At 40.3% G+C, this 72,089-nt stretch overlaps 1 protein-coding gene across 1 annotated transcript; it reads right to left on the bottom strand.

The window, feature by feature from the left end:
* Nucleotides 1-20,970: 20,970 nt before the first annotated feature.
* Nucleotides 20,971-49,692, bottom strand: LOC118534890 (rho GTPase-activating protein 20-like; the record flags this gene model as incomplete). The annotated part of the gene is made up of 13 exons (XM_078065552.1): nucleotides 49,655-49,692; nucleotides 49,065-49,232; nucleotides 42,504-42,653; nucleotides 39,992-40,033; nucleotides 39,270-39,354; nucleotides 35,068-35,149; nucleotides 32,794-32,877; nucleotides 30,078-30,266; nucleotides 26,613-26,788; nucleotides 25,064-25,225; nucleotides 23,443-23,552; nucleotides 22,723-22,912; nucleotides 20,971-21,082 (listed from the first exon to the last, which is right to left on the bottom strand). Coding segments are annotated over exons 1-13 (1,588 nt in total), but the record flags the coding sequence as incomplete, so codon positions are not given.
* Nucleotides 49,693-72,089: the final 22,397 nt, after the last annotated feature.

Genomic DNA, 72,089 nt, shown 5'->3' with positions numbered 1-72,089 from the left:
TCAGTGGGCTAAAGTTATAATGCGTGGCCTAGTTTAATAGCTAACATTTTGGGATCAGTGGTGACGTCTTGAAGCCTAGGATACATTTCGGGGCCCCTCAGTTGAGCGTCTGACTCTTGATTTCGGCTCAGATCACGATCTCATGGTGGTGAGATCCAGCCCCACTTGGAGCCAACTTTGGGCTCCGTGCTCAGCGGGGAATCGGCTTGGGCTTCTCCCTCTCCCTCTCCCTCTCCCTCTTCTTCTGCCCCTGCCCCGCTCACGCTCTCTCTTTCCCTCTCTCAAATAAATACATATCAAAAGATAAATAAAACTAGGATCATTTTCAAAGTAGCCTACCTTAGTAAAGTTTACTTAGTTTTTGTTTTTACATTTTGTTTCCAGTTTTATTGAGCTGTAACTGATGTATAACATCTTATTAAACTTTATAAAGTATGAACAAAAACTTAAGAAAACCATTTCTTAACTGAAGAAGTATCTCAAAGTTGGGAAGCAGAGATTTTTGTGGGGTTGTGAGGGAAAACCCACACAGCTGGAGAGAAAACGTATCTGTCTGTCTAACTTCAGTCCCTTCTCATGCATTGCTTTGCCTCATGCTGGCTCTCTGTGTGCGCTTGGGGAAGACCTGTCATCTTGTTAGGATGTTCTGGAATCTTTTGCTAGTTTCCGTATGACGTAGCAGAGGTGAAATAGTAGCCGAGCACTTTTCTAGATGAGCCACAATTTGCAGAGGAAAGCCAATGTGTTTGGAGCCATGGGAGCTCATATTGCCCAAGCCACCTAGGATGCGCCAGTCATGAGCAGAGGAGCTGACTGTTGTCGCCATTGTGTAGCGAGGAAACCATGGCTTTACCCAAGGTTACAAGTCCCTCAGGGATTAGGCTGAGAGTTGAACCCTGACTGGTAAAGCTCCAAAGCCCAGGTTCTTTTCTATCGTATCACACGACTCTTCTGTCTCTCGTTTAGTCAGTCTAGTGTTTAGTCTCCTGGAGGGGGAAGAAGTGACTCGACTGCTCCGAGTTTCCGTTTAACGACACCCCTTCCCAGACCCCACCAGAGTAGGATAAAGAACTCTGCCACTCCACAGGGGCCTAATGAAAATGTGCACTTCACAAAGTTCCATCCGTCAGAGTTACTACTGCACATGTCCGGTTCAAAGTAGGGATTCTACCCCTGGGGGACAAAAATGAGAGCTCTCATTACCTTTTTTATCAAGTTGTCTTCCAATTCCAAGCTGCCGGAATTAGGTGGGCAAAGAAGGCTTGGGGTTATACACGCTGATAAATTATAAGCTGTCATCTGATTGGATGAGGAATGTTGCTCAATGTTGTATAACACTCCAAAAAGGTATCGCAAGAGAACCACATTTGCTCTTGGCAGCTGGGCTAAAAGCCTAAGGTCAGAAAAATACACTTTTAAATTAGGCAAGTGATTCCACTTAGGAGGTTGGAAATACAGAGACAGGGAACAGGATACATCCTTGTGTATCTAGCACACAACCCGCCGTAGCAGAGTTCCAGGCATGAATGTATACAAAATTGTTGCACTGAATTCAGTTCCTGAGCCAGATAAACACTTCTCTGGTTAGTTAAATGTTTCACAGACTCTTAAGGTCATAACCCTGGCAGTCGATGCTCTTGCATCTGTCTTGGACCAGGGGATTTCGTCGACCAGTTTCATGGATCCAGAAGGTGTAAAACGGCCAAGGATTCCACATTAATAACATCAGGAGAAGAACAATAAGAGCCCTAAAGCGTGCCTCTATTCTGAAGCTGACCCCCATGGGTGTGAAGAATTGAAACTCTTTGGCATCGGTCATGATTTTAGTGGGCAAAGCTGCAAAACGTAAGCCAATGTTCTCCTAACAGTATGTTGGCTGTATTTCTGAGATGTGACCAGAGTAGAGTAATTATTGCATCATTACCTCTGGGCTGCAGTTATCTTCTCCTCTTCGTTCCCTTGATCAATAACACTGAGCCATTTGTCATAGAGATCGGTTAACAATACACTTCCTGGGATATTTCTAAGAAAATCCTTATGGAGATAAAAAAATATGTATATATATTATAGAAAATATGTATTGGAAATATTACAGAGAAAATATGTAGTTAAAAAATTCAGTTCAGCCCCCACTTCCTTCACAGATAGCCAAACTGTGACCCACACGGAGCTCGCCTCTGACTCTCCGTTGACTGGCACACGCAGGAGCAGGTGCTTGGATTTTCTCCCGCTAAAACTTAGAGGCAGAAAAGCAGAGCTTAGGCTGTGGTGGAAATGAACATAAAGCTCCCTTCTGTCATCTGGAACTTATTTTTTGTGTGTGCTTTTTTTGCAAAGTACCACAAACTGACAGGGTCTGGCCATAGACCATCCTAAATCCTATTAGCTTCTTGGACAGAAACACACATACCCATGTTGCTTGTTTTAAACACAGTGCTAGCTCTTAATTCTAGCAAGAAAAGTTCTGAAACAATCAAAACACAAACAGGTGGGTTCTTGCACACGTATTAGGAAAGAACTAGGTCTTCTCACTCGGGGTATGTGTGCTCCCTGGAAGAAAGCTTCTCTCATAATTGCTTCATTCTTCCTTTTCTTAGCTGTCTAAAAGGCTAGAGTCTACTGGCAGACTCACTGTGGTCCTGAGGATAGATTCATTTCTAGTTTAGGCCAATTCTCCAGTTAGTTTGACATGATATTATCAAGGCCAAGATAGCAGAGACTGATTCTCCACCAAGATCAGTCAACTTCAGGAAGAGAAAACTTTAGAAATGTCTAAGCACTATACCCACAAGTGCTCACCCTCTTCCTTGTCGGTGCTTATCACACGGAATCAGGAAAGAACCTACTCACTCTTGCTAGAAAATCGATTCCATGTGTGCACCTTACAGAGGGCAACACCCATCTTGCTACCTAGTGTATCATCATTCTTCTCCTGTCTCCTGATGCCTATATGTATATTACTACTGGATATCACTATGGCCCCAGTGTAGGAGTGGTTACCTAAGTCATTTCTGGACTTTGCTATTTATCACATCTTCGAACATTCATGGGGGACAAGGGAAGACCAAATGTGACTGAGATTCTAAGACTGTACTCATTACTACATTAACATAGGGTTGTTCAGACCTGTTAATAAGTGCCAAGGTGGATGGATTAAATTCTTTCCCTGTTCTATTTCTTGTGGAAACTTTGCCTTCATTAGGAGGGTGGTGAGGATGTTTGCTTTGGTAAACAGTGTGTATGTGTCAGTGCGTATTTTGAAATTTATTATCATGACTCGTAGTCATTTCAGTATTAGTATTTTGCATGGAGTCTTCAGGAGTGAAGGTGGGGAGGGCGGTGTGTGGTGAAAACAGAAAGTATTACTAACATATGGGGCTTTTAACTCCTAAAGTAGCTTCCTTAAATTTTGAATTTGTCAAGCGTTTTTCAGTTTGTCAGGTTCTTAATCTATTATGCCCATTATGGTCCTTGAGCAGTCATGATGAAGGACACCAATCATAGCTTCAGTTACTCATGTGTGCATAATGCTAGAACCTTCCCTACCTTTAAGACGGATGCGACCACATGAACAGATTCGTTGTACGGGTTCACTTTGACCCCAGAATTGAGTTTGTCCTTGAGGATTCTGCAGGATTTTATATTGGCTGATTTGCTGAAGATGCCTTCTGTGAGTGGCCCTCTTCGATTAAGAAAGGAAAGCATACCCTGTAGGAAGAAAAGAAAAGTATATGGCATCTCATATCCACAAACGCAGAGCACAAGCTTGCCTCCGTTTTGAAAGAGGAGGGGAATGTCATGGCACACTGTTTTAGAGCAGGAAGGACGAAAGTCAATTTAGATTGGTTTTTTTTTCAGTGTCTCTCTCTATACTTTCTACCCAAATATCCATTTTACAGTCATACACTGAAACATTTTAAACACTTCTTTTAATCAGATTTTCCTTTCCATTGAGTTTACACTTTTAAGTCAAACTTCTCTGCTTCAAGGCCTTTGCGGAATCACCGTCTGTTTCCTACTTTACCATTCTTTTCTCATTATTCCCTTACATAGATGCTCTTCCCCAAGTAGGGAAGTCGATTTAGGAAATACTCATTTCCCATTTGTTTATTTCTCTTTAAGTGCCTGTATACTCCATTCCTACTTGTTCTATTTCCTTCCCTCTTTTAAAGTCAGGCTCAAAAACTCTCTTGTCCTTCTCTGATTACCCTCCCTTCTCATGAGTCTTTCATTGTCTTTTGCTCTATGTTCATGTCCTCTCCCTGCTGTGTAGAAAGTTAATGAGGGCTGCACTCAGGGAATCCAACGGATCTGAAGTCTATTATGCTACGTATCTATTGTGTGAGCTGGGGCACATACATACTGTACTGAGGCTTTTCTGATTCGTTTGGGAAGTGCGGAGGATGATAATCCTAGCTAGCCCCTAAATTTGCTGTGATGCAAGGAACTGGGGGAGTAGCTAGCAGGTAACATGCTAGCTAATATGATACATTTCTTCATGTCTAGCAGAACGTTCCCTCCATCCCGTACCGTGCTTGCAGAGACACCGAATACTCAGTGAATGTCAACACTGACAATTCACTATAGCAGTTTGAGATAACACAGGCCAAACTCTGGGGCTTTCATGTGACATACTCTGTTAGGATTAACAGATTCCTATTTGCCAGAGGATGAGTCTATGCTCGTGTCAGATGTTTGCAGTTGTTAGACTGAGTAGACTCCGCTGAAGGAGACTTGAGACTAATGTGAGTTCAGGAAGGCAATGAAGGGAGAGTGTGAAGCTGAGCTGGACTCTCAGAGACTCACATACACAGCGTCCAGTTTGACTGATCTGAACAGGCCTCCGTGGGTCTTTGTGGAAACAAGACACAAGTGGAATGGACAACAATGTCTTTTCCTGTTGTATTTGCCTCATGACTCTGCTGGACCTAAATCAGATTCTGTTCTTTGCAATAACAGTAACAGAGCTTCTCAGCCAAAGCCAGGGGCTGTCTAATGACTTCTCCATTTGGGGATAGATTTGGTTGAGGACGCTTGGCCTCTCAGAGTTTCCCCTCCTCAGGAGGGCTACAGAAGACCAAAATGAGATGACCTACCAGAATTGGGAAGGCCAGGTTGTCTTTATCACACACATCCGTGAGGGAAACTCCAAAGAGCTGTCCTGGCTTTGCGGAAGGTGGGGCTGTGCCCTGGTTGTCCTGGCAAGTGCTGCAAGCCCGACCAAAGGCCCTGTCTCCGAAAGAACGGCTTTTCACTGTCTTCCGGCCGGAGTCTAAGGAAGAAGTGAGAGTACTAGTAGTAGTAGTTGTTGTTTAATACGCTGAACCTTCTTTTTCCTTCTTTTTTTTTTTTAAAGATTTTATTTATTTTTTGACAGAGAGAGAGAGACAGCGAGAGAGGGAACACAAGCAGGGGGAGGGGGAGAGGGAGAAGCAGGCTTCCCTCGGAGCAGGGAGCCCGATGCGGGGCTCGATCCCAGGACCCCGGGATCATGACCTGAGCTGAAGGCAGACGCTTAACGACTGAGCCACCCACGTGCCCCAGACTCATCTTAATTCCTGATGACTTGTATTTTCCTAAAGGTTTCCTCAAAGCAATGTGGTAAGCATCATAAAACCAAGAAATGTCAAAAACATGTAGGGATTGATGATACGTGTCTCCAGGTTCTGAATCGAAAGTCTACCTTCTAAGGTGGACTGCTGCCAGTTAGCTGTGATTAGCTAGGCTCAAATCATACTAGCTCTAGTCTCAGGGGCACTTCTCCTAGTCCTATTAATGGCTTTTTTTGGATTACATCCATCATCTTATTTAATCTACACAACAATTCTAAGATTTAGACCTTATTTTTATCCACATTTTAGAGATGAATAAACTGATGCTGAGCTAGAATAACTGGCCAAAGATAATATAGCTGGTAAATGGGGGCACAGGACTTTACACTCTGGAGAGGTTGTTTGACATCAAGTCAAGTCCTTTTCTCTCAATGATGCCAGTTCTTTTCAACCTGTTCCAAAGGGCACTGGAATCCTGTGGTGCCTCAAGAGCCCCTGAGCGAAAAGAGGAGGGAGGAGAAGAAAGGCCCCTTGCTCTGGCTTCAACCAGAGCACATCTAATATACATAAATATATACATTATGTTTATATATTTATATAGTATAAGTATCTAATGATATATCATATATATAACTACATACATATGTATGATGTTATATATATATATATATATATATATATATATATATATATATATATATATAGCACCCGTTTAGAATTTTGTTAGAAAATATTCCCAGACACTGTAGCATACCATGATGAGTCCTAATGCCGTTATGATCTGCACTAGAAACTTCTTGAAGTCAGAGACCTCATCTTATCCTTTCTTTGGTCTCACAACAGTGTGGAACCTCCCTTGACCTGTGAGCCAGCCTTCGGAACAAGGAGCAGATGGAAATCATTGCCCTGGCGATGCTCTGGGCTCCAGAAGAGCGCTGTCTAAGCATCTCCCATGACCCCTGGCAACCTTGCTGTCTGCTTCTCACTAAAGCCAATTAAATGATTCCCGGTACCTGCAGCCTTCTCGCTGTTAGCACGACTCATTGAGTTCTCTCCCAAGAGGGAAGTGATGTCTTCTCCAAATATTCTGAGGCAGTTTTCAATGAGAAATGCGACAAGAGAAATCTGTAACACAAAAAGACAAAAATGGGGTGCTGTCTTTCATAGGGCATAGTGATAAATCACATTTTGTATATAGACCTTGGATCTAAGAAAAAATGTGAAAGACTTCCCAGAAAAATTCAGAGTTGAGAAAAATACAGAGAGACCAGGAGCGCCTGGGTGGCTCAGTCAGTTAAGCGTCTGCCTTCGGCTCAGGTCATGATCCCAGGGTGCTGGGATCAGCCCTACATCGGGCTCCCTGCTCAGCGGGAAGCCTGCTTCTCCCTCTCCCACTTCCCCGGCTTGTGTTCCCTCTCTCGCTGTGTCTCTCTCTGTCAAGTAAATAAATAAAAGCTTAAAAAAAAACAAAAAACAGGGCGCCTGGGTGGCTCAGTTGGTTAAGCGACTGCCTTCGCCTCAGGTCATGATCCTGGAGTCCCTGGATCGAGTCCCGCATCGGGCTCCCTGCTCAGCAGGGAGCCTGCTTCTCCCTCTGACCCTCCCCCCTCTCATGTGCTCTCTCTCTCTCATTCTCTCTGTCTCAAATAAATAAATAAAAAATCTTTAAAAAAAAAAAAAAAACAAAAAACAAAAAACATAGAGACCAGAGTTCTCTAAGAAATAACTTCGAAAGAGTGATACTTTCCTGTGTACTTTGGGTACACATTTTAAAATACTGCTCATCAGTGGGCTAAAGTTATAATGCGTGGCCTAGTTTAATAGCTAACATTTTGGGATCAGTGGTGACGTCTTGAAGCCTAGGATACATTTCGGGGCCCCTCAGTTGAGCGTCTGACTCTTGATTTCGGCTCAGATCACGATCTCATGGTGGTGAGATCCAGCCCCACTTGGAGCCAACTTTGGGCTCCGTGCTCAGCGGGGAATCGGCTTGGGCTTCTCCCTCTCCCTCTCCCTCTCCCTCTTCTTCTGCCCCTGCCCCGCTCACGCTCTCTCTTTCCCTCTCTCAAATAAATACATATCAAAAGATAAATAAAACTAGGATCATTTTCAAAGTAGCCTACCTTAGTAAAGTTTACTTAGTTTTTGTTTTTACATTTTGTTTCCAGTTTTATTGAGCTGTAACTGATGTATAACATCTTATTAAACTTTATAAAGTATGAACAAAAACTTAAGAAAACCATTTCTTAACTGAAGAAGTATCTCAAAGTTGGGAAGCAGAGATTTTTGTGGGGTTGTGAGGGAAAACCCACACAGCTGGAGAGAAAACGTATCTGTCTGTCTAACTTCAGTCCCTTCTCATGCATTGCTTTGCCTCATGCTGGCTCTCTGTGTGCGCTTGGGGAAGACCTGTCATCTTGTTAGGATGTTCTGGAATCTTTTGCTAGTTTCCGTATGACGTAGCAGAGGTGAAATAGTAGCCGAGCACTTTTCTAGATGAGCCACAATTTGCAGAGGAAAGCCAATGTGTTTGGAGCCATGGGAGCTCATATTGCCCAAGCCACCTAGGATGCGCCAGTCATGAGCAGAGGAGCTGACTGTTGTCGCCATTGTGTAGCGAGGAAACCATGGCTTTACCCAAGGTTACAAGTCCCTCAGGGATTAGGCTGAGAGTTGAACCCTGACTGGTAAAGCTCCAAAGCCCAGGTTCTTTTCTATCGTATCACACGACTCTTCTGTCTCTCGTTTAGTCAGTCTAGTGTTTAGTCTCCTGGAGGGGGAAGAAGTGACTCGACTGCTCCGAGTTTCCCGTTTAACGACACCCCTTCCCAGACCCCACCAGAGTAGGATAAAGAACTCTGCCACTCCACAGGGGCCTAATGAAAATGTGCACTTCACAAAGTTCCATCCGTCAGAGTTACTACTGCACATGTCCGGTTCAAAGTAGGGATTCTACCCCTGGGGGACAAAAATGAGAGCTCTCATTACCTTTTTTATCAAGTTGTCTTCCAATTCCAAGCTGCCGGAATTAGGTGGGCAAAGAAGGCTTGGGGTTATACACGCTGATAAATTATAAGCTGTCATCTGATTGGATGAGGAATGTTGCTCAATGTTGTATAACACTCCAAAAAGGTATCGCAAGAGAACCACATTTGCTCTTGGCAGCTGGGCTAAAAGCCTAAGGTCAGAAAAATACACTTTTAAATTAGGCAAGGGATTCCACTTAGGAGGTTGGAAATACAGAGACAGGGAACAGGATACATCCTTGTGTATCTAGCACACAACCCGCTGTAGCAGAGTTCCAGGCATGAATGTATACAAAATTGTTGCACTGAATTCAGTTCCTGAGCCAGATAAACACTTCTCTGGTTAGTTAAATGTATGACAGACTCTTAAGGTCATAACCCTGGCAGTCGATGCTCTTGCATCTGGCCTGGACCAGGGGATGTCGTCTACCAGTTTCATGGATCCAGAAGGTGTAAAACGGCCAAGGATTCCACATTAATAACATCAGGAGAAGAACAATAAGAGCCCTAAAGCGTGCCTCTATTCTGAAGCTGACCCCCATGGGTGTGAAGAATTGAAACTCTTTGGCATCGGTCATGATTTTAGTGGGCAAAGCTGCAAAACGTAAGCCAATGTTCTCCTAATAGTATGTTGGCTGTATTTCTGAGATGTGACCAGAGTAGAGTAATTATTGCATCATTACCTCTGGGCTGCAGTTATCTTCTCCTCTTCGTTCCCTTGATCAATAACACTGAGCCATTTGTCATAGAGATCGGTTAACAATACACTTCCTGGGATATTTCTAAGAAAATCCTTATGGAGATAAAAAATATGTATATATATTATAGAAAATATGTATTGGAAATATTACAGAGAAAATATGTAGTTAAAAAATTCAGTTCAGCCCCCACTTCCTTCACAGATAGCCAAACTGTGACCCACACGGAGCTCGCCTCTGACTCTCCGTTGACTGGCACACGCAGGAGCAGGTGCTTGGATTTTCTCCCGCTAAAACTTAGAGGCAGAAAAGCAGAGCTTAGGCTGTGGTGGAAATGAACATAAAGCTCCCTTCTATCATCTGGAACTTATTTTTTGTGTGTGCTTTTTTTGCAAAGTACCACAAACTGACAGGGTCTGGCCATAGACCATCCTAAATCCTATTAGCTTCTTGGACAGAAACACACATACCCATGTTGCTTGTTTTAAACACAGTGCTAGCTCTTAATTCTAGCAAGAAAAGTTCTGAAACAATCAAAACACAAACAGGTGGGCTCTTGCACACGTATTAGGAAAGAACTAGGTCTTCTCACTCGGGGTATGTGTGCTCCCTGGAAGAAAGCTTCTCTCATAATTGCTTCATTCTTCCTTTTCTTAGCTGTCTAAAAGGCGAGAGTCTACTGGCAGACTCACTGTGGTCCTGAGGATAGATTCATTTCTAGTTTAGGCCAATTCTCCAGTTAGTTTGACATGTTATTATCAAGGCCAAGGTTGCAGAGACTGATTCTCCACCAAGATCAGTCAACTTCAGGAAGAGAAAACTTTAGAAATGTCTAAGCACTATACCCACAAGTGCTCACCCTCTTCCTTGTCGGTGCTTATCACACGGAATCAGGAAAGAACCTACTCACTCTTGCTAGAAAATCGATTCCATGTGTGCACCTTACAGAGGGCAACACCCATCTTGCTACCTAGTGTATCATCATTCTTCTCCTGTCTCCTGAGGCCTATATGTATATTACTACTGGATATCACTATGGCCCCAGTATAAGAGTGGTTGCCTAAGTCATTTCTGGACTTTGCTATTTATCACATCTTCGAACATTAATGGGGGACAAGGAAAGACCAAACGTGACAGATTCTAAGACTGCAGTCATTACTATATTAGCATAGGGTTGTTCAGACCTGTTAATAAGTGCCAAAGTGGATGGATTAAATTCTTCCTCTGTTCTACTTCTTTTGGAATCTTTGCCTTCATTACGAGGGTGGTGAGGATATTTGCTTTGGTAAACAGTGTGTATGTGTCAGTGCATATTTTGAAATTTTTTTCATGACTCGTAATCATTTCAGTATTAGTATTTTGCATGGAGTCTTCCGGAGTGAAGTTGGAGAGGATGGTGTGTGATGAAAACAGAATGTATTTCTAACATATAGGGCTTTTAACTCCTAAAGTAGCTTCCTTAAATTTTGAATTTGTCAAGCGTTTTTCAGTTTCTCAGGTTCTTAATCTATTATGTCCATTATGGTTCTTGAGCAGTCATGATGAAGGACACCAATCATAGCTTCAGTTACTCATGTGTGCATAATGCTAGAACCTTCCCTACCTTTAAGACGGATGCGACCACAAGAACAGATTCTCTGTACAGGTTCACTTTGACCCCAGAATTTAGTTTATCCTTTAGATCTCTGCATGATATTATATTGGCTGATTTGCTGAAGATGCCTTCTGTGAGTGGCTCTTTTTGATTAATAAAGGAAAGCATACCCTGTAGGAAGAAAAGAAAAGTATATGGCATCTCATATCCACAAACGCAGAGCACAAGCTTGGCTTCGTTTTGAAAGAGAAGGGGAATGTAATGGTACACTGTTTTAGAGCGGTAAGGACGAAAGTCTATTTAGATTGGTTTTTTTTTCAGTGTCTCTCTCTATACTTCCTACCCAAATATCCATTTTACAGTCATACACTGAAACATTTTTAACACTTCTTTTAGTCATATTTTCCTTTCCATTGAGTTTACATTTTTAAGTCAAACATTTCTGTTTCAAGGCCTTTGCGGAATCACCGTCTGTTTCCTACTTTACCATTCTTTTCTCATTATTCCCTTACATGGATGCTCTTCCCCAAGTATGGTAGTCGATTTAGGAAATACTCATTTCCCATTTGTTTATTTCTCTTTAAGTGCCTGTATACTCCATTCCTACTTGTTCTATTTCCTTCCCTCTTTTAAAGTCAGGCTCAAAAACTCTCTTGTCCTTCTCTGATTACCCTCCCTTCTCATGAGTCTTTCATTGTCTTTTGCTCTATGTTCATGTCCTCTCCCTGCTGTGTAGAAAGTTAATGAGGGCTGCACTCAGGGAATCCAACGGATCTGAAGTCTATTATGCTACGTATCTATTGTGTGAGCTGGGGCACATACATACTGTACTGAGGCTTTTCTGATTCGTTTGGGAAGTGCGGAGGATGATAATCCTAGCTAGCCCCTAAATTTGCTGTGATGCAAGGAACTGGGGCAGTAGCTAGCAGGTAACATGCTAGCTAATATGATACATTTCTTCATGTCTAGCAGAACGTTCCCTCCATCCCGTACAGTGCTTGCAGAGACACCGAATACTCAGTGAATGTCAACACTGACAATTCACTATAGCAGTTTGAGATAACACAGGCCAAATTCTGGGGCTTTCATGTGACATATTCTGTTAGGATTAACAGATTCTTATTTGCCAGAGGATGAATCTAGGCTCGTGTTAGATGTTTGCAGTTGTTAGACTGAGTAGACTCCGCTGAAGGAGACTTGAGACTAATGTGAGTTCAGGAAGGCAATGAAGGGAGACTGTGAAGATGAGCTGGACTCTCAGAGACTCACATACACAGAGTCCAGTTTGACTGATCTGAACAGGACTCCGTGGGTCTTTGTGGAAACAAGAGACAAGTGGAATGGACAACAATGTCTTTTCCTGTTGCATTTGCCTCATGACTCTGCAGGACTTAAATCAGATTCTCTTCTTTGAAATAACAGTAACAGAGCTTCTCAGCCAAAGCCAGTGGCTGTCCAATGACTTCTCTATTTGGGGATAGATTTGGTTGAGGACGCTTGGCCTCTAAAGATTCCCCTCCTCAGGTGGGCTATAGAAGACCAAAATGAGATGACCTACCAGAATTGGGAAGGCCAGGTTGTCTTTATCACACACATCCGTGAGGGAAACTCCAAAGAGCTGTCCCGGCTTTGCAGAAGGTGGGGCTGTGCCCTGGTTGTCCTGGCAAGTGCTGCAACCCCGACAAAAGGCCCTGTCTCCGAAAGAACGGCTTTTCACTGTCTTCTGGCCGGAGTCTAAGGAAGAAGTGAGAGTACTAGTAGTAGTAGTTGTTGTTTAATACGCTGAACCTTCTTTTTCCTTCTTTTTTTTTTTTTAAAGATTTTATTTATTTTTTGACAGAGAGAGAGAGACAGCGAGAGAGGGAACACAAGCAGGGGGAGGGGGAGAGGGAGAAGCAGGCTTCCCTCGGAGCAGGGAGCCCGATGCGGGGCTCGATCCCAGGACCCCGGGATCATGACCTGAGCTGAAGGCAGACGCTTAACGACTGAGCCACCCAGGTGCCCCAGACTCATCTTAATTCCTGATGACTTGTATTTTCCTAAAGGTTTCCTCAAAGCAATGTGGTAAGCATCATAAAACCAAGAAATGTCAAAAACATGTAGGGATTGATGATACGTGTCTCCAGGTTCTGAATCGAAAGTCTAACTTCTAAGGTGGACTGCTGCCAGTTAGCTGTGATTAGCTAGGCTCAAATCATACTAGCTCTAGTCTCAGGGGCACTTCTCTTAGTCCTATTAATGGCTTTTTTTGGATTACATCCATCATCTTATTTAATCTACACAAGAATTCTAAGATTTAGTCCTTATTTTTATCCACATTTTAGAGATGAATAAACTGATGCTGAGCTAGAATAACTGGCCAAAGATAATATAGCTGGTAAATGGGGGCACAGGAATTTACACTCTTGAAAGGTTGTTTGACATCAAGTTAAGTCCTTTTTTCTCAGTGATGCCAGTTCTTTTCAACCCGTTGTAAAGGGCACTGGAATCCTGTGGTGCCTCAAGAGCCCCTGAGTGAAAAGAGGAGGGAGGAGAAGAAAGTCCCCTTGCTCTGGCTTCAACCAGAGCACATCTGATATACATAAATATATACATTATGTTTATATATTTATATAGTATAAGTATCTAATTATATATTATAATTCTAACTACATACATATGTAGTTATATATGTGTGTGTATATATATATATATATATATATATATATATAGCACCCATTTAGATATTTGTGACAATAAATTCCCAAACACTGTAGCATACCATGATGAGTCCTAATGCCATTGTGATCTACATTAGAATCTTCTTGAAGTCAGAGACCTCATCTTATCCTTTCTTTGGTCTCACAACAGTGTGCAACCTCCCTTGACCTGTGAGCCAGCCTTCGGAACAAGGAGCAGATGGAAATCCCTGCCCTGGCGATGCTTGGGGCTCCAGAAGAGCGCTGTCTAAGCATCTCCCATGACCCCTGGCAACCTTGCTGTCTGCTTCTCACTAAAGCCAATTAAATGATTCCCGGTACCTGCAGCCTTCTCGCTGTTAGCACGACTCATTGAGTTCTCTCCCAAGAGGGAAGTGATGTCTTCTCCAAATATTCTGAGGCAATTTTCAAGGAGAATTTGGACAAGAGATATCTGTAACACAAAAAGACAAAAATGGGGTGCTCTTTTTCATAGGGCATAGTTATAAATCACATTTTGTATATAGACCTTGGATCTAAGAAAAAATGTGAAAGACTTCCCAGAAAAATTCAGAGTTGAGACAAATACGTAGAAACCTGGGGCGCCTGGGTGGCTCAGTTGGTTAAGCGTCTGCCTTCAGCTCAGGTCCTCATCCCAGGGTGCTGGGATCAGCCCTACATCGGGCTCCCTGCTCAGCAGGAAGCCTGCTTCTCCCTCTCCCACTCCCCTGGCTTGTGTTCCCTCTATCACTGTGTCTCTCTCTGTCAAGTAAATAAATAAAAGCTTAAAAAAAACCAAAAAAACAAAAAACTTAGAGACCAGAGTTCTCTAAGAAATAACTTAGAAAGAGTGATACTTTCCCGTGTACTTTGGGTACACATTTTAAAATACTGCACCTCAGTGGGCTAAAGTTATAATGCATGGCCTAGTTTAATAGCTAACATTTTGGGAACAGTGGTGACGTCTTTAAGCCTAGGATACATTTCGGGGCCCCTCAGTTGAGCGTCTGACTCTTGATTTCGGCTCAGATCACGATCTCATGGTGGTGAGATCCAGCCCTACACGGAGCCAACTTTGGGCTCCGTGCTCAGCGGGAAATTGGCTTGGCTTCTCCCTATCCCTCTTCTTCTGCCCCTGCCCCGCTCACACTCTCTCTTTCCCTCTCTCAAATAAATACATATTAAAAAATAAATAAAACTAGGATAATTTTCAAAGTAGCCTACCTTAGTAAAGTTTACTTAGTTTTTGTTTTTACATTTTGTTTCCAGTTTTATTGAGCTGTAACTGATGTTGAACATCCTATTAAACTTTATAAAGTATGAACAAAAACTTAAGAAAACCATTTCTTAACTGAAGAAGTATCTCAAAGTTGGGAAGCAGAGATTTTTGTGGGGTTGTGAGGGAAAACCCTCACAGCTGGAGAGAAAACATATCTGTTTGTCTAACTTCAGTCACTTCTCATGCATTGCTTTGCGTAATGCTGGCTCTCTGTGGGAGCTTGGGGAAGACCTGTCATCTTGTTAGGATGTTCAGGAATCTTTTCCTAGTTTCTGTATGACGTAGCCGAGGTGAAATAGTAGCCGAGTACTTCTCTAGATGAGCCACAATTTGCAGAGGAAAGCCAATGTGTTTGGAGCCATGGGAGCTCATATTGCCCAAGCCACCTAGGATGTGCCAGTCATGAGCAGAGGAGCTGACTGTTGTCGCCATTGTGTAGCGAGGAAACCATGGCTTTACCCAAGGTTACAAGTCCCTCAGGGATTAGGCTGAGAGTTGAACCTTGACTGGTAAAGCTCCAAAGCCCAGGTTCTTTTCTATCGTATCACACGACTCTTCTGTCTCTAGTTTAGTCAGTCGAGTGTTTAGTCTCCTGGAGGGGGAAGAAGTGACTCGACTGCTCCGAGTTTCCCGTTTAACGACACCCCTTCCCAGACCCCAGCAGAGTAGGATAAAGAACTCTGCCACTCCACAGGGGCCTAATGAAAATGTGCACTTCACAAAGTTCCATCCGTCAGAGTTACTACTGCACATGTCCGGTTCAAAGTAGGGATTCTACCCCTGGGGGACAAAAATGAGAGCTCTCATTACCTTTTTTATCAAGTTGTCTTCCAATTCCAAGCTGCCAGAATTAGGTGGGCAAAGAAGGTTTGGGGCTATACACACTGATAAATTATAAGCTGTCATCTGATTGGATGAGGAATGTTGCTCAATGTTGTATAACACTCCAAAAAGGTATCGCAAGAGAACAACATTTGCTCTTGGCAGCTGGGCTAAAAGCCTAAGGTCAGAAAAATACACTTTTAAATTAGGCAAGTGATTCCACTTAGGAGGTTGGAAATACAGAGACAGGGAACAGGATAGATCCTTGTGTATCTAGCACACAACCCGCCGTAGCAGAGTTCCAGGCATGAATGTATACAAAATTGTTGCACTGAATTCAGTTCCTGAGCCAGATAAAAACTTCTCTGGTTAGTTAAATGTTTGACAGACTCTTAAGGTCATAACCCTGGCAGTCGATGCTCTTGCATCTGTCTTGGACCAGGGGATTTCGTCGACCAGTTTCACGTATCCACATCTTGTAAAACGGCCAATGATTCCACATTAATAATATCAGGAGAAGAACAATAACAGCCCTAAAGCGTGCCTCTACTCTGAAGCTGACCCCCATGGGTGTGAAGAATTGAAACTCTTTGGCATCGGTCATGATTTTAGTGGGCAAAGCTGCAAAACGTAAGCCAATGTTCTCCTAATAGTATGTTGGCTGTATTTTGGAGATGTGACCAGAGTAGAGTAATTTTTGCTTCATTACCTCTGGGCTGCAGTTATCTTCTCTTCGTTCCCTTGATGACTAACACCGAGCCATTTGTCATAGTGATCGGATAAGAGTATAGTTCCTTGGATATTTCTCAGGAAATCCTTATGAAGATAATAAAAATGTATATATATTATAGAAAATATGTATTGGAAATATTACAGAGAAAATATGTAGTTAAAAAATTCAGTTCATCCCCCAATTCCTTCACAGATACCCAAACTGTGACCCACACGGAGCTCGCCTCTGACTCTCCTTTGACTGGCACACGCAGGAGCAGGTGCTTGGATTTTCTCCCGCTAAAATTTAGAGGCATAAAAGCAGAGCTTAGGCTGTGGTGGAAATGAACATAAAGCTCCCTTCTATCTTCTGTAACTTATTTTTTGTGTGTGCTTTTTTTGCAAAGTACCACAAACTGACAGGGTCTGGCTATAGACCATCCTAAATCCTATTAGCTTCTTGGACAGAAACACACATACCCATGTTGCTTGTTTTAGACACAGTGCTAGCTCTTAATTCTAGCCAAAAAAGTTCTGAAACAGTCAAAACACAAACAGGTGGGCTCTTGCACACATATTAGGAAAGAAGTAGGTCTTCTCACTCGGGGTATGTGTGCTCCCTGGAAGAAAGCTTCTCTCATAATTGCTTCATTCTTCCTTTTCTTAGCTGTCTAAAAGGCGAGAGTCTAATGGCAGACTCACTGTGGTCCTGAGGATAGATTCATTTCTAGTTTAGGCCAATTCTCCAGTTAGTTTGACATGATATTATCAAGGCCAAGGTTGCAGAGTCTGATTCTCCACCAAGATCAGTCAACTTCAGGAAGAGAAAACTTTAGAAATGTCTAAGCACTATACCCACAAGTGTTCCCCCTCCTCCTTGTCGGTGCTTATCACACGGAATCAGGAAAGAACCTACTTACTCTTGCTAGAAAATCGATTCCATGTGTGCACCTTACAGAGGGCAGTACTCATCTTGCTACCTAGTGTATCATCATTCTTCTCCTGTCTCCTGATGCCTATATGTATATTACTACTAGATATCACCATGGCCCCAGTGTAGGAGTGGTTACCTAAGTCATTTCTGGACTTTGCTATTTATCACATCTTCGAACATTAATGGGGGACAAGGGAAGACCAAATGTGACTGAGATTCTAAGACTGTAGTCAACTACATTAACATAGGGTTGTTCAGAGCTGCTAATAAGTGCCAAGTTGGATGGATTAAATTCTCCCCCTGTTCTATTTCTTTTGGAATCTTTGCCTTCATTAGGAGGGTGGCGAGGATATTTGCTTTGGTAAACAGTGTGTATGTGTCAGTGCGTATTTTGAAATTTATTATCATGACTCGTAGTCATTTCAGTATTAGTATTTTGCATGGAGTCTTCAGGAGTGAAGGTGGGGAGGGCGGTGTGTGGTGAAAACAGAAAGTATTACTAACATATGGGGCTTTTAACTCCTAAAGTAGCTTCCTTAAATTTTGAATTTGTCAAGCGTTTTTCAGTTTCTCAGGTTCTTAACCTATGATGCCCATTATGGTTCTTGAGCAGTCATGATGAAGGACACCAATCATAGCTTCAGTTACTCGTGTGGGGATAATGCTAGAACCTTCCCTACCTTTAAGACGGATGCGACCACAAGAAGAGATTCGCTGTACAGGTTCACTTTTACCCCAAAATTTAGTTTCTCCTTTAGATCTCTGCATGATATTATATTGGCTGATTTGCTGAAGATGCCTTCTGTGAGTGGCTCTTTTTGATTAATAAAGGAAAGCATACCCTGTAGGAAGAAAAGAAAAGTATATGGCATCTCAAATCCAGAAACGCAGAGCACAAGCTTGTCTTCGTTTTGAAAGAGGAGGGGAATGTATTGGCACACTGTTTTAGAGCGGTAAGGACGAAAGTCAATTTAGATTGGTTTTTTTTCAGTGTCTCTCTCTATACTTTCTACCCAAATATCCATTTTACAGTCATACACTGAAACATTTTTAACACTTCTTTTAGTCATATTTTCCTTTCCATTGAGTTTACACTTTTAAGTCAAACATTTCTGCTTCAAGGCCTTTGCGGAATCACCGTCTGTTTCCTACTTTACCATTCTTTTCTCATTATTCCCTTACATAGATGCTCTTCCCCAAGTAGGGAAGTCGATTTAGGAAATACTCATTTCCCATTTGTTTATTTCTCTTTAAGTGCCTGTATACTCCATTCCTACTTGTTCTATTTCCTTCCCTCTTTTAAAGTCAGGCTCAAAAACTCTCTTGTCCTTCTCTAATTACCCTACCTTCTCATGAGTCTTTCATTGTCTTTTGCTCTATTTTCATGTCCTCTCCCTGCTGTGTAGAAAGTTAATGAGGGCTGCACTCAGGGAATCCGACGGATCTAAAGTCTATTATACTACTTATCTATTGTGTGACCTGGGGCACATACATACTGTACTGAGGCTATTCTGATTCGTTTGGGATGATAATCCTAGCTAGCCCCTAAATTTGCTGTGATGCAAGGAACTGGGGGAGTAGCTAGCAGGTAACATGCTAGCTAATATGATACATTTCTTCATGTCTAGCAGAACGTCCTCTCCATCCCGTACAGTGCTTGCAGAGACACTGAATACTCAGTTAATGTCAACACTGACAATTCACTACAGCAGTTTGAGATAACACAGGCCAAACTCTGGGGCTTTCATTTGACATATTCTGTTAGGATTAACAGATTCCTATTTGCCAGAGGATGAGTCTATCCTCATGTCAGATGTTTGCAGTTGTTAGACTGAGTAGACTCCGCTGAAGGAGACTTGAGACTAATGTGAGTTCAGGAAGGCAATGAAGGGAGAGTGTGAAAATGAGCTGGACTCTCAGAGACTCACATACACAGAGTCCATTTTGACTGATCTGAACAGGCCTCCATGGGTCTTTGTGGAAACAAGACACAAGTGGAATGGACAACAATGTCTTTTCCTGTTGCATTTGCCTCATGATTCTGCACGACCTCAATCAGATTCTACTCTTTGCAATAACAGTAACAGAGCTTCTTAGGCAAAGCCAGTGGCTGTCTAACGACTTCTCCATTTGGGAGTAGATTTGGATGAGGACGCTTGGCCTCTCAGACATTCCCCTCCTTAGAGGTCTATAGAAGACCAAAATGAGATGACCTACCAGAATTGGGAAGGCCAGGGTTTCTATATAACACACATCCATGAGGGAAACTCCAAAGAGCTGTCCTGGCTTTGCGGAAGGTGGGGCTGTGCCCTGGTTTTCCTGGCAAGTGCTGCAACCCCAACCAAAGGCCCTGTCTCCGAAAGAACGGCTTTTCACTGTCTTCTGGCCGGAGTCTAAGGAAGAAGTGAGAGTACTAGTAGTAGTAGTTGTTGTTTAATTTGTTGAACCTTCTTTTTCCTTTTCTTTTTTTTTAAAGATTTTGTTTATTTTTTGACAGAGAGAGACAGCGAGAGAGGGAACACAAGCAGGGGGAGGGGGAGAGGGAGAAGCAGGCTTCCCTCGGAGCAGGGAGCCCGATGCGGGGCTCGATCCCAGGACCCCGGGATCATGACCTGAGCTGAAGGCAGACGCTTAACGACTGAGCCACCCAGGTGCCCCAGACTCATCTTAGTTCCTGATGACTTGTATTTTCCTAAAGGTTTCCTCAAAGCAATGTGGTAAGCATCATAAAACCAAGAAATGTCAAAAACACGTAGGGATTGATGATACGTGTCTCCAGGTTCTGAATCGAAAGTCTACCTTCTAAGGTGGACTGCTGCCAGTTAGCTGTGATTAGCTAGGCTGAAATCATACTAGCTCTAGTCTCAGGGGCACTTCTCCTAGTCCTATTAATGGCTTTTTTTGGATTACATCAATCATCTTATTTAATCTACACAACAATTCTAAGATTTAGAACTTATTTTTATCCACATTTTAGAGATGAATAAACTGATGCTGAGCTAGAATAACTGGCCAAAGATAATATAGCTGGTAAATGGGGGCACAGGACTTTACACTCTGGAGAGGTTGTTTGACATCAAGTCAAGTCCTTTTCTCTCAGTGATGCCAGTTCTTTTCAACCCGTTGCAAAGGGCACTGGAATCCTGTGGTGCCTCAAGAGCCCCTGAGTGAAAAGAGGAGGGAGGAAAAGAAGGCCCCTTGCTCTGGCTTCAACCAGAGCACATCTAATATACATAAATATATACATTATGTTTATATATTTATATAGTATAAGTATCTAATGATATATCATATATATAACTACATACATATGTAGTTATATATGTGTATATATATATATATATATATATATATATATATATATATATAGCACCCATTTAGACATTGGTTACAATAAATTCCCATCACTGTAGCATACCATGATGATTCCTAATGCTGTTATGATCTGCACTAGAAACTTCTTGAAGTCAGAGACCTCATCTTATCCTTTCTTTGGTCTCACAACAGTGTGGAACCTCCCTTGACCTGTGAGCCAGCCTTTGGAACAAGGAGCAGATGGAAATCACTGCCCTGGCGATGCTCTGGGCTCCAGAAGAGCGCTGTCTAAGCATCTCCCATGACCCCTGGCAACCTTGCTGTCTGCTTCCCCCAAAGCCAATTAAAATATTCCCGGTACCTGCAGCTTTCTCGCTGTTAGCACGACTCATTGAGTTCTCTCCCAAGAGGGAAGTGATGTATTCTCCAAATATTCTGAGGCAATTTTCAATGAGAAATGCGACAAGAGAAATCTGTAACACAAAAAGACAAAAATGGGGTGCTCTTTTTCATAGGGCATAGTTATAAATCACATTTTGTATATAGACCTTGGATCTAAGAAAAAATGTGAAAGACTTCCCAGAAAAATTCAGAGTTGAGAAAATTACGTAGAAACCAGGGGCACCTGGGTGGCTCAGTCGGTTAAGCGTCTGCCTTCGGCTCAGGTCATCATCCCAGGGTGCTGGGATCAGCCCTACATCGGGCTCCCTGCTCAGCGGGAAGCCTGCTTCTCCCTCTCCCACTCCGCCTGCTTCTGTTCCCTCTCTCGCTGTGTCTCTCTCTGTCGTGTAAATAAATAAAATCTTAAAAAAAAAACAAAAACCAAAAAACATAGAGACCAGAGTTCTAAGAAATAACTTAGAAAGAGTGATACTTTCCCGTGTACTTTGGGTACACATTTTAAAATACTGCTCATCAGTGGGCTAAAGTTATAATGTGTGGCCGAGTTTAATAGCTAACATTTTGGGAACAGTGGTTAAGTCTTGAAGCGTAGGATAAATTTCGGGGCCCCTCAGTTGAGCGTCTGACTCTTGATTTCGGCTCAGATCACGATCTCATGGTTGTGAGATCCAGCCCCACATGGAGCCAACTTTGGGCTCCGTGCTCAGCGGGGAATCGGCTTGGGCTTCTCCCTCTCCCTCTCCCTCTTCCTCAGCCCCTGCCCCGCTCACGCTCTCTCTTTCCCTCTCTCAAATAAATACATATCAAAAAATAAATAAAACTAGGATAATTTTCAAAGTAGCCTACCTTATTAAAGTTTGCTTAGTTTTGGTTTTTAAATTTTGTTTCCAGTTTTATTGAGCTGTATCTGATGTATAACATCTTATTAAACTTTATAAAGTATGAACAAAAACTTAAGAAAACCATTTCTTAAGTGAAGAAGTATCTTAAAGGTTGGAAGCAGAGATTTTTGTGGGGTTGTGAGGGAAAACCCACACAGCTGGAGAGAAAACGTATCTGTCTGTGTAACTTCAGTCCCTTCTCATGCATTGCTTTGCCTCATGCTGGATCTCTGTGTGAGCTTGGGGAAGACCTGTCATCTTGTTAGGATATTCTGCAATCTTTTGGTAGTTTCCGTGTGACATAGCAGAGGTGAAATAGTAGCCGAGTACTTCTCTAGATGAGCCACAATTTGCAGAGGAAAGCCAATGTGTTTGGAGCCATGGGAGCTCATATTGCCCAAGCCACCTAGTATGTGCCTGTCATGACCAGAGGAGCTGACTGTTGTCGCCATTGTGTAGCGAGGAAACCATGGCTTTACCCAAGGTTACAAGTCCCTCAGGGATTAGGCTGAGAGCTGAACCTTGACTGGTAAAGCTCCAAAGCCCAGGTTCTTTTCTATCGTATCACACGACTCTTCTGTCTCTCGTTTAGTCAGTCTAATGTTTAGTCTCCTGGAGGGGGAAGAATGACTCGACTGCTCCGAGTTTCCCGTTTAACGACACCCCTTCCCAGACCCCATCAGAGTAGGTTGAAGAACTCTGCCACTCCACAGGGGCCTAATGAAAATGTGCACTTCACAAAGTTCCACCCGTCAGAGTTACTACTGCACATGTCCGGTTCAAAGTAGGGATTCTACCCCCTGGGGGACTAAAATGAGAGCTCTCATTACCTTTTTTATCAAGTTGTCTTTCAATTCCAAGCTGCCGGAATTAGGTGCGCAAAGAAGGCTTGGAGCTATACACACTGATAAATTATAAGCTGTCATCTGATTGGATGAGGAATGTTGCTCAATGTTGTATAACACTCCAAAAAGGTATCGCAAGAGAACCACATTTGCTCTTGGCAGCTGGGCTAAAAGCCTAAGGTCAGAAAAATACACTTTTAAATTAGGCAAGTGATTCCACTTAGGAGGTTGGAAATACAGAGACAGGGAACAGGATAGATCCTTGTGTATCTAGCACACAACCTGCCGTAGCAGAGTTCCAGGCATGAATGTATACAAAATTGTTGCACTGAATTCAGTCCTGAGCCAGATAAACACTTCTCTGGTTAGTTAAATGTTTGACAGACTCTTAAGGTCATAACCCTGGCAGTCGATGCTCTTGCATCTGTCTTGGACCAGGGGATTTCGTCTACCAGTTTCATGGATCCAGAAGGTGTAAAACGGCCAAGGATTCCACATTAATAACATCAGGAGAAGAACAATAAGAGCCCTAAAGCGTGCCTCTATTCTGAAGCTGACCCCCATGGGTGTGAAGAATTGAAACTCTTTGGCATCGGTCATGATTTTAGTGGGCAAAGCTGCGAAACGTAAGCCAATGTTCTCCTAATAGTATGTTGGCTGTATTATGGAGATGTGACCAGAGTAGAGTAATTTTTGCTTCATTACCTCTGGGCTGCAGTTATCTTCTCCTCTTCGTTCCCTTGATCAATAACACCGAGCCATTTGTCATAGTGATCGGATAACAATATACTTCCTTGGATATTTCTAAGAAAATCCTTATGGAGATAAAAAAAATATGTATATATATTATAGAAAATATGTATTGGAAATATTACAGAGAAAATATGTAGTTAAAATATTCAGTTCATCCCCCACTTCCTTCACAGATAGCCAAACTGTGACCCACACGGAGCTCGCCTCTGACTCCTCGTTTACTGGCACACGCAGGAGCAGGTGCTTGGATTTTCTCCCGCTAAAACTTAGAGGCATAAAAGCAGAGCTTAGGCTGTGGTGGAAATGAACATAAAGCTCCCTTCTATCATCTGGAACTTATTTTTCATGTGTGCCTTTTTTGCGAAGTACCACAAACTGACAGGGTCTGGCCATAGACCATCCTAAATCCTATTAGCTTCTTGGACAGAAACACACATTCCCATGTTGCTTGTTTTAGACACAGTGCTAGCTCTTAATTCTAGCAAGAAAAGTTCTGAAACAATCAAAACACAAACAGGTGGGCTCTTGCACACATATTAGGAAAGAACTAGGTCTTCTCACTCGGGGTATGTGTGCTCCCTGGAAGAAAGCTTCTCTCATATTTGCTTCATTCTTCCTTTTCTTAGCTGTCTAAAAGGCGGGAGTCTAATGGCAGACTCACTGTGGTCCTGAGGATAGATTCATTTCTAGTTTAGGCCAATTCTCCAGTTAGTTTGACATGATATTATCAAGGCCAAGGTTGCAGAGACTGATTCTCCACCAAGATCAGTCAACTTCAGGAAGAGAAAACTTTAGAAATGTCTAAGCACTATACCCACAAGTGCTCACCCTCTTCCTAGTCGGTGCTTATCACACGGAATCAGGAAAGAACCTTCTCACTCTTGCTAGAAAATCGATTCCATGTGTGCACCTTACAGAGGGCAACACCCATCTTGCTACCTAATGTATCATCATTCTTTTCCTGTCTCCTGATGCCTATATGTATATTACTACTGGATATCACTATGGCCCCAGTGTAGGAGTGGTTACCTAAGTCATTTCTGGACTTTGCTATTTATCACATCTTCGGACATTATCGGGACAATGGAAGACCAAATGTGACTGAGATTCTAAGACTGTACTCATTACTTCATTAACATAGTGTTGTTCAGACCTGTTAATAAGTGCCAAGGTGGATGGATTAAATTCTTTCCCTGTTCTATTTCTTTTAGAAGGTTTGCCTTCATTAGGAGGGTGGCGAGGATGTTTGCTTTGGTAAACAGTGTGTATGTGTCAGTGCGTATTTTGAAATTTATTATCATGACTCGTAGTCATTTCAGTATTAGTATTTTGCATGGAGTCTTCAGGAGTGAAGGTGGGGAGGGCGGTGTGTGGTGAAAACAGAAAGTATTACTAACATATGGGGCTTTTAACTCCTCAAGTAGCTTCCTTACATTTTGATTTTGTCAAGCGTTTTTCAGTTTGTCAAGTTCTTAAACTATTATGCCCGTTATGGTTCTTGAGCTGTCATGATGAAGGACACCAATCATAGTTTCAGTTCCTTGTGTGTAGATAATGCTAGAACCTTCCCTACCTTTAAGACGGATGCGACCACATGAACAGATTCGCTGTACAAGTTCACTTTGACCCCAGAATTGAGTTTGTCCTTGAGGATTCTGCAGGATTTTATATTGGCTGATTTGCTGAAGATGCCTTCTGTGAGTGGCCCTTTTTGATTAATAAAGGAAAGCATATCCTGTAGGAAGAAAAGAAAAGTATATGGCATCTCATATCCACAAATGCAGAGCACAAGCTTGCCTTCGTTTTGAAACAGGAGGGGAATGTAATGGCACACTGTGTTAGAGCGGGAAGGAGTAAAGTCAATTTAGATTGGTTGTTTTTCAGTGTCTCTCTCTATACTTTCTACCCAAATATCCATTTTACAGTCATACACTGAAACATTTTTAACACTTCTTTTAATCAGATTTTCCCTTCCATTGAGTTTACATTTTTAAGTCAAACTTCTCTGCTTCAAGGCCTTTGCGGAATCACCGTCTGTTTCCTACTTTACCATTCTTTTCTCATTATTCCCTTACATAGATGCTCTTCCCCAAGTAGGGAAGTCGATTTAGGAAATACTCATTTCCCATTTGTTTATTTCTCTTTAAGTGCCTGTATACTCCATTCCTACTTGTCCTATTTCCTTCCCTCTTTTAAAGTCAGGCTCAAAAACTCTCTTGTCCTTCTCTGATTACCCTCCCTTCTCATGAGTCTTTCATTGTCTTTTGCTCTATGTTCATGTCCTCTCCCTGCTGTGTAGAAAGTTAATGAGGGCTGCACTCAGGGAATCCAACGGATCTGAAGTCTATTATGCTACGTATCTTTTGTGTGCCCTGGGGCCCATACATACTGTACTGATGCTTTTCTGATTCGTTTGGGAAGTGCGGAGGATGATAATCCTAGCTAGCCCCTAAATTTGCTGTGATGCAAGGAACTGGGGGAGTAGCTAGCAGGTAACATGCTAGCTAATATGATACATTTCTTCATGTCTAGCAGAACGTTCCCTCCATCCCGTCCCGTGCTTGCAGAGACACCGAATACTCAGTGAATGTCAAAACTGACAATTCACTACAGCAGTTTGAGATAACACAGGCCAAACTCTGGGGCTTTCATTTCACATATTCTGTTAGGATTAACAGATTCCTATTTGCCAGAGGATGAGTCTATGCTCGTGTCAGATGTTTGCAGTTGTTAGACTGAGTACACTCCGCTGAAGGAGACTTGAGACTAATGTGAGCTCAGGAAGGCAATGAAGGGAGACTGTGAAGATGAGGTGGACTCTCAGAGACTCACATACACAGAGTCCATTTTGACTGATCTGAACAGGACTCCGTGGGTCTTTGTGGAAACAAGACACAAGTGGAATGGACAAGAATGACTTTTCCTGTTGTATTTGCCTCATGACTGTGTAGGACCTAAATCAGATTCTGTTCTTTGCAATAACAGTAACAGAGCTTCTCAGCCAAAGCCAGGGGCTGTCTAATGACTTCTCCATTTGGGGATAGATTTGGTTGAGGACGCTTGGCCTCTCAGAGTTTCCCCTCCTCAGGAGGGCTATAGAAGACCAAAATGAGATGACCTACCAGAATTGGGAAGGGCAGCTTGTCTTTATCACACACATCCGTGAGGGAAACTCCGAAGAGCTGTCCTGGTTTTGCGGCAGGTGGGGCTGTGCCCTGGTTTTCCCGGCTAGGGCTGGAGCCCAGACAACAGACCCAGTCTCTGAAAGAACGTCTTTTCACTGTCTTCCGGCCGGGGTCTAAGGAAGAAGTGAGATTAGTAGTAGTAGTCGTTGTTTTATTCGCTTAACCTTCTTTTCTTTTTTTTCTAAAGATTTTATTTATTTTTTGACAGATAGAGAGACGGCGAGAGATGGAACACAAGCAGGGGCAGCGGGAGAGGGAGAAGCAGGCTTCCCGCCCAGCATGGAGCCTAATGCAGGGCTCAATCCCAGGACACCGGGATCATGACCTGAGCCCAAGGGAGACGCTTAACAACTGAGCCACCCAGGCACCCCGCTTAACCTTATTTTCACCATCCCCATTCTACGGTACATTCATTGCAATGGCTAGAATAGGGAAACAGGCATTTGTTGTGTAGAATTCTCCATTTTTTGAAATTGGCCAATAGCATTCTTATGGTGTTAAGATTTCTTCCCCAGATCCTGCAAACTGATGGTGAAACCTAGAGACTTGATCAGACTTAGTGTCAATGCTTTCAATGCCATCTACTGCCTGTTGTGCTTTATCTTGAGGCACTTAACTTGTTGTTTGTTTCCTATTGGTAAGTATGATTAGTGGATTCATCCAGTGTCAGATCCGATTTTAAAAGCTCAAAAGATCTGGTATTCAAATCAAGCTGAGTTTGTTAATCATCTGCTTTCACAGTGAGTCTCCTCCCAGCCTTAGGTTTCCTCTTTGGCTTTCTGAGTGCTCAACTTTTTTTTTTCTTTTAAGATTTTATTTATTTATTTGGCAGAGAGAGACAGCAAGAGAGGGAACACAAGCAGGGGGGGGATTGGGAGAGGGAGAAGCAGACTCCCACTGAGCAGGGAGCCCGATACAGGGCTAGATCCCAGGACCCTGGGATCATGACCTGAGCTGAAGGCAGACGCTTAACGACTGAGCCACCCAGGTGCCTCTGAGTGCTCATCTTTCTATGATCAAAAGGATCTGCCTTTCATGACATGATCCGCCTGACCCCACTTCTCAGGCAGCCTCTGGTGTCTCTGCTCTCGGCCATCCCCAAGGATGACTTCCTGCAGTCAGGGTTCTTGGGAAATAGTCATTACATGCTGGCTATGTGGTAAGATTCCAGGTGACTGTGTTTTCTTATGATACCCCACCAAGCTACCCAGAGATGATTTTTTTTTTTTGTAAATTATGTTTGATATTTACTGAAAAGAGTCTAATCCACAATGAATTGCACCCAATTCCTCACACATACTCAAACATACATGTATATACACCATACCAGTACAAGGCTTGAAAGAAAACATACAAAAAGAAAAACAATGAGAGATTATGAATGCCTGATTTATCCCCAATTTCCAGAGAAGATTTTGAATTACCCAACATTCCCTATCAAAGGAATGCAGAAGAAGAGCTTTACAAAGAAAAGGTGATCCGCAGTGAAAAGCTGAGTTGAAAGTTTCTACTGCTCAGCTATGAATGTTTTCCTTATAAGATACCTTAACATTTGCTTACATAATCTGCTTAAATAACTGAATTCTTTAAAAGTCCACAGAGGAGCCAAGCTGTAGAAGGATAAACAAATGAGCAACATTTCACCAAACACCCATAAACACCTGTCCACTGGGCTTTTCTGGGATGTAGTGAGTGCATCACCATATCCACTCACGTGGGTGGCAACACTCATGGCACTTGACCAGAGAGACCAGGATCTAAGAACCAGAAGCATCCTGGTTCTGCCACTTAGTTAGATTACTCAAAAGTTTTTAAGCTTTGGTTTGCTTAACTTTAACATAAATGCTGCTGCCTACAACTCGTTGAACTAAATGTAATGTACTACTCAGCACAAGGCATGGCTCATGGCAGCCTTGATAAAAGTAATTTCCTTGCTCAGAAGGCCTCAGGCAGTCTAGACATCAGTCTCTTCCCCCTCCAAAGCAGACATCACTCCCATTCTCTATTTGATTTTGCAACCTCTAGAAGGTAGGCAATCATGAAGGATTGCTACCACTTTACTTAACTAAGGCTCTTTCTTCCTGCCCTGAAATTGATTCCCCTACCATTTTAAAAGGAGTGAAGAAAGAAAGCAAATACATTCTTAAATCCAGGAGGAGATTCCTGTCCATCAAAATGTATGCATTTGCTGAAGACACATGTTAATATGTAAGTTGAGTTGTTGTATGCAACCTGGGTTCCCTACTCTTCCCCTAGTTTTATTATTTCTAAAACTACCCAAATAGATTCCATTATTCAGCTTTAATAAGAAGAATGCTCTTAAGAAGAATGTTGTATCCCTTGGTACAAAGCTATATATCTAGCTACTCTATGAGTATATACAGAAAATAAGTACACATTGGGTCCTATACTTTCTCCAAGGTATTTTCAGCCTTAGCTGGATGTTTTATAATGTACATTATTTGCTGTTAGAGTTCATGTTGCCTCTATTACTAATAAAAATATATGCTATAGCCATGAAAAATATAGGAATGATTAAACAAGCTAACTTTATGGAAACCTATTCTTTCTTAAACAGCCCTGGCAAGATTTGGGTTAATGTTTCCTAATGCTTGAATTAGGGTATGAATATTAAAAAATAAAATTTTGGAAACTTTGTGCTTATAGAATAACAATCATAACAATAAAATACTTTCTATTTTGGCCCAATACTTCTCAGATGAATAACACATTTTCATCAGAGAAAACAAATATCAATGGGAGAATACTGGAATGCTAGGGAAAAAAATAGCAAGAAGGAAGATTAAAAAGCCCTGACCACAAACATTCAGTCTAGCTCCAGCCTTGACCTGTGTCTGAAGCAGACATGGAAGGTGGGGGCAGAATTGAGACTTGAATTCTAACTGTAACCCCAAGGCCACTTCAGCCTAAGCCCGGAATAAATCCAATTCAGTTCCATAACTCTTTACTCCACTGGAGTTCTTCCATTCCAGGTGCATCTAAGCCATGCAGTCATTTGATTCCATCCTGTGATGGCCTGAGATACTAGATAAAACCCTGGAATAGGGAAGACCTGTTTCCAGGCCACAAACAGCTTGTGCTCTAAGAAGACACACAGATGTGTACTCACACAATTATATGTAGAAAGTGTTCTGGGGATACAGAGAAAGGAGTAACAGTCTACCTAGGAGAATTAAAACAAGCACACAACCTTCCTCGAAGTGAGTTGGGTCTTAAGACCTTTGGGTTTCTCTAAGCTTGATTCTGTGCAGTTTTGGGGTTCTTGCCTCTACGGTTCCTCCCCACCCCTCACAGAGAGAGTGAGCTCTGTGTCCTGAATTTGTGGTCAAGAGTGGAGACATGAGCCAAGAGAAGACACGTGAAGAAAGGGAAGGGGCTCACCTCTCCCTTGCTCATTCTGCGTTGGGTGCCTGGGCTTCAGGATGAACTGGCCTTGCATCTCTGCGAACCCCTGCTCCAGAAGGAGGGACTCCTGGAGGGTGGAAGGAGAGATGGAGTCCTCTGGTGTCTGCGGCAGCAGTGTGGTAGATGGAAGATGGCTCATTTTAATTCCATAGGGATCTTCATGTCCTATATGGAAAAAATATAGATTCAGGCTGATGGTGATGGCTCTGATCAAATCCCCCTTACCGTGAGTGTATGCATCACACTGGTATATGCTGCTATTCTGCTGGGGCTTCTGGCTAAAAAGGGCTGTGCCTCCTGAGTGAGCATCATATTCGCTCTTGTTGGGGACACCCTGCAAAAAGCAGGTGCCCAAGGAAAAGATTTTAAAAAGAGAAAAAAAATTTAAAGCATGTTACTTTACTCGGAATACAAAGATTCATCAGCGCATTGCACAATGCTGACTTTTGCTGTGTTTCCATCTGAGAATATTTAAGGCCTTCTAGTTTCTGCCTTGACACTAACGAGATCTGCACATCTTAGGCAAATTACTTGGCCCCTCTGAGCCTTACATTCATCCTTTGAAATGCTTGCCCTCACACAAACTTATAAGGATCAGAGTAAATATATTAATACGCATTGGTGGTTAATATTTTTTAAGTAATTGAACATATATATTAAGAATTGCTAACCTCTCTCACATAATGTCAGTTGAACAGATTTTTTTTCATTTCGTTTTGTCAATTTCTAGAGCCAGAGCTACTCAAGGGCAGTGGGATGGGTTGCCTTTATGCTTTATACTTCCCTCCCACTGCTGCCCTGCCTCCAAGGGGAGTCCTGCCAGGTGATGATCAGAGGGAAGGCTGCACAGTGTTGGGAACCCAGAAGCAAAGTGCAAAACGATGTTTACAGAGTGGAAAACTGCACCCAGAGTCAGTGAGAGTTGCCTGCCAAGTGATTAGTTTTGTTCTTGTATGCTTTAAATTGTTTCCTCTCTATAGAATTCTCAAAGACCCTGTGCTATATGACATGGATCTCATTTTTTAAGAACAGAATGGAAGTTCTCTTTCTGTCACTTCTGATTTATTATTGAATGTAACTTGAGGAGCTTTTGCTGTTCCTTCTCATCTGTCATAGATGCAGTGTCAGTGATGTGTTCACAAGAATCACAGTGACTTCCCTCTTTTAAGGAAAAAGAAGCTTCTACGACAGCAATACAACCAATTCACAAAGATAACCAGGAGATAATCCGCAATTGAGAATTGAGAGCATTGTTAAAAAATGCATTTTGATTGCTGCTAATGGATCATCATGAATGACAGGCTCTCCGGATTCCTTAGAGCTGCCTTGGTGTGTGAAGCTGCTCAAAGTCTAAAAAGTTATCATCTATATTGTTTTACCTAAATTAATGCACTTTATTAAAAGAAATATATTTAAGTATTTGACTTTTTTCCTTTTTGTTGTTGGCCAACTTTTACAGAGATGTCAATATTAATATGAAACATGGAATGGTGGGGGGGATTTTTTTCCTCAGCTATGCCCTTGGTGACTCTCTGTATCCTAAGACTGGGAATATACATTTCATAGAAAGAAATTGGTTATTTAGATTTCCAGATCACTTGAAAATATTCTTTAGATAACTTGGAAAACAGTAATAGCCTCATGGGATTATTTTCTTTTTAAGATTTTATTTATTTCTTTGTCAGAGAGAGAGAGAGAGAGCACAAGCAGGGGGAGCGGCAGGCCAAGGGAGAAGCAGCTCCCCATTGAGCAAGGAGCCCAGGACCCTGGGATCATGACCTGAGCCAAAGGCAGACACTTAACTGAGCCACCCAGGCATCCCGCCTCACAGGATTATTAAAAAGATTTAAAAAAATGCATGTAAGAAGGAATGCTCTAAGATTTCTAGCAGAAATCATTGTCACCATTACCATACATTACTATACTTCAAGGTCTGCTGCAGATCCTCTCTTTTTTCTCTTGTTTTTTAATCCTTCTATTTCTGGTAAGCACTGAACAATTTTGCTAATCCAAAGATTTTTTTTTAGAGAACTTGTGCTAATAACTATTTTAGGAGAGGTGTAATCTGTTTATCAATAACCTTAAGAACAGTGATGGAAAAAGCCTGAGAAACAGCAAAGTGCAGGTAGTTTAGTCAGTGAAGACTTGAGGAGTTTAAATGTGATTATCTCATTTTCCTCATGATGCTGAGAAAACTTCTGGGCACAGAGCAGGTGTTAAACACATACCTATACCTGGATTCAGAGACATGATTGGATTTTAGTGGATTCTCACAGAATAGAGGCTATTTAGTTGTTAGGAACTGGAATTCAAGACTGAATATGAAAAATAAATGTATGGGAAAAAGAAATTCCGATTCTTTGCTTTCATACCTAAGTGAGTAAATAAGTAAGTAAACACTAAACAAAACAATGTTTAAGACAGCTCTGTTTGTCAGGTAAAATGAAGTAGAAACGAAAAATTTACATTTCTCTCCCTAACTAGACCTTAAGCTGATGAATGAAGAGATGTCCTCAGTGCCTGGGAAAAAGTAAGTACCTGGTAATTCTTTAATAAACGTGAGAGTGAATATTGCATGTGATTTTCACTTTTAAGGGTATTTAAGCTTAAGACAGAACAACCATTACTTTGAGATGTAGAGTTACAATTTTGAACCTAATCAATCCCATCTTAGATTTTCCCTGACACTTACCAATGAGTGGGTGTGGGGACGCTTCCTTGCCAGCACTCACCGACAGCTGGTAGTCTTTCTCAGAGCCCTTGGAAACAAAAAGAACTATGCATCATAACAAATCTTTCACAGTACTTGAAGAACACATTTCCTTTGCATATCTATGTTTCCAGAAAGAAGGAATTGGGGCCAGTATAAATGCTATTTGGTCCATGGAGGTAGCTACAGTACTTGTTAACTTGTTCCCTCATAGCCTCCAGTGGACCGTCCCAGGTTCTTGTCATTTTTGATAAAGGCCAGGAAACCGCAGTACAATCAGCCCCTCACTGTGTGGGTGGCCCATGGCATAAGAAATCACAGTTGTGCCCCTTCACTAAGGAGGAAAGTTCTAATCTCGGAGTCCTGCCTTCCGCTGTCTCTAGATTCCTTGGATAATGTTGGCTTTTGCCGCCAAATGTCCCTGCCCTGACATGCATATTGTCCAGAGAGCCATATACCCTGCTGTGACTATTCCCGAGCAAAGTAACTTGAAAGGCATCAATAGCTCAGCAGCCCTGGGCAAAAGGAGACAAACGCCCAAGAGGCCTTGAGGAGATAGCGGACTGAAGTCAGCCACTGGCTTTGGTGCGGGCAAGCCCCACTTCAGGGAGAGGAAGAACAAGGACTCTCACCTAGACGACATATCAGATGCAGAAAACAATCACTCCCAGCAGAATTACCGCCCAGTAAACCTGGAAGTCCTACTTGAAACAAACACATCTAAATTATAAAGATCGCGGAACTATTTTAGAGAGTCTTCCAGGAGACTAAAGCAAAAAATGTTCGACATGGAGTTGTTGGTGATAGGTACTATGCTTGCCCTTGACTCCTGATTAAAAATCAGGGTCTTGCCCTTATGAAGAAAGGTCATAGGTATGGACACAGACACACACAGACACACAGACACACACACATAGCTGAATCTGCTCAAAACTGTATTGCATATAAGATGTGAGAGCTAATAAGGTAGGGTAGGGTTTGGAAATGCTATGCTGGAATCCCTTAAATCAGGCATACATAAAGCCAAATAGCCCCAATTCTTCATTAAAACAGAAATTCTTTGTGTGGTGAGATTGATCACTTTATGCAAAGGAAAATCACAAACATGAAATAAAATGAGCTTCATCATTAATCAATCTCCCCAACTTCATCCCTAAAACCACTCACTCTCTTTCTAAGACTTAATTCCTGTTTAGGGTATATATATCATACAGGTTAGAAATCAATGTAGATATGTGCTTTACTCAGTACATATAAATTCAATTTTATTTCAGATATATTATTAAATTTTGTTTGTACAGAAATCATTGATTTCTTATGCCAAATTCCAGTTGCTCTGAATTTTTTAGGGGCTTTATTATACCATTGGGTCAGACAGAATTTAAGTAAGAATCTTGTAATTATGTCATGTCATAATAGCAAGACATCTTTGCATTTATAGAGGATTTTATATAAGAAGCGGTGCTTTACAAGTGCTCCCTTCAGTTCTGTCCATCTGACTATCACTCTCCCTCTCTTTTCCCTTAGAAAACCTCATCCTCAAATATGTCCATGTCTTTCATCAAAAAAAAAAAAAAAAAAAAAATCCAGCAACTCACACCAGCACCATCAAAACATAAAGGAACAGGCAGTTAAAACCAAAACAAGATGAAAGTGATATGTACGCAACTGCCCCCAGATCCATGGTCTTATTCAGAACTTGCCCTCTTTACCAGTTCATAAGGGGTGTGAGCCGCCTCATCCCAAGGAACTGCACCAAGAGGAGGTAGCTTCTAGCCATGTGGTCTTTATGTCAAAATGTACAACAAAACATATAAGTTAGGATTCCTCTAACTGGGATTGAGTCCTTGCGTGATGACCAGGGTAAATAGGGATGGGGAGGAATCAGGAACGAAGACACAGATAGAAGAGTCCAATAGAGGAGGAAATATTTAGAAACTTAGAAATATTTTATTGTCTGTGTATAAAATATATACAATAAACTGCATGTTGTTATTAGCACTCTAAAATTATAGCCCAATTTTATGCTATGATTTCGAATTCGCAGAAAATTTAAAATGGGAAGACAAGAAGAGCACCCATGTATAGGCTAATAATATAGCTTTGCTGCCTTCAATTTCTAAATCTGGGGGACAAAATATGACTATGATATCTATAATAATCAGCTGTCTTATAATGGGAGGTACACAACACACACACACACAAATCTCAAAAGTCAAAGTTGGTTTTTAAATTAAAAATAGTTTGCAAGGCAACTTATGGTTATTCCTAGCATTGGTAGTGACATGTTGATAATGTCATTCGCTGTGTCTGAATTTGTTCCTGTTACAGTTACAGACTGTAAAAAAGAAATAAGAAAAATTGCTATAAATTTTTAAAAATTTAAAGCAGTGACCAAATAATTATTGTCAAATTATTATCCATACTCTAAAGGCAAAGCTTGTTTTCAGTTAATAACAAAGTAAAGCATATGTAGAGCACACACCCTTAATTATATCTTCATTTCTTTACAGAACATGAAGCTAGTAGGAAACATTTCAGTAAAACATGTATTTCCCTTCAAGGATTTGTGGCTTACAAAATATAGCAGCTTAAGCAAGAAAGAGAAAAACAGAATTCCACGAGGGGACATGAACTGACCCTCAGCTCCATAATGCTATTTCCAAAATAGAGAGGGGAGATAGTTTAAAAAGGAGGAGCTAGATACTTTTCTCTCTTCGCAATTACATACTCAGTTTCAGCAAAATCAGAATAAGAACTGTCTGTGACAGACATTTAAAAAAAAAAAAAAAACTACTATTTAGTCAGTACTTTCTTTGTGTCATCATGGTTACTAAGATTTCCATTGTTGAAATCTGTTGAGACAAATAAAACCAATGAGTCTAGGAAATGAGACTGAAAATTTTAGAAGTTTATATTCCATTCGCAACTCTGACAGTGAGTAGTTACTTATAATATCTCTCTATCACACCTTATATTGAGAAACTGCTCCATACAACAAGGAAAACAGTTATTGAAAATTATCTGAAAGGGACTGATAGGAATCTGAGATGATATCTATAAAACTATCCGAATTCCAAAAGACATTTTAAAATAGGACAATATGTAACCAACTATGCATACAGTTTTTATAACATTATTAGGCAATGAGGCCTGTGTCCTTTGAGAAACAGTGCATGAAGAAGACAAGCAACAGAAGTGGACACTCACAGTCCTTAAAAATATTAAAAACAAAGTTAAAAGAAACTTGTTCTTTCATTGTATTTTTCTTCTTAGGAATTGAAATGCAATTGCTTGATATGACAGATGGCCCAAAAGTTGTTTGATAATCGAACTTTTATAAACACAAGTGTTCATTGATTTCAAACTACTTGAGCTTTAAGGATTATTAAAAAAAAGTGTTCAGAACCTAGCAGTAGGACTCAGAGCACCCAAACTCAAGGATATCCTATGTTAAATTGTCAGGGAGGGGCTTCCTATGTTAAATTGTCTAGAGGATTCAAGACTGGGTCTTAGCTTGAAATTTAGTTAGAAGTAATGGCTCTGCTATTTTTTTTTTTAAGATGTCTGAAAGCCTTTCAATACAACTTAAAAACTTTCCCACGAATTTTTTTTTTAAGATTTTTATTTATTTATTTGTCAGAGAGAGAGCACAAGCAGGGGGAGCCACAGGCAGAGAAGGCAGAGGGAGAAGCAGGTTCCCCTCTGAGCAGGGAGCCTGTTGCAAGACTCCATCCCAGGACCCGGGGATCATAACCTGAGTCGAAGGTAGATGCATAACTGACTGAGCCACCCAGGCGTCCCTCCCTTGAAATCTTTTTAAAGAAAAAAAAAAAAATCTCTTTTGAAATACTAATAATCACTTTTTAATTTATCTGGTCTGCAAGATAATGGTTTTCATGGTATAAGGAACATACTATGTTCAAAATAGTAATTCCAGAGACGTATGTATATTTTCCTGCATGTTGTAGGTTCTCCAAAACAGATAAATTCCAGTAGATAGAGCTCTCTGTAAACAAATAACTTCAGAAAAATAAGCTGTTTTTTGGAAATAATTTAAAAGAAAAAGAAATGTTACTTTTTGTTTTATATGAGTCAAAGTGTTACTTAATATATGAAGAACAAGGAAAATGTGATCAATTCTCAAGAGCTGAAGCCAACCCTGAGATGATCTAGATGTTCAGGCTGTTAGCCAAAAACAGCTATTACAATAATGCTCAATGATACAAATGAAAATATGCTCACAATAAACGAAAGAGGCATCTTAGCATAGAAACTAAAAATATTTAAAAATAGAAATTTTTTATCTGAAAAATATCTTAAAGAAAAAATTTACTGACTAGGCTACATTGCATAATGGAGATGACAAAAGGAAGTCAGCGATTTGAAAATAGATAATAGAAATTATCCTGTCTGAAGAAGAAAAGGGGAGAAAAAGATTGAAAAAATTAAGACCCTGAGGGATCTATGAGCAATATGAAAGGGTCTGATATACATATAACTGGACTCTCAGGAGGAGAGAAGAGAGAAAATGGGGAAGAAAATATTTGAGGTAATAATGATTAAAATTTCCCAAATTTGGTGAAATTAAATTTATAAATTCAAGAAGTTCAGAATATGCCAAATAGGACAGATTCAAAGAAAACCATGCTGTGATACTTGATAGCCACACTGCTAAAAACCAAAAATAAAGAGAAACTCTTGAAAGCAGCTAGAGAAAAATGACAAATCACCTACAGAGGATTAATGTTTGATTGATCCCAGACTACTCATCAGAAAGCACAAAGACAAAAAGACAGTGGAACAGCTTTAAAGGGCTGAAAGGAAAAAGTTTGCAAACAAAATTCTACATCCCTCAAAATATCCTTCAAGAGTGAGTGTGAAATAAAGCCATATTCAGAGAAGAGAAATTAAGAAAATCTGTTTGCACCAGATCTGCACAAGAAATGCTAAGGATCATCTCTCTCGGATGAAATGAAAACAGTGTTAGAGGGAAACTTGGATCTTTAGGAATGAGTGAAGAACATTAGAAATGCTTATTTTGTGTAAATTATACATAAATAAAGTTGATTTTTAAAGATTTCAAGGTAATTTTCCATGGAAAATTCTGAATGGAACCCACTGCCACAGCTGAAATCAAAGCAGGCAGAGACAAGAGTGTGCTCTGCTGCTAGAGAACCCTCTGGCCTTATCTCCTTCATGCAATGCATCTACCTGGTGCTTAGAAACCAATCAAAATATTTGCGTGGCTTTTGCTTTGGCCACGAATAGCTACCACTTTTTCCACCTTCAAGTACTCTTTTGTGTGATCTAGAGCTACTGTAAAGTATAACAGGAAAAAAAAAAAATGTCACTTAAAGATACCCAAAGTATCTTGTTCATCATTGCAAATGTCTTGGCTACTGCACTACAATTTCAGAAATCAAATTTTATACAAATAATGGGCAACTGGTTTGATTTTTTCCCCCAACAGCCAAAAGAAAATGAGATAGAAATATGCTGATCCCTTAAAAGTGTCATCCCTCTGAGCTCAATTCAACCCTGATATTCCTTGGAACAAAAGACCTTTCAAAACCCCTCTGCAGTTGATATAACTACTAAGTGAAATACCTGACCCTTGAGTAGATCCTGTACTGGAAAGGAGACATTATTGAGGTCAACTGACAAAATGGGAACATGGAAGGCAGAGTAAAGTATTACACCGATGTTAAATTTACTAAAGGTGATAACTGTATGATGGTGATATAAGAGGATATCTTTATTCTTGGGAAATACTTAGGTTTAAGGATAAAGGGCCATGGCATTTGTATGACCCTCAAAAATAAGTATAACATACACATAATAGGGACAGAGAAAGAAAATAAATGATAAAGCAAGTGGAGTAAAATGTTACTAATAGCTGAATCTAGGTAAAGGGTGCATGGGGTGTTTTTTGTTTTATTTTTATATCTACAACTTTTCTGTGAGTTTACACTTATACCAAATAAAACACCAATGGGGGGAGGGTGGAGAACTGTGGAAACAATCCAAGCCATTCTGTACATAAGTAGTAACCATTGGAAAAAAAGGTTTAATTCTAGTAGGAAATACCTGCATGTGAAAATCACCTTATTACAAGCCAGTGTTATTGCTATTAGAAAGATCCAGAGAAATATTATGGATACTTAACACGCAATACTCTTTCCATGCTTAAGTACTGTGGCATGGATTCCTCTCGCTTCATATTACCTAGGATTCACTCTTTATGTATACAAAGACACGTGTAGACAGGAAAAGACATTTTCCCACATGGTACTTTTCTAAATACTCTCTCTCTTCTTATCTTTTGCTCTCTCCTTCCTACCTCCCCGTCTCTCCCTCCCTCCCTCCCTCTCTCTATCTCCATCTCCATCTCCCTCTCTTTCATTCTATCTGAATCAGGAACATGGAATTTAATTTTTGGTCTTAAAAACACTTACACAGGCACAGTTCTTGATGTCCTCAGTGAAGATTCTGAGAGGAATGCTTTTTGGCTGGTCCTTCTCTTTGGCTAGATTGATGTACCTAATCAAATTCAATAATAACCCCAAATAGAGTAGGATGAATTAGCTATTAGCTTACTTTCAAATTGATCTATGTGGCTAAAATTTTCAACATACTCTGTTATTTTTAAATGCATGTAAATAAACTCAGCAAAACCAAATTATGGGTTGGGAGAAAACATGCAAAACTATTTCAGGAAAATAAGACATGACTCAGAAAACAACAGGTTGCTCTTGTCATGTAAGATGTGAGCAGCAGATCCAGTCATCAAAGCTTTCCTGCCTAGACTGGAGGGCCCAGCACCTTCAAGGGTAGGAATCAGAAGGTGCTTTGAGCATCACTCAGGAGACTAAATTGCACTGAAGAAAATTTAATATGTATCTTTTGAGAATAATGTTAGCTCCAATCATTAGGTCTGAGAGAAGGGGAAGATGAGAGTGATAACCAGAATTTCATCAAAAATAAGCAATATGTGCATGTAAATAAGAGCAGATTATTTGCAGTAGCAGCCAGGGTACATCTAAATAAGAAATTATTTGAGGATAGTCTAACAATTTCTACTAAGTAGGGGAAGCATAGTGTGTGGGGGCGCTGCTTTGAAGGGATTTATTCTTTTCTCATGGGTTAAAGATGTATAGTATGTATAGTGACAAGATACCTTTGAAGGAAAGAATGCCATTTTTCCTTTTGTTCCGAAGAACTGCAATTTAAAAAAATGGGAAGAAAAAATTAAGATACATACAATACTTATACTAGCAAAATAAGATCACCATTCCAGAAAAAAATATCAGCAGCCAGTTGTTAAGGATGTGGATGCATGTGTTAATATCATACTGTCCTCATAGTTGGGCTTTGGAGGGACCCCACTCTTTTATGAGCGTATTAAAGCAATGGGAAGTAGATCCTAAAGTGGAAGAAAAGTTGGTTTTGAATCTGAACACTTAATTGTAACTATGTGATGCAAGCTATGCGATCATGGGCACTTTGCTTAACTGCGCTGATCTTCAGTTTCCAGAACTGGAAAAGGGTTAATTATACCCCGAGTGTTCCTGCAGCTGCAAGTGCTATTCAGATATAAAGAACATTATTATTCAAATTAAATCATACTTAAGGAATTTGGCATTTGGATGGAACTATCTTGGCCCAGAAACAAGAATATCTTTTTAGGAAAAAACACCTGTAATATTTTTATTTCTTCATCCACACAGCAGCTTGGAATGTGTTAAATTAGTTTCTAGAAAACATTCTTCATTACTGTGATCCTCTGAGCAAGATCAATCCAGCTAGTGCTAAACTACTAAAGGTTAGTCTTTTCTCAACTAAAGTTTTCACAGCATTTAATATCCAAAGTTGCGAATGTTTTAAGCCTCATTCATACATGGCCTTACCACTTACTAGCGTTTTTTTACTGTGGGAAACTACACAAAATAAAATTGACCATTAGTGACCTTTAGTACATTCACAGTTTTGTGCAACTACCGTGACTGTTTAGTTCTGGAACATTTTTTCACCCAAAAGCAAACCTGTGTCCATGAAGCAGTCAGTCACTCTTCCTTCCTTCCTGTTTCTAGCTCCTGTACCATATTTTGTGTATTTGTTGATAAACACTTGGGTTGTTTCTACTTTTTTTTGTTTGTTTGGTTTTTGGCTATTGTCGACAATGCTGCTATGAACGTTTGTGTATCAATTTTGTGTGCACCTATGTTTCTCTTGGGTATACATCTGGAGGTGGCATTGCTGGGTCGTATAGTAATTCTGTTTGACTTACTGAGGAACCATCAAACTGTCCACAGTGGCTGCCACATTTTATACTCCTCCCAGCAACACTGCTCCCCAACCCCTCCATCGCTGTTTCAGGATTTGTCCCATCTGGAAAATGGAACGCCCACTTCGCGCCCCAGCCTGCCTATGCTCATGGACACAGCTTCTAGTTAGCCATGCTGATCTGCAGAACAGTAATAATAACAAATAGCAAAAGCACTAGGTGCCAGGAATTGTTATAAATGCCTTCTATATGTTTACACAGCTTTTTAACTAATATAACCTGTAGAAGCCTGGCTTCCACATTTTCCTCCTTGTTAGGGAAAAAAAGTTTCTTGGAAACTCCCCTGTCAAAGACTTTATACATTCCCAATTGAAACTGGTTCCTTCCATTTGCAACATGGAGAAGACAGTAAGCAAGAGGAACTGAGAATCTTTACAGAAATACGTCGTGGAAAAGAAGACATGCGGAGAGCATATAAATACATATTTCTTCCCAATAAGCTTTGAAAATTTTTCATCAAGTCAACGCTGCATTATAGGGCTTAATAAATTAACAACTTGTAAACATTTTCGTTGTCTTCCCTTTGTGATGACGTGTGGCATTTTGGTGGAGTGGGGTGAGGAGAAGAAAGGAGGGTGTTAAGTGCATGTGATGAACACTCATTGTGCAAAACAAGAATGAGACTTGGGGTGTGGTTGTTTCAAACAGCAGATGTAAGTGTTGCACCACCCCTGTAAACTCAGGAGTGTCTGCTCAGGATGTCCGGGGTAGAGAGTCACATTCCCCATCCTCATGTCAGCCTAAGAATGTGTCTTGCACAACTAACCTCTACTCAACGCAATCATACTGTTGTTTTCGATGGTCACCTCTCTAGAGACACCAACTAAGATAAGCAGTACACAGCAATTCAGGCAACCTCATATTCAATGACATGATTAATTTCTTTGTATAATTACATACTACTTTTAAAGGAATGAACTTGGGAGTATAAGAGCAATTTTTCAAATTTAATTGGACTCTTTAATAGTACTTGCTCAAGAAAAATATGCCAGTGATTTGGAAACACAGATACCCCCTGGGAATTAGGGGGCAGGATATTGGAGAGGGGTTCTAGAACCTCACTCTCTTGATTCTCCTTCCATATGCCTAAAACACCCAATTCCTCAAGTGGCTCCTAGAGCCCATCTGAAAAACCACTGATCAAAACCAAAAGAAATTACTCCAATAGTTCCCACTCTACGTTATCTACTTGCTCCCATTTGTACATACCTTTTGGGGGAAAGTACAAGGCAAATGAGTGTCATTATGGGAAGTCAAAAAGTGAGTCACTGGCTTGATATATAATCAGATTAAAATGTTTTTCTTTTTAACCCATGTAAATACAAGACCAAACGGTCGGTCTTACCTGAAGGTGGCCACAAAGGTCACCGTGGGCCAGCCCAGGATAAAGGACCTCCCAGCACAGATGTTGGCATCCTCCACTCTGTCCATACAGTTGGCAGTCCACACGGTGTTCAGTGGTATTTTATTTTTTATCTTAAGTTTTTTCTTATACCTAGAAAGATACCCAAACAAGACCTCTGTCAGTTTGTTTCATAAATGTTATGGGAACAGCCGTGCTTATCAGAGACCAGTTCTCACTGCTCCAGGGCACAGCATGCCTCCCTTGTCTCTATTACCCTCTGTGCCCAGCACAGCAAATGGTGACATGACCTTTACAAAGTGTGTGTTGAGCGAAGTCTGGCCCTAGGAAGGCCCTGAAAACACTTCCTCAAATGGCAGCAAGTGGCCATTTTTCTGAATGTTGAGTGTTGAGTAAAGACGATATATTGCAGAGCTTTTTCAGAAAACCATTAATTCATTTATTATTGTTAGAATTTGTTTCTTATTATATATAGTTTTATGGTTATTATTAGAGTTAATTATTCATTTATGACTTGCTTACTTCAAAAAGTATTTGAGGGGCTGAACAAAGCTACCTGTACACGATTTATAAAAATAGTCATACAATTTTTTTCTTAAGAGAGACAAACCAGGGGGCGCGCCTGAGTGGCTCAGTCGGTTAAGCATCCAACTCTTGGTTTCGGCTCAGGTGGTGATCTCAGGGTCTTGAGATCGAGTCCCCGTGTAAGGCTCCCCTCTCAGTGGGGAGTCTGCTTCCCCTCTCCCTTTGCCCTTCCCCCCGCTCACGCTCATTCTCTCTAAAATAAATAAATACATAAATAAATCTTCAAAAGAGAGAGAGAGAGAGAGAGAGAGAGACAAACCAAGAACAAAAAATAAACTTGGATCAGAAAGATTTAAAAGTTATTTTCAACCTTAATTAAAAAAAAAATACTTTCTAGCCTTTAAAGCATAGGTTATTTTCAATTTCCCTTCTTAAAATTTTATCCATATCATTTTCCCTTAGATTCTGGCTAAAACTGAAAAACTGTTAGCCTACAGATTGAGCCCAATTTAAAAATCATCAATCCATCAATCAATCAATCCCAGATCAGTGGTCAGGAGGTCGTATATGTGAGTGATGGATACTTCCCATTTCTCTGAGGAGTCAGAAGGTGATCAACTTTGTCAGTGGTGAAACTGCTTTTTGACAATTTCTGCCTAATCTTCTTTGATCTCTAACATGAAAACCACCATATTGATTAATTTGGTTAATTCACAACTTTAACTCTCAGGTGGGCTTGAGATTTAAATAGTTATAAGCCCTCTGAGGGATGCTTAGGGAACTTGGACACACCACTCTGGAACTCCTTCCTATTCAGAAACACATGTGGAAACACTAAACTAAAATGAGATCAAAGACACCTCATGTGCAAAAATCCCTATGACTCCAATGATTCATGGAACAATTAAAGCTAAGACTCTCCAATGGGTTTTATGAAAGAAAAATAATTTTGCTGGAAGCGCACTTGAAGGATAATCTAGATTCAAAGTTTATGACACAATGAATAAAGTCATCAGATAAAATCATTATCAGATATCAGATGTCTGATTATCAGATAAAATCATTTTTCTAGATAGTAACTCCAAAGGCGTTGCCAAGGTAAAAATATATGGCTAATGGGAAAGATAGACATATATCTGTTTGTTTTCACAGATTTTTTTTTTGTTTTTCTAATGTAGGTATCTGTGTGTATACAGACACCTGAGGTACTGTGTGGAAACTTCCAAATACATTGACCTGGAAAAAGGCATCTCAATAATTCTCTCCTTAGTTCAAGAAAGCGCCAAGATTATCTACTCCAAACCAAGGAGTTATCCCAAAGCCCAGAGCATGGTTTCTACTGTCCTATAACATTTGGAGCACTTACCATATGCCAAGCACTGTTCTAAATATTTTATAAATACAAATATAAAAAATTTAATCCTCAAACAACTACACTAGGTGGTCTTTATTAGCTCCATTTTACAAATAAGGAAACTCACAGAAAGGTCAAAAAAATTGCCAAAGGCAAGAGAGTTTGAACCCAGACAGCCTAACTCATGAGCCCATGTTTGTAACCACTTGGCCTCTGTGGGTGCTGACCTATCGTTCCATGAACTACCCTTCTCATGTTTCCTACCCTCACTCAGCCTCACTTCGGTCCCCAGAGCCATCAGGCTTTCTCATGGGATTGTCTGGGGAGTGAGAGGATAGATCTCAAGACATTGTATTAACAAAGCTACTTGCTAGCTTGGAAATATTTAAAGTTTATTACAACAAAGCTTCATACTTCAGTGGATTCTTCTAGGGTCTTACTGCATTTCTTCACTCTCAATCACTGACCCAACTGGATTATCTCAGTAGAAATTGGAAAGTATTAATCTAATGGAAACTGACTTGAGGAGAAGAAAGAGGAGGAGAAAGAACTGTGGTTTTTATTTCTAAAAATAGTCCTTTATTATATTTGTATTAACATGATGGATATCACTCTTGCTTTCTGTTACCTCAACCTTTATACCAGAAGGGAAGCCCCAGTGCACTGTGGAAATTTACAGGATTCTAGGGAGATTTCCCCTGTTCTAAGAAAGGGGTATCCTTTTACAGATGTTGGGAGTGGGGGTCATGGTATATTCTGTAAGTAATTCTTTGTAATTTCACGCATAATGAGTTAATAGTCATCTTCATCTTTTGACCTAATTTAAATTCATTTTTTGTTTCATTTCATATTCTTTAATACCTACATATGAGGCATGTGATGTCTAAAGAACTAAGTTCAGTCCCTTCCTTTTTGTAAATTCTTCATGGGCCTCTACTAGTATTAATATCTTAATATTTATCAAGCAGATACTGTTCTTAAAAATAAAGTAATAATTTTATTTGAAAAATAACTTATTTAGTATTCTAATGAATATCAAAAGTAATAAGGAAGGTTCCATCTGACCTCAATTCTTGAGAAATTTCTAAAGGTGTATGAAAAAAATCCCCAAACAATTTCCACTATTATTGACATCTTGTACGACTAGAGAAATATAATTTCTTTGTGAAGAAACAAACATTTAAATTCCTTTTACGATTACACACAAACTAAAATTCACTAATTCTGACAGAATAAATAGGTAGCAATTAGTCAACTACTTACCCAATCTGTGTTAATTTCTATAGCGTCAACCTAAAGATGAGAGTTTCCAGCTGAAGCCTGCAGGTGAGCTGAGGTAAAATGGAACCTGGGTCACCCCAACCCCTTCTTCTTATAGCTAATTGGAAAACGTAGGCCCTAAATTCAGATTATTAATTTGAACAGATTGATTCAGGGCATAACACAATCCTCCAAGAACAAGGATGACAGGGATGAAACAAGGTTGTTAATGCAGGAGCTATTTCTTTTTAGTTGTTTCCTTCTAGAAAAAAAAATGTAAACTTTTCCAATATTAACAGTGATCATAAATATACCCAAATATTTACTATGGGAATGTTCTCATAGTCGTTTTCTAAAAACTGTGGCAAAAACTTGTACGCGGCCACAGCATGAAGTGCTGCTCGTGACTGCTAGGGACAGAATTGTGTCCCCTCCCCCACTGCTCCCCACAGTCTTACCGTGAAGCCCTCTCTGCCAATATGACCATGTTTGGAGAGAGAGCTTTTAAGCGGTAACTAAGTGTAAATGGGGCCATCAGGGTAAGGGCTTAGTCCAGTAGGATCGGTGCCCTTGTAAGAAGAGGGAGAGAGAGCTCTGTGTGTGTGTGTGTACATGCAGGCGCTGAGGAAACCCCACAGGGCATAGGCCAGAGGGCAGCCATCTGCAAGCAGAAAGACAGCTCTCGTGGGAACCTGACCCTGATGGTGTCCCGAACTTGGACTTCCAAAAATCTGTGTTCTCTCTCTGTCAAGGGCCTTGGTTTTAGAAACCAAATTCAAGTGCCTGAGATCACTTACATTTTCTAATATTCCTAATGGATGTAAAAAGTATATAAGATAATCTTTCAGGAGCTGAGTCTCTTAAAGAGAACATTATTAAATACATTGATGTAGATTTTGTCACATCATAAAAACCCTTGCGTAGACACAAAGACCTATCTCAGAAGCAATATGTGAAGAGGAAAAATGTTGCACTTCTTTTGTAATAGTGAACCAATCAAAATAAAAAATTCAGCTCTTAAAAGGATGCAGTTCTCTCATGGAGAAAGAACACTGCCTTTATATAAAATCTTTTCAGCAGAACACCGTAGGTTCCGTAAAACCCGCTGCGAGGTAAGCAGTATCCAGGACAATAAACGGCTCTAGTAGGAAAAGAAAGGTCTTCTCCTCTCCCTAAGTGCGATAATAATTACAAAGATGAAAACAAAGTGAAGGACAACCTGTTCCCCTTATAAATCGAATGTGAGTGGTCTGCAAGGTCCCAAGGAGCAGGAAAGGAGTTTGCTGTTTGTTAGCGTGTCTCGGGCTGAGCATGGAAGAGTAGGTGTGGCATGGTGTGGCAGGAAGAGTGTGGCCTTGGGATGAAGGCAGGCCTGGCTTGGAGTCTCTCCCACCATTTCCCTGTGGATGACAGGTCCATTCCTGAGACTTCCTCCATCCCCATTTTCATTTCTGCAGCCGGTGGATGATAACAATACTGGCCTTGGAGGGCTGTGGGGAAATCACACGAGGAATCTGTAATGCTCCTCGTGTGGTCCCCAGCATGCGTCCCACACATTTTAGTCTCCTGTACTCACCTTGGTTAAATAAAGAGAATGGTAACTACTCTGCTTTTTTAAAAATAATGATGTGGCCCTCTATCGGGAGGAGCAGAGTGCGTCACATGGACCTCATGTCAGGACCTGGACAGTCTTTTTCTCTCTGTCCTCCTCATGACATCACCACCTCCAAGGCTACATCTGTAGGCAATATCACTCATCTCAAATATATTTTACTATTTCTGTCTTTGCCTCTGGTTTTTTTTTTTTTTCTTTTTTTTTGGACAGCTACACTACCGTCATTTCTCAGTTCACTAAGCATTCTGACCTATTTCTTACCAGATACCAAGCAGATTGGAGTTGTTTACTCACCGTAAAGGAAAGGTTGATTTCAATAATGAAAGAGAATCTAGGTGTTCATGGAATGTTGTATGAAATTCAGAAAAATAGAAAGAATAGAAACAGCAGCACCACACGTAGAATAAAAGCCTGTACTTTGAAAGAAACGGACCTAATTTCAAATGTAGACTCTACTCATCACTAATATGGTGACCTGGGCAAAACCTTCAGACCTCTGATTTTCAGAGTTCTCCTCTAAAATAAAAATAATCCCATCTCACAGCGTAGTTGTAAGGTTGGAGAAGATTACATACATGAAGTTCTTAGCATAACATCTGTCATGTAGTAAGCCCCTGATAAATTATCATTAATGTCACTCAGATTGAGTATAGCATTTTGCCACATTAGTACTTGCATGTCTTACTAATGGCATGGCATAACTGGGAGCTGGTGAGGGCAGCAAAATAAAGGGGGGTAGTTTTTTTTCTGGTGACTAAAAAGCTTCTTGGTATTTGGTTTGTTGGAATAGTCTTTGTCTTTCATGATGTTTTGTGAATAATGAAAACAGAGACAGAGCAAGTAAACAGCTGACCTCCCACCCACCTGCTTTTGGACACTTATTGAGCAATCATCAGGTTCCAGGCTGGATATCAGCTGCATTTGTGTTCAGGGTTGAGAGGAAAGTACACGCAGTTAGTTCTGTCTCCAGCATATATTCCAAATCTGTCTGCTGCCTCCTTCCTTTTTACTGCACTCCTATCCTGGAGCCCTTGAGAGCAGCCATCAGGACTACTGCCTCCCCTAACCAGTCTCCCTGCTCCCACTCTTGCTTAAGCATCCATCCATTACCTAGCAACAGTCAGAAAAATTTGCTAGAGCTATAAATCAGATTCGGTCAGTCCTAGTTAAAAATGCCATGGCAAAATGTGTCCACTTTCACCATGGCCTGTGCAGACCGTGTGTGACTGGACCCTGAGCGCAGTATCACATCTGATCGCATGCCCCATGCTTCGGCTCCCATCAAACCAGCCTTCCTGAGCCCCTCCCCCCAGGGGTCAGGTTGCACCCACGTAGCCTGCCGGTCCCTCAGCCTAGAAGGTTCAGGCACCTCGTCTAGGAACGTGGCTGCTTCTCATCCCATAGATCTAGTTTCAGTGCTGCCACCTCAGAGAGGCCCTCCTGGACTACCCCTCTCTCAAACGTTCCCATCATCTCCACACAGCCCCCTGTCTACCTTCTATCAGAAGCACTAATCACAATCTATAATTACCCCTCTTATTTTTATCATTTGTCTGTAAGTTCCAGGCAAGAGAGACACTGCTTGTCACATTCTCTATTGTATTCTCTGCAGGCAGGGGAGGGGGGGGTATGGCACGAAACAAGACCTCCATAAGTACTTGTTGAATGAATGAAGGATCAAAACATGGGCAAAAACAAAAGAAAAAAAATGTCATGTCTTCTTATGGTAAGGGTTAATGGAAATGTAACTTCGTGATCATCACGAGGGCACGTTGCTTAGTATACATACTTGGTATCGGACACCAGCAAGAAATCGCTGAACAAGAAGAGGTGCCGCTTCTGCCTCCTCCAGCCTCTCTTGAGCTCGACGGGGCCGTGGATAAGCAGGGTAGGGGCGGCACCCTCAGATGATGTAGTGCTTTTGCTGCGGGCGTCCACCTCAACAGAAGAGCTCTTCCTGCAACCCACCAAACACCACGGAGCAGCTAGTTACTAGTCAAATATACAATAGAGTTGTATGCTAAATGTCAAGGTTCGCACAACACTAAAATTCAGTCTCAACCCCGAAAGCAGAGCTCCAGAGCTCACATTCAGGGATCGCTGAGTTATAGAAAGCTATTGAAAGAGATGAGGTCGGACGTCTGGGTGGCTCAGTCGGTTAAGCGTCTGCCTTCAGCTCAGGTCATGATCCCAGGGTCCTGGGATCGAGCCCCACGTCGGGCTCCCTGCTCAGCGGGGAGCCTGCTTCTCCCTCTGCCTCTACCCCTCCACCCTGTTTGTGCTCTCTCTCTCTCTCTCTCACATGCTCTCTTTCTCAAATAAATAAACACAATATTTTGAAAAAAGAGAGAGAGATGAGGTCACTTGGTGAACTGATACCGATGGAGAACAGTTTCAAGGACAAAGCCCTTGGGCATGCCAACACTCAGACGTGGGGTGGAGAAAGCAGCAAAGCTAATCATGAGCTGTTAGGAAGGGGAGAATCAAGAGGTAGAGTGTATTACAAGAAGGCAAACAACAACAAACAGGACAATTTGTGGCCTAATATAAAACAAAATGATATGGTGTGTGTGTGAAGAATTAATTACAATTTGCTTTCATGTTAAGATAAAAATGAAGACAACTGAAGATTCTGGAAATTTACTTATCTAAATCTATCTAAATCTTATCTAAATCAATATTCAAACTTGGGGGAAAAATTCTCAAAGATCGGCGAAAATACTGGAAACATCAAAAAGTTTCTAAACACAAGAGTTTAGCTGTTACTTGGCTGAGCTCTGACTGAGCTCTGATAGGACTTTCTGGTCGTCATAGGTAAAACAACTAAATTGAACAGAATGCAAAAGTTCTTTCATAAATAGGACAGATATTTTCATAGACCTGGGAAAATTCTCTCTCGTGGAGCCAAGAAAGTGTCTCCTCCGAGAAAGTAAGCCCTGCTCTCTTCAGCTCAGCGGCACTGAATCTTACGAACCTGAGTAGCTTTTCATGAAGCTGGTGCTGAAGTTACTCATTAGTTTACATGTATTAGAAGAAACAAAAGAGAACAACACTCCCTGTTACTGTCAGTCTGTTTTGAGGCTCAAAAAGAGTATATCAAAAGACTACCTTCCGCGGTGAAGCCTTGAACGAGCACCTATAAGTTCAGCATGTTTTCTGAATGACGTGAACATCCTTTTGTCTTCAGTTCTCAGGACTGAAAATCAAGTGAGTCTACAGCACTAGGCAGAGTACTGTAAAATGCTTGAAGCCTGAGGATTCCACAGTAACCTGGGATCACTACCATTATGATGTCACGGATCTAAGGCTCATGCCATAACTGCCAAACTGACATACTTGTTTCCCTGATTTGGCCTGCACGTTTTGATTTTTTAAAAGTAATCTTTTTTTTTTATTTTGAGATAACTATAGATTCATATGTATCTGTAAGAAATAATACAGAGAGATTACATCAATTTTCTACAGATAGAGACTTCCAGACACTTCCATCACCACAAGGATCCTTCCTATTACCCTTTTACAACCACACACACTTCCTTCCACCTCCCCCACCTCTTTAATCCCTGGCAATCACGAATCTGTTCTCCATGTGTATAATTTTGACATTTCAAGAACGGTATACAGAGGGGATCATATAGTATGTAACATTTTTGTGATTTGCTTTTTTCCACTCAACATAACGGGAGAGTCATCCGGATTGCCACAGGTGCTCACAGTCCATTTCTCTGTGTCTCTTAGTAGTATGCCAGGATACGGCTGTATCACAGTTTGCTTCACCACCTGCTGAAGGAATTCTGGATTGTCTGCAGGCTTGGGCTTCCACTAATAAAGCTGCTGTAAACATCTGTGTACAGGTTTTTGTGTCAGCGTCGGTCTTCTCTTCTCTGGGCTAAATGCCCAGGAGTCCAATTGCCAGGTCCTAGGGTAGCTGCTCTGTTTTGTTTTTTAAGAAACTGTCTAACTGTTTTCCAGAATGGCTCTGCCATTTCACATTCTCACCAGTACTGCGGGAGTGATTCAGTTTCCCCACAGCCACACTAGCATTGGGTGTTGTCATTTTTTATTTTAGCTGTTCTGATAGCTGTGTCGTGATATCTCACTGTGGATTTAACGTGCATTTCCCCAATGGTTAGTGATGCTAAACATCTATTTGCCATGTGGACATCTTCTTCAGTGTGACGGAACCTACAGTAGTCTGTTAAAAACATTTTCCGTGGAGACGGTGTTCCCTGTCCACTGGAAAACTGACCGTTTTACAGATGAGGAGGTGCTTCATGGACAGGTTAGACGCTTTCAACCCAAGCGGCTGCGACGTAACGTGAAGGATTCAAATCCAGCTGACTCAGGAGGTCACTCAACTTCCTGTGAGGGCCCCCCACTCTTCTCACACGGACAGTGTCTTTCCTTTGACAACAGTGGAGGACTGAAATTTGATCCTACTAACAAAGTTCGTGGTTTCCCTTATAGGCACCTCTAACAGGTATGTGAATCCCTCTCTTTTATTCCCCACTCGACTCTATGGACCTCAAGGAAAGAGTCTATGTCTGATTTATCATTTTAATTCTCACAAACATTGGCACATTGGAGGAATTCAAAAATTCTCTTGAATGGGTGAATGAAATAGTTTTCTGGCATGGATGGATGGGGAAAAGGCATGACCTAAACTAGTCTCTCTCTCATTTACTTCATTCATTCAACAGATAGTGTTTGAACCTGTACTAGGAGAAAGACACTTGCTAGGTCTGGGCAACAGAGAGCCAGGCCCCACTCTCACAAAACCAGGATTTAAATGGGGAGGTGCGGGGGCAGAAATTAAACAAAGAGCGTCATCAATAACTGTGTAACACCAGACTCTGGAAAGTACTGCAGAGAAAAATTAAAGAGTGAGATGAGAAATTAAAAGAGGGACCTGACACCTGATTTCAGTTGTGAAGAAGTCTCCTTTGAAGAGCTCCTTTAAAATGAGCTTTAAAGAATAATTAGGGATTGATTAGAGAGAGGAGAGAAAAGAGGAAGGCAGAGGGAAGGGACAAGAAGAGAAGTGTATTGGAAGGGAAGATACATTTTTCAGCTGAAGGGACAGAATGCGAATATGTGACGTTTCAGAGACATGGAAGAGTTTGCTAGATTGCAGACACAGGCAGAAGGTACAGGAGCATGAAATATGCCTGAAAAAGTAAGTAGAGGCAAGAGCACAAGTCCTGGTAGACCTCTTAGACTTTACTGAGGCCTCTCATCTGAAAACCAAACTAGCACAGAAGTGACATGTAGATAGTGGCCTTCAGACTTTTCACCACTTTTATTTTTTTTAAGATTTTATTTATTTATTTGGGGGGGGCGGGTAGCAGAGGGAGAGGGACAAGCACAAACAGTGCTGAGAGTGGAGCCTGACCTGGGGCTCGATCTCACAGCCCTGAGATCATGACCTGAACCAAGATCATGACCTGAGCCGAGATCAAGAGTCAGAAGCTTAACCGACTGAGCCACCCAGATGCCCCTTCTCACCACTTTTAAAGGGACAAGTGCTAGTCTGGACACGTTTGATTGTATTAGAACCATGGAGGCTCATTGGGCAACACTTTCTGGCCTCCCATCAAGCATCTGTCAAAATTTATTTAAGGTAAAAATGTAGGCAAACTTATCTCTGCACCTTCCCCAATTCCCGGATTATGTCCCATTTCTCTGCCTCTCCCTTCAGAGAAGTTCGAGATTTAGAGACCAGGAAAACTCTCCTTCTAGAATCTAGTATCTGCTTATCAATACTGATATGCATCAGTCTCACTTGGGGGAGTTTTCAGGCACTCCCTCTGTAACCCCCAGAGGTTCTGATTCATCAGATCCAGAAAACCTGTATTTTAAAAAAATTTTTGAGTGATTCTTGTATGTAACCAGGATTGTGAGTTACTAGTCTTCAGGAATTAATTGAGAAAGATGTAGTGTTCTGATTCTATCTTCCCCTTGTAGTAAAGCCAAGGAGAGAAAAGTTTTCTCAGAAAGATAAAGGGAGCTTTCCTTAGTCATGTAATAGTTACATTTACAGTAATAGCTAAAGCTTAATTTCTTCTAAAATACCATTGCTATTTATTTTAATTTGGTGAATGAGCTCTAAATAGAATAACAGTGATAGGGTTTGTTTTCATCTATTTCATTGAACACTTAACTTTTCACCCTAAATATCAAATAGAAGAGACAGTATAAGGTGATCCTATGCCCATAATACCAATGTTTTTAAGCATGTTGCAAAGACAAGACTATTTTTTAAAAAAAAGGTTTTTTGAAGATTTTATTTATTTGAGAGAGAAGTGAGAGAGAGAGAGAGAGCATGAGCGGGGAGGGGGTTGGGGGGGAGGGGGAGAAGCAGACTCCCCTAGGAGCAGGGAGCCCGATGTGGGGCTCGATCCCAGGACCCTGAGATCACGACCTGAGCCGAAGGCAGATGCTTAACTGAATGGGCCATGCAGGTGCCCCTAGACTATTTTCTTAATTCAATTTCTTTCTTTGAATTTTTTAATATTTATTTTATTTCAATTCCAGTATAATTAACAGTGTTATATTAGTTTCAGGTGTACGATATAGTGATTCGATAATTCTATACATTACTCAGTGCTCATCATGATAAGTGTACTCTTAATCCCCATCACCTACCATCCAGCCCCCCACCCACCTTCCTTCTGATAACCATCAGTTTGTTTTCTATAGCTAAGAGTCTGTCTTTTGGTTTATCTCTTTTTTATTTGTTTTGTTTCTTAAATTCCACATATAAGTGAAATCATATGGTATTTGTCTTTCTCTGACTTATTTCACTTAGCATTATACCCTCTAAATCCATCCATGTTGTTGCAAATGGCAAGATTTCATTCTTTTTTATTGCTGAATAATATTCCATTGTGTGTGTGTCTGTGTGTGTGTGTGTGTGTGTGTGTATATATATATATATATATATATATATATATATATATATATACCACATCTTCTTCATCCATTCATCTATCAGTGGACACACTTGGGCTTGCTCCATAATTTGGCTACTGTAAATAATGTTGCAACAAACATAGGGGTGCATATATCTTTTTAAATTAGTGTTTTTCTTTTTTTAAAGATTTTATTTATTTATTTATTTATTTATTTATTTATTTATTTGAGAAAGAGAGAGGGTGAGCAGACAGGTGGGGGCAGGGGCAGAGGAAGAGGGAGAGGGAATCTCAAGCAGACTCTGTGCTGAGCGCAGAACCCAATGTGAGGGTCGATCCCACGATCCCGAGATTATGACCTGAGCTGAAACCATGAGCTAGATGCTTAACCGACTGAGCCACCCAGACACCCCACAAATTAGTGCTTTTCTATTTTGGGGGTAAATACTCAGTTGTGGATCATATAGCAATTCTAGTTTTCATTTTTTGAGGAACCTCCATATTGTTTTCCACAGGGGCTGCACCAGTTTGCATTCCCACCAACAGTGCACAAGAGTCCCTTTTTCTCCACAATCTTGCCAAAACCTGTTGTTTCTTGTGTTGTTGATTTTAGCCATTTGGACAGGTATGAGGTGATAGCTCACTGTGGTTTTCGTTTGCATTTCCCTGATGATGAGTGATTTGAGCGTCTTTTCGTGTGTCTGTTGGCCATCTGTGTCTTCTTTGGAGAAATGTCTGTTGATGTCTTCCGCCTATTTTTAAATTGGATCATTTGGTTTTTTGGTGTTGAGTTGTATAAGTTCTTTATATATTTTGGATACTAACCTTTTCTATCATTTGCAAATATCTTCTCCCATTCAGTAACTTGTCCTCTAGTTTTATCGGTGGTTTTCTTTGCTGTGCAGAAGCCTTTCATTTTGATGTAGTCCCAATAATTTATTTTTGCTGTTGTCTCCCTTGCCTCAGGGGACATATCTAGAAAGATGTTGTTGCAACCAGTGTCTGAGAAAGTACTGTCTGTGCTCTCTTCGAGGACTTTTTTGGTTTCAAGTCTCACATTTAGGTCTTTAATCCATTTTGAATTTTATTTTTGTGTGTAGTGTAAGAGAGTGGTCCAGTTTCATTCTTTTGGATGTACCTGTCCAGTTTTCCCAACACCAGTTTTTGAAGAGACTATCTTTTTCCCATTGTATATTCTTGCCTCCCTGCTTGTACATAAAATCATGGGTTTATTTCTGGATTCTCTCTTCTGTTCCGTTGATCTATTGTCTACTTTTCCGTCAGTACCATACTGTTTTGATTATTACAGCTTTGTGATATATCTTGAAATCTGGGATTGTGATACCTCCAATTTTGTTCTTTCTCAAGATTGCTTTGGCTATTTGGGGCCTTTTGTGGTACCATACATATTTTAGAATTATTTGTTCTAGTTCTGTGAAAAATGCTATTGGTGTTTTGATAGGGATTGCATTAAATCTGTAGATCATTTTGGGTATGGGACATTTTAAAATATTTGTTCTTCCATCAATAAGCATAGAATATTTTTCCATTCATGTTGTCTTCAATTTTTTTTCATCAGTGTTTTATAGTTTTCAGAATATAGGTCTTTCACTTCCTTGTTTAAGTTTATTCCTAAGTAGTTTGTTATTTTTGGTATAATTGTGAATGGGACTGTTTCTTAATTTCTTTTTCTGCTTCTTCATTATTAGTGTATAAAAATGCAGATTTCTGTATATTGATTTTGTATCCTGTGATTTTCCTGAACTCATTTATCAGTTCTAGTCTATTTTTGGTGGAGTCTTGAGGGTTTTCTGTATATATAGTATCATGTCACCTGCAAATAGTGAAAGTCTTACTTCTTCCTTACCCATTTGGATGCCATTTATTTCTTTGTCTTGTCTTATTCCTGGGGCTAGGACTTCCAGTGCTATGTTGAATACAAGTAGTGAGAATGGACATCCCTGTCTTGCTCTTGATCTTGGGGAAAAGCTTTTAGTTTTTCACCATTGAGTATGATTTTAGCTGTAGGTTTTTATATGGTCTTTATTACATTGAAATATGTTCCCTCTAAACCTACTTCGTTGAGAGTTTTTATCATGAATGGATATTGTACTTTGTCAAATGCTTTTCTGCATCTATTAAAATAATCATGTGCTTTTTATCCTTTCTCTTGTTGATGTGATGTATGATGTTAATTGATTTGTGAATATTGAATCACGTTTGCATCCTAGGAATAAATCCCACTTGATCACCGTGAATGATTTTTTAATGTATTGTTGGATTTGGTTGGCTATTATTTTGTTGAGGATTTTTGCATCTGTGTTCATCAGAGATATTGGCCTGTAGTTCTCTCTTTTTTTAAAAAGATTTTATTTATTTGCGATAGAGCAAGAGTGAGAGAGAGAGAGAGAGCACAAGCAGGGGGAGTGGGAGAGGGAGAAGCAGGCTCCCCGCCGAGCCAGGAGCCCGATGGGGGACTCGATCCCAGGACTCTGGGATCATGACCAGAGCTGAAGGCAGACGCTTAACTGACTGAGCCACCCAGGCGTCCTCTTTTTTTTTTTTTTTTTTTTAAATGTCTTTACCTGGTTTTGGTATCAGGGTAATGCTGGCCTCACAGAATGAATTTGTGAATTTGGAAGCTTTCCTTCTAACTCTTCTTTAAATGTTCGGTAAAATTCACCTGTGAAGCCATCTGCTCCTGGACTTTTGTTTGTTGGGAGTTTTCTGAATGCTGATTCAATTTCATTCCTGGTAATCAGTCTGTTCAAGTTTTCTATTTCGTCCCGATTCAGTTTTGGGAGGTTATATGTTTCCAGGGATTTATCATTTCTTCTAGGTTGTTCAATTTGTTTGCATACAATTTTTCATAATATTCTCTTATAATCCTTCATATTTCTGTGGTGTTGGTTGTCCTTTCTCCTCTTTCCCTTCTGATTTTGTTTATTTGAGTCCTCTCTCTCTCTCTCTCTCTCTCTTTTATGAGTCTGGCTAAAGGTTTATCTATTTGGTTGATCTTTTCAAAGAACCAGCTCCTGGTTTCATTGATCTGCTCTATTGGTTTTTTTTTTAGGTTCTATTTCATTTATTTCTGCTCTAATCTTTATTATTTTCTTCCTTCCTATTTAGGTTTTGGGTTTTGTTTGTTCTTTTTCTAGCTTCTGTAGGTGTAAGTTTAGGTTGTTTCTTCAATATTTTTCTTACTTCTTGAGGTAGGCCTTGATTGCTATAAACTTCCCTCATAGAACAGCTTTTGCTGGATTCCAAAGTTTTTGGACCATTGTGTTTTCATTTTCATTTGTCTCCATGTATTTTTTAATTTCTTCTCTGATTTATTCCCTTAAAATTTTAAATCTTTGATTAAATGTGTATATTGGAAAACATTATGCAGTGTCAAGAGCATGAGCTCTGGAATCCAATTACCTAGTTTTAATCCTTCCTTATGATTTACTACCTACATGACACTGGGTAAACCTGTTATACTTCTAAAGCCTCAATGTCCTTATCTGTAAAATCAAAATGATGATGAAAGCATCTGCTTCATAGGGTTGTTGTGAGAATTAAATGAGATCATACTGCAGAAATGTTAGTATGGTACCTAACAGATTAATCCTTCAAATAATTTAGTTATGCTTATAGGAGACAATGAGGCTTTTTATTCAAAATAGCAACAATATAATGGGTATTCTCCCATGACCAAAGACAGGGAGAGAGAACAGGTAGTAATGCCAACTGAGTAACTACAAATTGCCAAGTTCTTTGCCAGGCAGTTTATGGACATCATCTCATTTCCTTGCAGCAGATTTGTGAGGTAAGAATCATTATTTCCATTTTATAGATGGAGAAACTGAAGCTCAATAAAGTTAAGTAACTGAGATACCAAATAATCTGCAGAGTCAAGTTTGTCTAATTTCAAAGTCATATAGTTTTTCCTCACCTAAACAATGTTTTCCTTCTGGAGGAGGAAAGAAAATATATTTTAAGCCGCATCCCATTTAGGTTGGCTCCCAAATTATTTAACTGACACACATGTGAGTGTTTTCATCAGCTGTCAGTGTTTGCCTATGGTGCCCCTATGCCACTCAGTCTCTCCTCCCTGAAATGGCTGGTTGAGGAACACTTAGCCACTGCTGGTACCATGTCCTAACTGTCAGTCAGGAAGTTTGCATCAGCTCCCAAGATGGACAGGAGACTCCTGTTACTTTACGGAGCCAGATCTGAGGTTTTAGACAGGCGGGGAGGAGGAGGAGTCGGGACTGGGAAAGTCTAATGATTCCCCTCCTGATGTCTAGTGGTTCACATCTCTAAGATAGATACCAGGCTGTGAATTGTGCCTCCTCAGCTGATCCCCATTCTGGATCAGTATCCCTATGAGTAATTTCTCTCCTGATTCTGGCACTCTGGACTTTCTACTACCACTGACGGATTTTTATCTCTATAGAGGGAAAAAAGGGATGCCCAGGCCTTGGCTGTGAGTGCTCACTCCACTACCCTTTGCTGCCCTCTACTGACCATACCTGGAAATTACATTTAACCTTTCAGGCCCTTGGCCCAAATAGATACTACAGTGGGTGAAACCAGGCACACAAAATTTGAGGTGCACCAAAAAACTAAGTAAATAAGATATGATATTTTAATTTTAATGTAATATTTTAAAAAGTCAATTTTCAAAAAATACATGGTGAACAAAATACCTAAATGTGCCCTAAAATAGTACTACTAGCTTACTACTAGCTTACTTACTAGCTTAGTACTACTGCTTCAGCCATACCAGATTTCTTGCTCTTCCTTTAACTTGTTGCTGCTTCAGAGATTCAGATTTGCTATTCCTTCTGCTTGGAATATACTTTGCCCAGGTCTTCACATAGATTGTCATCTCTCATTCTTTAAGTCTGTATTCAAAGGTTGCCACCCCAAAAAGTCTTTCTTAATGAAACCAGAAGCTGTTTTTGTTTTTTTTTAAAGATCAACAAAATTATCAATTTTGTTGATAGACTTTTAACCAAATTCATCAAAAGAGAGAGAGGACTCAAATAAACAAGATCAGAATGAAAGTGGAGAAATAACAACCAACACCACAGAAATACAAAGGATTATAAGAATATTATGAGAAATGACATACCAATATATTAGACAACCTAGAAGAAATGGATAAATTTCTAGAAACATATAACCTCCCAAACTGAATCAGGAAGAAATGGAAAATTTGAATAGACTGATTACCAGCAATGAAATTGAATCAGTAACCAAAAAACTCCCAACAAACGAACGTTCAGGGCCAGATGGCTTCACAGGCAAATCCTAACAAACATTTAAAGAGTTAATACCTATGCTTCTCAAACTGTTCCAAAAAATAGAGGAAGAAAAGCTTCCAAATTCACTCGATGAAGCCAGTATTACCCTGATACCAAAACCAGATAAAGACACTACCAAAAATACAAAGAGAGCTACAAGCCAGTATCTCTGATGAACATAGATGCAAAGATCCTCAACAAAATATTAGCAAACAGAATCTAACAATGCATTAAACAAATCATTCACCACGATCAAATAGGCTTTATTCCTGGGATGCAAGGGTGGTTTAATATTCACAAATCAGTCAACATCATACATCACATCAACAAAGGAAGGATAAATCCCATGCAATAATTTCAACTGATGCAGACAAAGTGTGGGACAAAGTACAACAGCCGTTCAGGATAAAAACCCTCAACAAGTAGGTCTAGAGGGCACATACCCCTCTTCTCTCACAGTTTGAGGATTTCTTTAGTGGATTACTTGGATTTCTTTCTCTTTATTTTTTGCATATATATTACCAGATTTTGATTTGCGGTTACCATTAGGTTTACACGTAACATCTATACACATAATGCAGTCTTTATTAAGTTGATGGTTCCCCTTAAGTTTGAACTCATTCTCAAAGCACTAAATTTTTACTCCTCTCTCCCCACATTTTAGGTGTATGGTGACGTACTTTACATCCTTGTATTTTGTGACTCCTTTGACTAGTTTTTGTAGATATACTTGATTGTACTGCTTTTGTGCTTCTTATTCCTGCTTATGGTCTTTTCTTTTCACTCAAAGAATCTCCTTTAACGTTCCTTGTAAGGCTGGTTTAGCTGTGCTGAAGTTCTTTAACTTTTTTTGTCTGGGAAACTATTTATCTCTCCATTTATTCTGAATGATAGCCTTGCTGAATAGAATATTTAGTTGCAGGTTCTTTTCTTTCAGCACTTTGAATATATCATGTCACTCCCTTCCGGCCTGCAAAGTTTTTGCTGAAAATCAGCGGATGGCCTTATGGGGTTTCCCTTGTACGCAACTATTTTCTTTTCTCTTGCTGCTTCCAAAATTCTCTTTCCCACTCCTTTTTGCCATTTAAATTGCTGTGTGTCTTGGGGTGGACCTCCTTGGGTTGATTTTGTTGGGGGCCCTCTGTTCCTCTTAAATCTGGATTTCTGTTTCCTTCCCCAGATTTGGGAAGTTTTCAGCTGTTATATCTTTAAATACATTTTCTGCCCCCTCTTCTCTTTCTTCTGGGATCCTTATTATGCAATGTTATTATGCTTGATGGTGTTGTTGAGTTCCCTAAGTCTAGTTTCATTTTTTATTATTATTCTTTCTCCCTCTTTGTTCAGCTTGATTGCTTTCTGTTACTCTCCCCTCCAGGTCCCTGACTCATTCTTCTGCTTCCTCTAGTGTGCTTCCTCTTTTCCATCCAGTGTACTTTTAATTTCAGTTATTGAGTTTTTCATCTCTGATCGGTTCTTTTTTATGTTCTCTATCTCTTTGTTGAGAGTCTCATGGAGGTTCTCCACTCTTTTCTCACATTTAGTGAGTATCTCTATGACTATTACTTTAAATTCTCTATCAGGCATTTTACTTATCTCCATCTCATGTAGCTCTCTTGCTGTGATTTTGTGCTGTTCTTTTATTTGGGACATATTCCTCTATCTCTTTATTTTGTCTAATTCTCTGTTTCTTTTTTTTTTTTTTTTTTTTTTTTTAAGATTTTTTATTTATTTATTTGACAGAGAGAGAGATAGCGAGAGCAGGAACGCAAGCAGGGGGAGTGGCAGAGGGAGAAGCAGGCTTCCCGCAGAGCAGGGAGCCCGATGTGGGACTCGATCCCAGGACCCTGGGATCATGACCTGAGCCGAAGGCAGACGCTTAACGACTGAGCCACCCAGGCGCCCTAATTCTCTGTTTCTTTGAGTTAGGAAAGTCAGCTACCTATCCTGCTCGTGAAGGTAGTGGCCTTATGAAGAAGAGCTCCTGCTGTGCCCTGCAGTGCAATGTCCCCTGTTGCCCAGAACCTGATGCTTCAGAGGCGTCTCCTATGTGTGTTGTATGTGCCCTACTGTTGTGGCTGACCTGTGTTTGTCTTTAGTCCAGTCATCTGCAATGGCTCTCTTTGTCTGTTGTGGGCAGGGTTTGGTCTCTGCGCCGTTAATAGGCCAGTCTGAGGCCCTCCTGGGCTTGAGTTTACTCAGATCAGCAGTTTGCCAGAGCTTCAGTCTCACTGAACTGCAGGGCACTTTCCCTGTGTGGTCCCCTGAGGAGCTTTTGTTGGGGGGTGGGGCCTGCAGTCAGACCATATGTCTGCCCCCAGCCCACTGCTGGGGCTGCAGACAAACTGGTGTATGTGGTTTTCTTGCCCTCTCCCCGGGGCAGGAGTCACTGTGGAGTGGTGCTGGCCCCTGTTAGGGCTGCTTGCACACTGCCAGGCTTGTGATGCGCCTTTGGGTGGACTCTTGCTGAGGGTGTGTTGAAGTGGGCAGGTCCGCAGGAGAATGCAGGGGTGAGGCATACAGTGTTAGCAAGCTAAGTGAAGAGTATTCATGCTGGATCCTGCAGTTGTCCAGATATTTAGACTGGGGGGCGGGGGAGGGAAATTGCACCCACCAGCTCTTTTGTTCTTGGAGAAATCTCCTAAAGATCCCTATACCCCCAGCACAAGTTGCAAGATCAGGAAATCAGTCTCCTTCCAGGTGTCTTTCAAACTGCTGCTTCTGTGCTGTATTTTGAGTCCATTCCTTGAAGCGTCATTAGAGTTCCTGGCACGATCCTTTTCATGAGGCTCTGAAACTGTCCTTCCTTATAGAAGACAGTGTTTGGCCTCTCTGCCTAATGTCAGAGTTTTTGGGCAAGCAGGAAAGGAAATTTTTACCTGTGGAGGATAAGGATGAATGACTGTGGTTGATTGTATCAGTAACCAACAACATCAGAATGGAGGAAAGTAAAATCCTCTTTTTGGATAGAATACACAAATGTTACATAAGGATTACATCAGTTTCCCTTTAGGATAGTAACATATTATGTATGATATATGAGTGCTTTTCTATAAAGTATATAATCTCTGAACTACATTAAATTAATAACATTTTTACCAGAATGTAACAACCAATGAGGGTGAAACTTGTCTGATTTCACAATTCTTCCCTTGTAGCTTTTATGATACTATTGAGCTAATTATGCAAGATGGAATATTAAATAAAGATTATTTCTAGTAGTGTTTCCTTTGTAGGGTAAGAAAAAAAGAAAACAAAATAGTTTAAAAAGACATCTTGAATTTGCTTATTCACTTACCTTTGATTTTCCTGAATTCTGTGGCTGGCTTTGAGAAGAGTCAAAAGCATTAGCAGAGGAGATGGGTCACTTGATCTTTAACATGGATGCGTAAGTACCTGAGAACAATGAGTGGTTGTAGCTTGGTTTCTTGGCAATTGAAATGACAGCACAAGATTTATAAATGAACAGAAGCAGAAATTAGGGTAACTGTAAGCAATCTTAGCTGTCTCCGAAGTAAGGAACTTCTGGGTTTTATTTGTTTTAAGTAATTGGGAGAAAACACAGTAGCATAAGCACAGAAAGCTAATCTGGTGAGAAAGAATCCCACCTAACTTGGCAGATTACACAAAAGGTGTAAATTATATAATATAGAATATATATCAATCACACATTATATGTGTACATTGTACATTAAGTTACATATAAGTATAAAATTATGGTCTAATATATAATTGAATATGTCTTTCATATATATAAATCTAATATATATTTATGTATATATTAGATATATATCATTAGATCTTAAACTTCTTATATATTATTTACTTATATAATCTAATGTATAATTTATATATTATATGTAATATATATAAAATATATAATATACATTTAAAATACAATATAAATATACAATATACCTACAAATACAAATATACAATATAAGATATGTAATATATATTTAATATATGCATATTAATTATGTATAAATAAATAAAGATATATGATAAACTTATGTCATTAATATATATCTTATTATATATTAGAGTATATATCATATGTATTATAAATTACATATATATTGCATATATTAAATATTTATCATTAGAACTTAAACTTCTTCAGAAAATAATTCTACCTTAAGATATATTTTTCCTGATATTACTATAGCTAATATTAATATACTAATTATATTACATATTAATTAATACAGTAAAAAAGTAGATATTAATAAGAATATGTAAGACATAAGATTGATATTATATAATATAAATACTCTTAATATATTAAGATATATATCTCATGATATCTAATATATAAATATATGTATACATACATGCATATGTGTATACACACATACATATACAAATCCAGAGAGACTATTGAATCTGTGTGAACCTAAGTTTTCACTATAAGAAGCTAGAAAAAAGGAAGCCTGTACCCAAAGTGGAATGAAGGAAATGATTACATTAGGAAAAGTTTAGTTAATATAGTCCAACTTCACTTATAAACATTAGAAACAAAAATGCTGAATAAGATGTCAAACCAAATCAAGTGATATGTGTGTATGTATATAAGTATATAAATATAATGTGAAAATGCTAAGTGTTGGTAAGGTAGGGAACACCTGGAAGTCTCATACACTGTTGCTTGGAATAGAAATTGATAAAACTACTTTGAACAACTTTTGGCAAGCTTTAATAAAATCATAAATCGAAAAAATAGGTCTAAACCAGAAAAGGCCCTAGTACTATATTTAATAACATTTTAATAATTCTCAAAACCATTACTCCAGGACCACCTGAAACTTTCCTCACATTTTTCTGAACTGAAATTCCTTGTTTACAACAACAAACATGTACTAAATGTCAGTCATCAATGAGAAATTGTCTAATGTGCTAGAAAGACACAATTATGAACATGACCTAGTTTTTGCCATAAAGGGATTTACAGATAACTTGGGGTGACAGACCTGAAATTACTAATAGAGCAGATATAAAAATACTAGATGTTTTTACAAAGTGTTATGATGAAAAATAAATGGGAAGTAAAAAATTGCTTCTGCTCAGAGAGGTATAGACAGAAAGTGCAGAGAATACTTGCCCAGACGGTGATGTTTAAATCACGCCCTGCAGGATGATTAGAAGTTTTCCTTGCAAACTTAGTTAAGGGGGAGATGCAGAGACAAGAAAGCGCGTAGTATGTTGGAAGGGTATGCGTAAATAGTCAAAGAAGAACCTGAGGAAGGATGGTGGGACTAAATTTCCTAACATATACGTTACAAAAAGAAGTAAAGCAGCTACTGTGACTTCCCAGTACCGCAAATTGCTTAAAATCTGTTGCTACAATAAATGATACGCATTTGCCAAAGTATATCATATCGCTACTTAAAATTCTACAGTTAGCACATATTACTAATATCACAAGAATATTGAATATTGAGTATCATAAGAAACTCCTATTATTTTCATTCAAAAGATTTAGGTCATTTTAACAAGAAGATAATTTTGGTGAGGGTAAAATGAAATCTGAAATGCTATGTATGTGTGTGTTTTCTATTCCTCATTACTTTGAGAAATTCACTGAATAAGAGTGTTTTTCTTTACTGATATTTTTAGAGGCAGTTAACCCTACCTGTTGGCTGTCGAAACAAGTCGATGAGCTTTTACAGTGAAAAAAAGATGTACTAAGATACATAAAAGCCCAATATATTGCTGATAAGCTTAATATCCTTAATTTTTTTTTTTAAATTTCAGTTTTAAATTTGAATTCTTATTATACGTGGCAGATATCTACTTGTGCTCGCCTAAGCCCAAAGAGGTAATTTATAATAAGGGTACTCCGGTACGTTGAGAATCCGAGGAGATGTGAACAATCAAGCCTCAGGATGAGTAAAAGCAAGGAATGAGTAAGAGTTCTGTGGTGTCTTCATTCCAGTTGGCTCTCAGAAAGCCAAATGGCTAAGCCAGCCTGGCAGGGCTTTAGAACACAGCAGCGGGGGCCGACTGCCCACTCGGCATACACTCCTGGAAATATACCATTCGGGAATGATTCTTCCTCCAGATAGATATTCTGAAGAATTAAACATTGTGTTCCATACACAGGCGAATGAGTCTAAGGGTCTTACATACTCTATCTCACTAAACCTACACAACGTCTTTATCGTAGCGCTTGGCTATAAAGTGAAAGGTATGCAAAAATAGCACAGGCTGAGTTCAGGCACTTTCTTTATGTTTTGTTTGGGCAAATGTCTGACATACTGTTTGTCAGAAACAAAATGTAGAAGTTTCCAGGGAGCTGCCGTCAGTGGCTATAAAAAGATTAGCACAAGCATTGTATTAAATGTTAACTCTTAGCCAACTAAAGCGAGTGGCAAATGAGAAGAATGCTCCAGACTAGATTCTGCGGAGGTTATGGTGAAAGTCACCTCTCTGGAGAAATCCAAGTCCCTGTTTGAATTTTAATGCAGGCTTTCTCTTTGGTGGTGTAGCAGAAGGAGAGGGATTTGAGTCACTGAGGGAGGTAGGGCCTCCAGAGTCGCTCTTCTGGCCGGGGAGGTACAGGGAGAGAGAGAGAGAGAGAACTCGGAGGAGCTGAGGAAACAGCCAAAAGTTGCATGTGGGAAGCTGGCCTGAAGCGCTCCCCTAAGTACCGGCACAAGAGAGTAAGATTAAAAGGCTCGTGTTTCCCAAGGGCTCTGGAATGCCCAGAGGAGAGAACACTGTACTTCTAACACAGGCTGATAGTAGCTAATGATAATTGACGTTTTACTTATTATGTGCCCGGCCTCACCGAATATCCTCTTGCTTTATTTCACTTAATTTTCAAAATCTCCTAATAAGATCCTTTCACTCAATTTGCAGTTGAAGACATTGAGGCCTAGAGAAATTAAGCAACTTGCTCAAATAAGCGGGAGAATCAGAATTTGAACGTGGAGTCTGTGCTGTCGGGTCCCTGCCCGCCCTGTCACCAGATAGCCTCTCCGGAGCTAGAGAGTGGCAGATGTCCTGTATTAGCTGATACCTTGGAAGCTGATGGCAGAACAAGGAGCAAGCCACGGACAGGTGGCCTCACAGAAAGCCCCAGCTTTTGGACCATTTGAATTTACTCCGATACTCCCTATAAACAGATGTCAGCATAAAGACTAGAAGAGCAAATCCAGTCCCTTCATCGGTAGAGGTTTACCCAGAAGTGTACTAAGTGATGACAGTTTCTCGGGCAGCACCATACCTTGGTGGAGCCCTGATTTGGTACCGTGTTAAAGACGTGGCAGCTTTACCGGGGTTATGAATTCCGATTTCTTCTAAATGGTTAGCAGTTTAGCAGGTCATGTTTGCCAAACCCATCGAGGCTTTTCTTGCAGTTATAAGAGAGAGTGCCCAGCCCTTTTGCAAGTGGGAGTATTTTGCATTTGTATGCCATCTAAAATGAGATTAAAGCTATTTGTCCTTATTTCTCCTTTTATACGATAGACTTAGCAAGGATACTCATTATTCTGAGCATGCATGACAAAATTATTAATTGAAATTAAGTAAGTTAATTTATAATATTTATATAATTTATATATTATGACTTTAAACAAATATCTAATTAATGTGAATAATTATTAATTATAATTAACAAATTTAATGATAACAGAAGGTAATTAAAGGTAACTAACACCGTAGAACTGTGATTTCTCACATCCACATGTATTTTTTTCTTCTTTTGGGCATTTTTTAGTTCCCTACTTGTATTCTGGTCACTTATATACGTCCCCCACTGTATTTTTGGCACCATTCGTCAGGAACTATAGCTTCATTGTACATCCAGAATTTGTATCTCAGTGGTATTTTCCCCAGTTATGTCGAGTTAGTTTTCTGTTCCTCAAGCACACCACTTTTAAAGAATTTTGGAGATAATTATTTTATGTGTCTGAGTTTCCCTATCATAGCAATGCCTTCTGTTGCTTGTTTCTATTTCAGGGCTTTGTAAATTTGCTTTAGAGCAGGGTTTTCTAAACCAGACACTGTGCCACCTCCACAATTTTTGCCGAATATATCACCTGTACCATTATCTCATTAATATTTTCCTTAAGTAAATTCAGGACTTTATTTTTTTTAATATTTTATTTATTTATTTGACAGAGAGAGACACACAGAGAGAGGGAACACAAGCAGGGGGAGTGGGAGAGGGAGAAGCAGACTTCCCGCGGAGCAGGGAGCCCAATGTGGGGATCGATCCCAGGACCCCGGGATCATGACCAGAGCCGAAGGTGGACGCTTAACGACTGAGCCACCCAGGCGCCCCTAAGCTCAGGACTTTTATCTAAAATTTTATTTCTGAAGGAACTATGTAACTATTGCAAATGGGAAACCAGAACCCCTTGCTTTAAGTTGTAGAAAATTTATACACTGCCAACAAACTCTGGCTTTAGAGTCTTACCTGCCGCCCTTAAGTGAAATAAGGAGAGAGAGAGGGAGAGAGGAGCAATTACTGGGGAAGCATTAATCGGAGCACCAGATTAATGGCACTGGCACCAATCTGAGACTTTATCCTTGATGTAATAAAATTAATTACAAAGAAGTTTTAGAGGGAATAATTTTCTTATGGTCTAATGCTGTCATTACTGAATGCCACTTTGTTTACTACCCATAATCATCTCACTTACAGCCATGGACCACTTTGGGAACATTCCTTATAACATGGACCCCAAACAGAACACACATCAGACCTAAATTCCTAATTGTTCGATTTTTGACAAGTTAGTTAATTCCTTTCAGCTTGATTCCTCAGTGTGAAAAAGGGATAATACATTTATATTCAAGATCACTTTGAGGATTACATGAGGTAATGTTCACAATGTGTCTAATCCTGTGCCTGGAGTTTATTAAAAAACATTAATACCTTAGGGTGCCTGGGTGGCTCAATCAGTTAAGCGTCCAACTCTTGGTTTTGGCTCAGGTCATGATCTCAGGGTCATGAGATCAAGCCCTGGATCGGGCTCCATGCTGAACGTGGAGCCTACTTAAGATTTTCTCTCTCCCTCTCTCTGCCCCTTCCCCCCACGCGCATGTGCTTTCTCTCTCTCTCTAAAAAACGAAAACAGAAACAAACCAAAGCATAAATACCTACTGTGTGCCAAGCACACCTCTGGGGGCTCAGGATCTAGAAGAGCACATGACAGAGAAGGACTCTGCTTTCATGGAACTTACATTCTGTTGAGGGAAAAATTAACCATGAACAACTGAACAAAAGAGCAAGGTCATTCGAGGCAATATTGATAAAAGCTCTGAAGTAAATAAAATGAAGCACTATGAAGGAAGGTGACTGGTGTTTAGGGAATACTAATTTCCTTCCTAATTCTCAACTCTATATGGTTGGAATTCCATATATGTAGAAAAAGATGAAGGCTATTGAGAATATGCTTGTCAACTGCGATAAGCAAAGGGCAAAAGACGGAGAATGAATAACAATTGCAGTTTAAAACATAATTAAATACACGGCCCCAATTTTAAATGTCTGTACTGCTCTAAAACTTGCCTTCTTAAATTATGTGCTATAGAACATATGATCCTCTCTTAGAAACAGAGAACATTTCATTGTTCATGTCATGGAAATGAAATGCAGTTGGGGCTTTATCACTTACTTTTGTCATGGTTGTGCTTTTCAAAAAAACACAACTTCAGAACTTAATGTATTGTGTGTGATGAGCTTGATTTTAGGAAAGTTAAGAACATTCTGCCACAAAGTTCAGGCCCCTAAATATACTTTCAGTCAGCAAATTCTGATTTGGGCAGGGCTCGGAAGTCCGCGAGCTGATGATGACAGAATGGGAATAATTAGGTTTTGTACCTAAAACAAAGGATGGATTTATATGGAGAGAATCCGTTCTGAGATTTCTGAGACCTATTATCTGGCTTGTGAATGATAAATGAACTCATTTGAGGCATTGCAGATTGACTTTGGAGGGCCAGGAAAAAAGTTTTCCTCTTTTCCAATCCCTTCATCTCTTTGCTCCTCTAGTCATTTGCAATGACTTTGAATCCTGTTGCTCTTAACTGGACTCTGTTAACATCCTTCCGATGTCTAAATGACTTAATTACTGAAATTAAGAATTTGAAGAATCAGTTAAGAGTATCTAGTTGGAGACAGGATACCCAATTAGGAAGTACAGAAGGCAGCTACTCTGTTCCCAGCGTCCTTCATTTCAGTCCTAATTGAATTCTGCTTTTCCTTCTCAAGTAACAATAAATCTTTTGATCTCTGTGAAAGAAGCAAAGATCAAGCTGATCCTCAGAATGAATCTCCTCCTTCCTCCACTTCTTCAAAGATCTAGTTAAATTTGAGTTGCACTTATTTTTTTAAATGTTTTCCAATGCAATTACCAGTCACAAAAGAAAATTACTTTATTATCATAACTGAAAAACACCATTTCTTTTTTCTTCCAGCATTTTTTTTTTTTTTTAAAGATTTTATTTATTTGACAGAGCGAGATACACAGCGAGAGAGAGAACACAAGCAGGGGAGTGGGAGAGGGAGAAGCAGGCTTCCCGCTGAGCAGGGAGCCCGATGCGGGGCTCGATCCCAGGACCCTGGGATCATGACCTGAGCCGAAGGCAGACGCTTAACGACTGAGCCACCCAGGCGCCACCTTCTTCCAGCATTTTTATGTTACATTTTAAATCAATGAAATTCATGTAAATTTAACTTTTCTCTCTGATAATTCATAGTAAGGGGCTTTCACAGTAATGCCACAAGTAGTTGCTTTTTATTTTCCTGTGTAAGAACCCCTACCACTAAAACAAGTCGTTCAGTGCTGTTCATAATCTACTTTAGAAACATAATGACTTTTATCTCCCAGGACAGCAATGAAGAATGTTTAACAGACTAGATGATGTAGCGGAGAAAGCTGTGGTCTATCTACTTCTGACCCCAGTATTTACTATTTGTCCTTCAGCAAGTGAAATCTGAATTCTGAATCCCAAATTCCATATCTGTAGAACAATATTTTATCCATCATTCTATTTGGTTTTTTTTTAAGATTTTATTTATTTATTTGACAGAGAGAGAGAGAGAGAGAGAGAGAGAGCACAAGCAGGGGGAGCAGCAGAGGGAGAGGGAGAAGCAGGCTCCCCGCCGAGCAGGGAGCCCAATGCAGGACTCGATCCCAGGACCCCGAGATTATGACCTGAGCCGAAGGCAGATGCTTAACGACTGAGCCATCCAGGCGTTCCCCCCTCCCACCATCATGCTATTTGGAAGGAGAATCAAATGTGGAAATACAAATGTGCTGCTTTTAAACTGCCAAGACCTCTACAAGTAAGTTTTATTATTACCACGGTGCTAGAAGAAAAACATGCTAGGGCTCATAAAGCCTAGCAGTGGTTAATCTCATTTTTTAGTGCTTACTTTATACAGCTACTTGCATTCATTTGAATGCATTCAAATGTCATTTTGAGAGCTTGAAATGTGCTGTATCAGTTCTGCTCTAAACAAATCCAGGAGATGACCACTGAGATTCCACATGTAGCAGGAAAGAGCAGTTCAGATCCACCTTTACTTACCCACACTTCATCAGTCTTGACATATGTGTCAAGGTGCTCCTTTAAAGACTTCACGAAAATTTACTTCTAGAAATAATGACACAAACGATACACCATCCATAAGGTCAATTCAGGGACAAATCTGTGTTAACATTTTGAGCTCAACCTGCCTCACATAATCCACTTCTTTCACTCATTGTCTCTTCCACCAAACCTACCATGCAGGAAAACCTCTGACACACAAAGCCCCTGGAGATTTGGTCTTTGTGGCTGTGTCATCTAGACAGCTCTCTGAAATCTTGATTAGTTTGGGGATTTCAGGTCTTTAGCAAATTGGAGACCCTTACAAGGCTGAAATCATGTTGCATTTTATTTGGTGGATTAAGGTGAAACTAAGTAGAGCTGAGTGAAGAAAAGATGTGAGAAAACAGAGCCTAATAGGTAATGAGACACTGTGATGGTTAATTTTATATGTTAACTTGGCTATGCTATGGTGCCCAATAGTTTGGTCAAACACTAGTCTAGATGTTGCTGTGCATGTATTTTTTAGGTGTGATTAACATTTAAATTAGTAGGCTTTGAGTAAAGCAGATTACATTCCTTAGTGTGTGGGCCCCATCTAATCAGTTGAAGGCTTTAAGAGCAAAGAGCAGTTTTCCATAGAAGAAGAAATACAGCCTCAAGACTGCAAAATAGAAACCTTGCCTAAATTTCTCATTTATCTGACCAGCCTGGAATTTGGGCTCAAGATTGTAACATCAACTCTTACCTGAATTTCAAGCCTGCCAGCGTGCCCTACAGATTTCAGACTTGCCAGCCTCCACAATTGTGTGAGCCCATTACTTTTTTTTTAAGATTTTGTTTGTTTGTTTGTTTGTTTATTTATTTATTTATTTATAGAACATGCAAGCAGGGGGAAGGGAGAGAATCTCAAGCAGACTCAACACTGAGCATGGAGCCTGATGTGGGGCTCAATCTCATGACCTGCACCGAAATCAAGAGTTGGATGCTTAACTGACTGAGCCATCCAGGCACCCCATGTGAGCCAGTTTCTTACAATAAAGTGTATGCTTGTTTTCTCTCTCACCC

This window comes from Halichoerus grypus, unplaced genomic scaffold (assembly GCF_964656455.1).
Source record: "Halichoerus grypus unplaced genomic scaffold, mHalGry1.hap1.1 HAP1_SCAFFOLD_107, whole genome shotgun sequence".
Taxonomy (NCBI): domain Eukaryota; kingdom Metazoa; phylum Chordata; class Mammalia; order Carnivora; family Phocidae; genus Halichoerus; species Halichoerus grypus.
The sequence above is the reverse complement of the archived record's forward strand: the minus strand, read 5'-3'. Positions and strand labels throughout refer to the sequence as shown.